At 40.9% G+C, this 71,740-nt stretch overlaps 5 protein-coding genes across 7 annotated transcripts in view; 2 read left to right on the top strand and 3 right to left on the bottom strand.

Annotated features, from left to right (window-relative positions):
• The window catches only part of LOC149280971 (junctophilin-2-like), a 22,916-nt gene extending 21,901 nt beyond the window's left edge, over positions 1 to 1,015 (bottom strand). Inside the window, exon 1 of the mRNA XM_089499927.1 lies at positions 637 to 1,015. Within this exon, the coding sequence (XP_089356053.1) occupies positions 637 to 1,015 (379 nt within the window). The remainder of the gene's footprint in view (positions 1 to 636) is intronic.
• A 6,599-nt stretch (positions 1,016 to 7,614) lies between these two features.
• Positions 7,615 to 11,278, bottom strand: LOC149280970 (oxidative stress-responsive serine-rich protein 1-like). The gene is made up of 3 exons (XM_089499965.1): positions 11,202 to 11,278; positions 9,014 to 9,127; positions 7,615 to 8,293 (listed from the first exon to the last, which is right to left on the bottom strand). The coding sequence occupies exons 1-3, from the start codon at positions 11,276 to 11,278 to the stop codon at positions 7,615 to 7,617; spliced, it is 870 nt and encodes a 289-aa protein (XP_089356091.1).
• A 5,452-nt stretch (positions 11,279 to 16,730) lies between these two features.
• Positions 16,731 to 27,001, top strand: LOC149280969 (ganglioside-induced differentiation-associated protein 1-like 1). Of its 3 annotated transcripts, XM_089499943.1 has the most exons (6): positions 16,731 to 16,904; positions 20,882 to 21,074; positions 23,796 to 23,969; positions 24,336 to 24,430; positions 24,819 to 24,933; positions 26,658 to 27,001. In XM_089499943.1, the coding sequence occupies exons 1-6, from the start codon at positions 16,731 to 16,733 to the stop codon at positions 26,999 to 27,001; spliced, it is 1,095 nt and encodes a 364-aa protein (XP_089356069.1). The 3 variants fall into 3 exon arrangements, with proteins under 3 accessions (XP_089356069.1, XP_089356070.1, XP_089356071.1); XM_089499944.1 differs by lacking the exon at positions 23,796 to 23,969; XM_089499945.1 differs by lacking the exons at positions 24,336 to 24,430; positions 24,819 to 24,933.
• A 4,781-nt stretch (positions 27,002 to 31,782) lies between these two features.
• On the bottom strand, positions 31,783 to 33,599 carry LOC149280968 (acyl-coenzyme A diphosphatase FITM2-like). The gene is made up of 2 exons (XM_089499926.1): positions 33,427 to 33,599; positions 31,783 to 32,395 (listed from the first exon to the last, which is right to left on the bottom strand). The coding sequence occupies exons 1-2, from the start codon at positions 33,597 to 33,599 to the stop codon at positions 31,783 to 31,785; spliced, it is 786 nt and encodes a 261-aa protein (XP_089356052.1).
• A 12,180-nt stretch (positions 33,600 to 45,779) lies between these two features.
• LOC149280967 (peptidase inhibitor R3HDML-like) lies at positions 45,780 to 56,063 on the top strand. Its single transcript, XM_089499955.1, has 5 exons — positions 45,780 to 46,040; positions 49,259 to 49,377; positions 51,242 to 51,374; positions 54,877 to 54,992; positions 55,931 to 56,063. The coding sequence occupies exons 1-5, from the start codon at positions 45,780 to 45,782 to the stop codon at positions 56,061 to 56,063; spliced, it is 762 nt and encodes a 253-aa protein (XP_089356081.1).
• Positions 56,064 to 71,740: the final 15,677 nt, after the last annotated feature.

Genomic DNA, 71,740 nt, shown 5'->3' with positions numbered 1-71,740 from the left:
AGCTGTTCCGGTGACACTCTTTGTCACCACTTAATGTAAAAGCTTTCTTGGGGATAACACGTAGGTAGAAAACCCCATTCATTAAGTCTTTTAAAAAAAAAAAATGCTGGCAGATCGGCCCCCATCGGCCCCATCTAGTCGCCTTTCTTTCCTGCTCTAAAGACTCAAACCTTAATCAGTTATTGGTCTCGTCTTAGATTCACCGTATTACCCTCTACCATGTCTGCTGGGAGGCTGTTCCACTTATCTACCACCCTCTCAGCAACGTAAATCTTCCTTCCGTTCCATCCAAGACTCTGGCCCCCTAGTTTGAGGTAATGACCTCTTGTTCTAACATTTCTCCTCGTTTTACTATGTAGCTGCCGCTATACTCCTAACGCACATAGATACCTTCAAAAAACACTAATAGAGCGGTCTCTAGACCAACAGACAGATGATCGAGAATGTTTTCAGGAAATTACTATATAGAACCCATAAATTTAGTATCTGCAGATATATAATCACAGAAAAAGAATGCGACAGCAGATAAGAACGGAATGGCTCGTCATCATCATCATCATCTTGTGTTCTCTTGTAAGAACCTTGGACATTGCGTCCGGTTGATATAAAGGGTATTCATTTTGATATCCGTCTTACCTCCATCGGCGTAGGTTTCGGTGCCATATCCATCTTGCAAGCCATTGTTCCACGTTCCTTCGTACTTTGCCCCGCTGCTGGTGCTCTGTCTTATTCCATATCTTCCCTTGAATCCATGAGTCCACTCGCCTTTGTACACCCAACGTCCTTTGGTTTCGATCCCCAGACCATGTCTTTTACCTTGAGACCAGTATCCTTCATAAGTATTGCCGCTTGGCCACGTGTAAATCCCGACCACCTCGAACCCGTAATTCCATGATCCAGAGTACTCTCCCTGACCTTTTGGGCCGGTGCAGATACCATGTCCGTGGGCTTTACCGCCTTCCCACCCGCCACAATACGCGCCGCCATCATCGAAATCAAATCTCCCTCCGCTCATGCTACCGGCAGATTCCTTTCTAAACCCCTGGTGTTAACGTGAAAAAAAAAAAGATCCACTTAAATAAATAAAAGAAAAAAAACAAAACAGTCCTGTGTCGTCGTAAAAAAAAAATAATTCTCTATATTTTTTTGAGAATTTTTGTTAAAAAAAAATTTCTGAAGAAGAAAAAAAAAAATACTTTTTTCTAATTAATTTCAGAATTTAAAACTTAAAAAAGTTCCAAAAATAATAAAATCCAAATTGGTTCTTTTTTTTTTTTGTTTGTTTCTTCTTTTCTAATTGAAAATGTTGCGGGACTCAGAGGTGGCTTAATCATTTAAAAATCCAGCAGTCACTTCTTCTACGGAAACAGCTGACGAACTCAAAGGGTTAATTTCGGTGTACTTGTTCAGTTGAGGTTGTATGAAAGCTTGAAGGGGGTTAATTCTTTCCGTAGTCCATCCGAACATTATGTAATTCTTCTTTTTCATGATATCGCGCAGGTCATTGTGAATATTAACCCTTTCTTTTTCTTTTGGGGAGAAAGCCTCCACTTCCCTGTGAGGCAGAGCAGCTCCGAGTCCCAAACTGGATGAGAAGGAGCTGAATGTTAAAACAGACCTAACAAGGCTATCGGATCCCAGCCGTTCCAAAAATAAAGCCCAATCCTTACACTCCTCGTTGGCCACTTCTGAAAGCAGTACAAAAAAAAAACTTATGTACGAGTGGAGAGCGAGAGGGGAGAGAGAGAGAGAGAGAGAGAGAGAGAGAGAGGGGGTAGGACTGGGAGAGAGAGAGACAGAGAGAAAGAGAGAGAGAGACAGAGAGAGATAATGAGAGAGAGAATGAGAGAGAGAGAGAGACAGAGAGAAAGAGAGAGAGAGACAGAGAGAGATAATGAGAGAGAATGAGAGAGAGAGAGTGAGAGAGAGAGAGCTTAAAATAGAGATTGAGGCCGATTTTTGAGGAATGTTTGTGTGACATCTTGTGTGACAATCGGAATCTTCTTACAAATTGTTGTTTTTTTGTGTTGGGTGTTAATAGCAGGAAGCAGAGCCATCAAATTAAATAGAATTTCTAATCCATAGCAAAAAAAAAATATATATATTTTTTTTTGTAAATGTAAGAATTAAAGAATTTTTTAACGTGCATTTTTTTTTAAAATACATTCAGTTCACGGATGTCATAATTTTTTTCCCCCCTCTGTAGAGCTTTTTTTTAATCACACCTTAAATTCCAAGCAGTTGGATTCTCCTAATTACTGTGTAGTGTTGCTTACATTTTATCGAAATTTAATTTAAATATAATATAAATATAAATTACTTTTTTTTTTTTATTAAATAAATAAAACATTTAAAATAAAAAAATAAAAGGCAGAATAATGTGCCTTGTATATAAATATATTTTTTTCATTTGTTTGCTGTTTTATTTAGGGTTTTCTTAGTCACATCTTAAACTGCAGGCAGGCAAACATGGGCAGGTGCGGACCAACATTTTCAGTTTGGTAACTGGATGGCTTTTTTATTACAGAACAATAGCCCTTTGGCTGACCCTATACACATGAACAAGTGGACATAATCTAAAACTGGAGGGTCAGAAGTTTAGATGGAATTTAAGGAAGTATTAGATAAGTGGAACAGCTTCCCAGCACCAGGGGTTTAGAAAGGAACAGTAAGGGTGTTTAAAAACATGCATGGGATAGACATACGGCTCCTGAATCTAAGACTAGACCAACGACTGATTGAGGATTGAGTCTTTGCAGCAGGAGAAACGGGCGACCAGATGGGGCGAATCATTTATATTCTGCAATTATCTTTAATAAACAGATTTCAGGTGAAAACTAACGGTGGAAAAAACATCTAAAAATTGCGTAATCCGCTTTAAACTATTTCCCTTTGAAGCCGGTATTCGGGGGAAAGTTATGTTCTTCTACACACAGCGTTCTCTGGAAATATTTTTTCTTCTTCCAGCTTGGAGAAAGCTAATAAAGGAACTTTTTTTTTGTTAATCCCATGAGGTTTTATTCTAGTTTCCAGCTATTTTTACATTTTCTCCAGATTTTGTTTTTTTTACATGTTGACATATAACACGGGGTTAAAAAAGTTCACGTTCCTCGATATCGCCGGACCACAAATCCAGAAGAGGTTCTAGATTTGCCGCCTAATCCTTAAAACGAGGAGAATGCAATGTCTAGGCTCCATCCTCTATGGATCACTGGTGGCCCTCCTTACCAGCTAGAGCTCCAATCTCCAGATCAAAGGCGGCCCTCGAGATCTAGAACCAACTCTTCTAACGGGGTGAAATCGGGAGCATTGCCAGAACTTTCCAGGGCAGTCTACCCAGAGCGCTCCCTCTTTTGGGGTGTGGCTTCATGTGGAGGAAGGGCTTGTTGTCTGTGGGGGCGGGGCCAGCCCCAGAGTGCCTTTGATAGAAGGCAAGATGGGAGGGGATCTTGGGAAAGTAGTCAGACCATGGGTGGGGAGTGGGTGTGGCCACATGACACCCCACCCCCGCCAGCCAGGAGACAGCAGAAACCTAACCGGAGACCCAGGGAGGTAGGTAGGACTTCACTTGGAGACTCCGGGTGAAATCATAGAGCGGAAGCAAATACATCTGTTTTAATTAAGATTTACTGAAATTTCCTGATCAATATGATACTTTTTTTTTCATTTGTATCCAATTTATAAACCCATTTCCATTAGTTTTTTGGTTTTTTTTAAAGAATATTGTGATACACTCATACTTGGAACTTTCCAGATCTCACCAGGACCTCCTGGAAATCAGAACCGATTCACAAGACCTATGTGGCAGTGTTGGAATGGCATTTGGGCGCACTGGCTCCCTATCGATTCAGTTTTGGTCTATACCTTGTCCTGCACCCTTACTGCCCCTTAAAGAACAGGAGAAGGAGAAGGCAGCGCCGGGAAGTTCCCAACTATTCTTATACCCAGCAAACATTCCGAGCTTCTGGAAAAGAGGGACACCGGGGATGGAAAAAGAGCACCCAGGAGGGGAAAAAAAACAAGGGACACGGGACAGGATCTGGGAAAATAATAAACAATAAAATATTTCATTTGAATGTTTTCTTTTCCGAAGGGAAAAGTGAGTAGTTGGCTGTTAAACTATTCCTTCTATTTATAGAAAATAAATAACTTTTGTGACATTATATATAGCTGGTATTTTATGAAATATATAGCTTTTATGATGTTCTAATTTTGGAAGCAGACGATGGGACCATGGGGAATATTCCATCAGAACCCTGCGTGATGTTTCTTCCGCTACCTGTATTCAGTGGAACCTCCACTCGGCTTCTAACTTCTACCGTGTTGATCAACTTTCAACCATTTGAGGCCAAGACATGCGCAAAATCTTTTTATTTTTAAGTTTTTCAAAATATATTAAGTAGGTTTCATCTTAATGTCAGAAAATTAGTTTTCTGTAAGTTAAGGTCCATAGGTGCCAATGTTTTTTTTGGGGGGGGGGGGGTTCCTCCAATAGGACACACAATATTGGGAAATCCTTGCGTTGACCCAGAGATTCAGGGTGAAGTAGCGTTTTCTCTGAGTCTCCGGGTCAGCTTCCTCAATCTCTAGACAGGGAAGCTGTATTTGGCCACACCCCCTCTCCGCCCACTTCCCATCCTACACCCATCTAATTTAACGCTATCAGGGGCCAGCCTTGCCCCCACCACACATAAAGCTGATTACTGAAACGAGGAGGAGCTCCTGCTGGGCTGCCCTGACGGGGGTGGGGGTGATCTCATTAGTGGATGACATCATACCTGCTTATCATTGCTGTTACCACAAAAGCAGGTGGGGAAAAAAAAGAAGTAATTTTCAACGTCACCTAATACTTATTTGCATAAATATGATCCTTAATTACCCAAGTTCTTTGAGCCAAAAAGGAAGATTCCGGAGTTCATTGATAAAGAAATCGGACAAAATATAAATATATATAAGAATTAAAATAATATTTACTACCCTTTTACTTCCCCTTAGTCTCCAATTTAGGAATGGACCCCTTGAAGTCTTCTGCACCACTTATGAAGCCAAATGACAGCAGCCAGCTTGCATGTAAGTCAGGGTCCGAGGCGGCTGACGCGCTCCGTGGCTGTGACACGCATTGCAGGCTTTCCTGGCAAGAGGGGCTTTAAAAATAATTTGAGCAGATGTCAGAGGCTTGAGGCCGGGAACACCTGTTCCCATCAACAGCCTGCGGGGGCATTATCTCCTAAATTCTGCATGGTAAACCCTTTCTGTGACCGGGCTGTGAAACACGAGACCGCAAAGATTACCCCGAGGGGCGCGGATGTGTAATGCGTCGGTATCGGTTACTGATCTACGGTCTAAATCGGTCGCTGGATTAGTTTGCCGTCTAAAGCTTTTAATTCCATTCTGGAGTGTGATATTTGTAATATATTGGAATTACAGAAGCAGTCTAAAGGTTTTTGATGAAGCTTCTAAAAAAGAACAGCCCTCCCCCGTCACCATAAAGACAGAAAATGATAGAATAATTGGGGGTCATTAAATTCATCAGTACCCAAAAGTACCCCAAACATTTCAGGTCTTCATCGGGATACCTGGGTCGGGAGGTGTAGCAAGAAGAGGTCAGGTCAAAAGTGGGCGGGATCTGTGTTCTTTTCTCTCATGTAACTCCTCCCCCAGCTGCCTCAATTGAAGGCTGGGAGCATACCCTAATCTGCTTCTTGCACATACACGTGATTGGCTGCTGCTTCAGCATACCTAATTCATTCTAATGCCTCCTGGCTCCAGTAGAGGCAGCTAGAGGAGCAAGAACCGCTAGAGAAGTCTCGTGTTATAATTCAGTAATCAAAGAACGCGCGCTGCGATTAGGATGCAGTGAAACGCGTTGGCATCCAAAATAATCTCAAAATTGCATTTTAAAAATACAAGGTTGAGGAGTAGCGTGTTCTGCACCGATTGTCTAAATGGGTTAACACTGTTTGGTATGCAGTAGGGAACACACGGTTCTATTGGGGTAATAAGATGGTGCGGGGAGGGGGGGGGGGACATGCATTTTTTTTAATTTTTTTTTTTAGCTCTATTTAGATTTCTCTGAAATATTTGGAGCTCAAACGCTCACCAAGACCTGAGGATTCGGATCTCCATTTATCTTTGCTGGTATGCATCTGTTGGTCAATTTCCAAATTATGTTAATGAGCTAAAGTTTTACACAGTTTATAAAGTTTTTTTCTTTTTTTTTTGCTCATTTCTTTGTCACTGCTGCGTTTTAAATCTCCTTTGGCACATATTTTAAGTAATTGGTATTATCTTGAATCACCCATTTTTGGAAGCAATTTCATTTGCGCAGATGATAAACAGACAAAAGATCAACATAGACATTTTTTTTTTTCTATTTTGCATTTTTAGGTCATGAGTAATAGGCAAACTGATTCAACCCAGCGACGCCAAGATAGAATTGCCTTTGTTTTTTACTTTACTGAGAGTGTGGTACATAAGTGGAATAGCCTCCCAGCAGAAGTGGTAGAGGGTAATACAGCGAGGGGATTTAAACATGCATGGGATAGGCACATGGCCCCTGAATCTAAGACGAGACCAACGACTGATTAAGGTTTGAGTCTTTACAGTAGAAGCTTGAAACGTTTACACCGTAGAGAAGTAAAAACGAGGAAATAAACGTATAGGCTGATTCCAGAAGTACATTTTATTCAGAAAATGTCAAAGACGACAGATCCATTTTATTTATTTTTTTTAAACAGACATCAAGAGGTAAACCAAGGTCCAGGACTGTAATACGCACCCTTTGCTGAAGCCATGGGGGGGCAAACCGTCGGAGGAAGCCAAAGGGCAGCGCTGATTTAACAAAAAGTTTCGTATTTGGCCAACGTGAAATCCAAAATAGAAACATCACAGCAACACGGGAGGAGGGGGAGAATGTCGTACATTTTTAAACAGCTCTAACAAAAACATTCCAGGGTTTATTTCTTCTATTTTTAGAGCGCTAGTTTTTTTTTTTCTTCTAACAAAAACCAAAGAATGATGTAACACTGCAAGAACATAAGCATTTTCCCATTAAATCATCTTCAAAAATAGCCGTTTTTACTAGACTGACCAGTCTCCCATCCCCCACACTATCTAGGACCATTTCAAGGCAAACAGGTAAACCCAAATAAAACATTCCTTTTGTGAAGCTAAAGCAGGACAATCTACGACAATCCAAACGCAGCGAGGCCGACGACCAACTACTTGCGCGCGGCCTCCATTACCAGCAGATAGGTACGTCCTCCACCGACAGACTGATCGGGGAACATCCAAAGGTTCAGGGGTCAGCTTACAATGGATGGACAGCAAATAAAGGACGAATCATTTTAATATTAATTAAGATATTAATACTTAGTATTTTTTTTAAATTATTTTTTAATAGATTAGCGTTCTTTAAGTATGGCAAAAGGTAAGTCTAGCAAGGGTGAGGGGGGATGCCTTTTCCCGTATAAGAGACTGAAATACGCAAATCTCTTATCACACCCAAAATGGAGACAAAAAAAAAAGCGCGAAGGCAGAGGAGCTGCCACGCCATCGACCTACATGCTATGCGTTTCCACCACTAATTGTTCAGCAAAAATTCTTGGGGGTTTGTCAGGTGTACATCATTTCAGCCATATGGGACATCTTCTTTGGAATATACAGGTAATATTCCATATACCCAGCAAGGTCTTCTATAGTCACGTCGTCGACCGAAGCCCTGGCTTGCTCCGAGCAGGAGCGGGGGGATCCGGACGCGCCGTTGCCAGAGTTCTGAGTTCGATTTTGTAAGGGTTGTGAGATGTCCTCCTTAATGCTCCTCTCGCATTCTGTGAGCATATCTCGCAAGCCAGAAAATGAGTAGACCTCCATGTTTTGCCAGTGTTTGCATCGACACTCTTTTCCTTTGCAAGTGCATTTCTCGGCCGTGTTGAGCTTCGATACAGCCTGGAAATCCGAGGGTTGACCGGCCTTCAGGGCTGTCCCACCCACCAAGGTGACGGAACGCAGGGTCTCTGAAGTTGTATCAGAGGCAGATGCTCCTGAAGCCTCAAGGCAGAATCTTCTGTACCCGTTGACATTGAGAGGAGGGCTGGACGGATCGTTAGCAGCTGAAGGGCTAATATTAGCAACGGCCCCGTCTTGGGAATCGCACAGGCTTTTGTGTTTTAGCGGAGTGCTGCAAGGTGTCTTTGAGCTACAATGTGTAAACTTCGGTGGGTGAAGGACTGGGGATTTGGAGCGTCTTCTCCGAGGTGTTCTAGATACTCCTCGAGTGGCTTTTCTTGACGTCCTACAAAAAGGAGGGGAAAAAATAAAATAAAATAAAAAAGACACTTTAAGGCTAGTTTATAAATATGTGTAGTATGAAAAAGGACAAAAGAGAATCAACGAAAAGAGAAGAAATGTTTGAAGGTAAGGGTTTTGTAATGGGTTCATTAATTAGTGGGTAGAAAACATGAATTATGAGACAAATGGACTGATCTATTAAGGGAAGCATGGAAAAGTTGAAGATATTATATCACATCCAGACCAAAGATTAAGAGAACGGTGCTTCCATGTCCTTCTTTTCCGCAGCTCTGCTTCTCCTTGTTCTTCTGTCTTCTTTCATGGTCTGCTTCTCCCTGGTATCAGCTCCGTGATTGGAGGAACGAGGGAGCGGCTGTCCCAGTAAGGAGCGCAACAGCTCGGCCCTTTTGCAGAAGTACTCCAAGAAACCAAAATAATGCAGGTGGATGTGCAGAGAGGTGCTAAAGGGCAGAACCACGGCGCCAGCCTATACCCTACGGAGCCGATACCAAGGGGAAGCAGACGAAGACAGAAGACCAAGAGAAGAAGTAGAGCTGTGGAAAAGTAGACCGGGAAGCGGAAGTGGTCGGCGGAGGAGGTAGGGAAACATTGAGAGCGAGTACGAATAATTTAACGCTCTCTAGTTTTTGCTGGTTTCTATGAGGGCTCCATCTTGATTTCGGACATATCCAAACGCACGTGCCTATTCAAGACCCATTCTTACCCATGCCAGCTTTCTTTTAAGGAGCCCAAGACTTTAGGTTTGGTGTCTTCCAACGAAGGTCTCAAAGACGCTCTTGTACTGCAGCCATCAGCGACATTCAAGCATGCCGTACATCTACAAGATAAAAACCACATGTGATTAAGCACACAGCTTGCACATACAGGTCAATAGTTCCACACATGAAGACAACATGATGATTAAGACTTGGATAGTAGTCCCTGCAGGATTTGTAGGACACCCCTTTCTGTATAGGAACCTATAGCTTGTGGAAGAGTAACCTTTACACCCTGCACAAACCACATTTCACAAAGAAACAATTGTATTAATTACAACGATGACACGGTAGTGGAGAGGGGACGGAGAGGCACCACGTTTCTGCAGAGAACTGGGAGTTTGAATACTTTTGTTTGAAAGCTGAACAAAATTAAACGTGTTACACTCCAGGACCAAAGCAAATTTTCTGGATATTATTCTCTTATTTATATAGCGTCAACAGTTTACGCAGTGCTTCTTACAATACATATAGTCATGGGGTCAAACAAAGGCACACAGAAAGTTGAGAGGTAGCGTGGGGATTGTATCAGTGACAGGGACGTTATGGTGTGTCTGAGGGTGATGGAGGAGCAGGAGCAGCAGCAGCGCTACGGAGGAGCAGCAGCAGCGCTACGGAGGAGCAGCAGCAGCGCTACGGAGGAGCAGCAGCAGCGCTACGGAGGAGCAGCAGCAGCGCTACGGAGGAGCAGCAGCAGCGCTACGGAGGAGCAGCAGCAGCAGCGCTACGGAGGAGCAGCAGCAGCAGCGCTACGGAGCAGCAGCAGCAGCGCTACGGAGGAGCAGCAGCAGCGCTACGGAGGAGCAGCAGCAGCGCTACGGAGGAGCAGCAGCAGCAGCGCTACGGAGGAGCAGCAGCAGCGCTACGGAGGAGCAGCAGCAGCAGCAGCGCTACGGAGGAGCAGCAGCAGCAGCAGCGCTACGGAGGAGCAGCAGCAGCAGCAGCGCTACGGAGGAGCAGCAGCAGCAGCAGCGCTACGGAGGAGCAGCAGCAGCAGCAGCGCTACGGAGGAGCAGCAGCAGCAGCAGCGCTACGGAGGAGCAGCAGCAGCAGCGCTACGGAGGAGCAGCAGCAGCAGCGCTACGGAGGAGCAGCAGCAGCAGCGCTACGGAGGAGCAGCAGCAGCAGCGCTACGGAGGAGCAGCAGCAGCAGCGCTACGGAGGAGCAGCAGCAGCAGCGCTACGGAGGAGCAGCAGCAGCAGCGCTACGGAGGAGCAGCAGCAGCAGCGCTACGGAGGAGCAGCAGCAGCAGCGCTACGGAGGAGCAGCAGCAGCAGCGCTACGGAGGAGCAGCAGCAGCAGCGCTACGGAGGAGCAGCAGCAGCAGCGCTACGGAGGAGCAGCAGCAGCAGCGCTACGGAGGAGCAGCAGCAGCAGCGCTACGGAGGAGCAGCAGCAGCAGCGCTACGGAGGAGCAGCAGCGCTACGGAGGAGCAGCAGCGCTACGGAGGAGCAGCAGCAGCAGCGCTACGGAGGAGGAGGAGCAGCAGCAGCAGCGCTACGGGTGCCTTATATGTTAGTACCAGGATTTTAAATTAAATTCTAAAGGTAATTGGGAGCCAGCGGAGGATAAGTGGGTAAGCAGAAGAGGAGTGGCGGTAAGGAAGATAAGCCTAGCAGCAGCATTTAGGACAGACTGTAGAGGAGAATTGAGACAGTGGAATGCCAACAAGCAGATTTTTGCAGTAGTCAAGATGGGAAATAAGGGTAGGAAGAAGAGTTTTTGTGGATTTTGAGAAATAGGGGGAAGCGACAGATGGTTTTTAGGTGCAGGCGGCAGGATCTGGCAAAGAACGCGAAGGATGAAAGAAGTCAGTCAAAACGGTTTAAACAGAGTAAATCACTTGTGTTCTAGACAAGGGTTCACCTAAATCCTGGTCTGTTTCTAGTCCTCGAGGCCTGGAGTTGGTCATTAAAAGTTTTTTTGTGGCAAAGTTACATGGGGAATCAGTACTACAAAGTTAGCTCCATACAGAGCTGAAGGCCAGTTGCCCATACTACATTTCCAAAGACTTTTCCGTCCACATTTTACTTGCTTATGGCTTCAGAGTCTTTGGAAACGTTATATAGGCAGCTGGCATCCAGCTCTACACGGAGTTAACTTTTTTACATACAATAAATAAATTCAGATTTACCCCTCAGCATCAACACGCAGCTTCTTAAACGCGCTCTGTAGGTTTTCCTCTTCCCCGTCTTTGGCTTCCGATTCCATCACGGAGTTCTGACAGCAGACGGGAAACCAGAAATTGCCAGAGAAATCTGAAATGAAAGCAATCAGGAGAACAGTGAGATGGCAGTGACCACACAGAAACAGGACAATGTGTATTTGCCAGGTTACCGGCACAATTCTCTATCCCCCCCCAAGTGACGTCCCGTCTCAGAAGAGAGGTGCGGGTAAGCCATGGTAGCACCGGGTCAGCAGCAGACCAAGATACACCCTCAGGGGTTAGGATCAAATTCCCATAAGAGGTCTCTCTGCTAAAGTTAACTTGGAACAGACTGGTGGCTCGAATTCGTAAAAAGATCTGGTTCTAAGGGATCTCGTCACCCATGACACTGCGTCACGACATTAGCAGGAGATGGCATTTCACAAATTCAATATTATGAGAGAGAAGAATGAATTCCATTTTGAGGAAATAACCCACAAGCTGAGTCACCGATTCTGTTACAAGTGAGTCATGGCGAGGGAGACCCAGAGCCATGACACGAGAGCCACGGCCAATACACATCTGATGATGTCACTTTGCATCATACGGGAGCACAGTTGTTGATTGTCAAGCTCAGCCTCCCCTTCTTTTGGAGACAAAGTAAGTCGTGTCTATAGAGTATAAAAAAATAACAGTAGACAACCTAGTCTTTTTGGATCTGTGTTGCATTAGACAGCTGCTAAAAAGCCAAAGGTGGTTTGGCCAGCTGTCTAATCCAAGACGCAGCATCCCAGTTATGTAGTGTAAGCAGTCATATGTATGACAACACAACTGACCCCCATACCCTGCTACATAAGCCAACAGCCACGTGGGAACAGAGATGCCCCCACCTTCAAGCTGTAGATTAGCGTTTTGAGCTCGTACTACGAAGTCCCTTCCTCTCTAAACTTTCATTAGTCAGAGTCCATCTGAGTGATTAAGACTGAGCAATTCTATTGTTGCCCACAGGCAGTACGACAGAGTCAGGGGGTTGGTCTAGTAGATTGGGGCACAGATAACAGAATGAGAACTCATCCTAATGGCTGATATGCAGCTGCCTGAACACATTATACTAAGGGGCAAAAATCCAAACGTTTTGGATAAACAATAAAACAGCTCAATATGTTTGAAAATGTATTTTAATCGGACACTAAAAATGGGATTTCTCTATTTAAATTGCCGTTACGGTTGCAATGAAGTGTGACGTTAGCCCTCACGGTGCTAAACTGACCCCATCAGGGATCCTTCAGAGAATCCAAGGATTTTTGCTGACAAAGCATAAAGCAAAACAGGATTTGCGAGTTAATAAAAGAAAGTACCGTGTCTTGGAGCCTTATAAACATATCACATTGCGGCAAAGGAAAGGGCGACACACAATAGTTATTTTAAGCCTTTGCCGGTTACATAACCCAAAAAGCAATTATAAAATCGTAGTCATTGTTTAGTCACGTGCCGGAACGCGGGCATCAGCGTCTTGAACTCCGGAGGGGAAACAATCAGCGGCTATTCTTCTAGATTTCCAGAGGAACAATGGAGTACACATTAGTAGGGCCAGTTTAATGAGATAGGCCACCCTTGAGAACCCCCCAGTAGTGGGGAAATAAACCATGGGGGATTCAAGTCCAGACCCCCAAATTGTATACCAGTACCCCAAGTCTCCCAATGGACTTATCTTTACTTTCCCATCAAGCAGAGCTTTGCTTAAAAAGTTACAAGACTTTGATTTGGAGAGGTGACCGGACCTTTAAAAAGAGCTGTCAAAGATGTGGCTACTTCATGGCTAGGAAGGGGGGCTCAGGTGCCTGTCTGATGGGGGTATGTTTTTAGGGATATGCCAGGCGGGTAAATTTAAAGTAAAAACTACTTGGATGGTAAGAAAAAGCATTCATTAGGATACCGGCTACAGCCGCTGACGTACAGCTTTCGCGTACCCGTTAGTGTTGCCGGCGCACGGCAACCTAACTGGAAAAGCAGCTACTACACCCGTCAGAGAGCCCAGAGCATCATAATAATAATAATAATAAATATATATATATACACACAGCACAGTATATATAATATATATATCTAATACTTAGCGCAGTACAACAGCTTGCTATATGAAATTAATCTTTCATACAGGGGTCCCTGCCCAGCAGAGCTTGCAATCTAATATTATAGGGCGCGTTCAGGAAAGGCATGGTTACTTTAGATATGCCCAGAGAGTTTGCTCAAACCCCGCAATTTAACCCTAAAGAGGGGCAGCCTGCACCCAAGGCCAGAGGGCCCAGTGGTTCCCCAGGGTAACTCCCCATGTAATTGCCCCACAGTCACTGACACCACGCTGTGGGGAGCTGCCTTCTGGCCTAAGTCACGCATAACGGTGACATTAATTGCCCTGCCTCAGCCACCCCAGTGCAGGTAGCGGGGGTATTACAGAGGCGCCACATAGAGCAAGTGAGCCGCCGGCGCCCTGTACCGCTGCGTGCCTTACCATGTACCCCAGCTCCGGTGGCAGTCGGTAGCGACGGAACACAGTTCACTTTCCTTCGCTCAATCCCCGTTGTTTATTCGCGCAAACAACCCCACGGTGACTCTGCATCCCAGCGCCAGATGACGTCACCCGCCCACTGCCATAGAGACGGCATACAAAACACAGGACAGAGCGGCCAGACTGCAGCGCGTGCGATGGTCACGTCACGTATGGCACTGCGTGCCACGACTCGTTTCCGAATGGAACGCATGGACTATACGCCATGTTTTTTTGGTTTTGTATTTGAATGTATATGTGTATATATATATATATATATATATATATATTAATTAAATACGGGCTATTAAAAAATATCACATCACTGTACCCACTTTCTGCTAAGGTCTGACCTTATTGCCCCTAGATTTTGCTTAAAGTAAAGGGGAAGTCCCACAGAATTTTTTTTTTCTTTGGGCATAACCCTCCAATGCTGAGTACCCCCAGCGCTGTATACAGTAATATAACCCCCAGCGCTGTATACAGTAATATAACCCCCAGCGCTGTATACAGTAATATAACCCCCAGCGCTGTATACAGTAATATAACCCCCAGCGCTGTATACAGTAATATAACCCCCCAGCGCTGTATACAGTAATATAACCCCCCAGCGCTGTATACGGTAATTACACCTCAGTGCTGTCAGAGGCCGCCATTGCTGTCAGTCATGTGATATTTCAGGTGACTTTTCCTGGTCAATCACCACACTGAGCTGATGCTTTATGGCAATGCTAATGAAGTCCCTTCCTCCATAGGCTTTCATCAGTCAGAGAGTCTGACCGGGTGATTAAGACTGAGCCATTCCATTATTTCCCACAGGCAGTATGATAAGGAGTCGGGGTGTTTGTCTAGTAGAGTGGGACTCAGATAACAGAGCGAGAACTCATACAAAAGGCTAATATACAGCTGCCTGAAAACTTTATATTATGGGGCCAAAACTACCACTGGTTTAATAAAGAAAACAGGAGAATATTTTTAAATCCAATACTAGGAATAAACATGGTGGGAGTTCCCCCGTTAAGATGCCGTTACGTTTACATAGAAGCGTCACTCTAGCACCATGTGGGGTGGGTAAGAGACCCTTCAGAGAGTCCAAGGACACGGATCAGTTCTGCTTAAACGAGGCATGGAGCCAGAAGCCGTATCTAGCATGTCACGTTCCTAAAATAGGATGATGAGCTCTACCTGCTACAGATGCTTTTACTTAATGGAAATCCTGTGACTCCAGTTCTGCTGAATACAGCACCGTGGGGGCCGATTGTGTAACAGCCCCGGCTGCAAAGTCATTCCACGGAAAAATCCGTCAGGATACAGCGTTTATACAAAAAATTCAGCACATACCCGGCGGATACTATTTAAATATTACATACATAAATATTGAGGATTGTCTCACGTTATATAGCCATATATCGCTTCGACCGACACTGCGTCAAGGTTTGGCGAGTCCTAATCTAATTTTTCACGGCTGTATTGATTACCAAGGGGTTGAATCAGTGGCACTGCACTGCAATTTAACCCAAAAAGCAATTATAAGCCATCTTTGGACACCCTTAATGCCCATACCTGGGAACTTCTGAGCTCCTTGCGGGAAGTTCCCAGGTATGCTAATGAGGCTGCTGTGTGGTAGGAAGGGAAGATTTTGATACAAAGTAACAAACTGGGCTAAAATGATGTCCACATTCCATATTATTGCTAAATGGCTGCTGTTTGGGGGGAATCAGAAGTGCCTAAAAAATTGAAATTCTTATTACACTGTGAATATATTACATTGCAATTTATTTTATTTTTTTTAAATCCTAATTTTGCAATCAAGCTGCTTCGCCACTAGGTGGTGCCCTTTCAAAAGGTTAACTATCATTATCATAGAAACACAAAATCTGCAGATCGGCCCCTTTCAGGCCGTTTAGTTGCCCCTTTTTCTTGCTATAAAGACTAAAAACGTAATCAGTCGTTGGTCTCGTCTTAGATTCAGGAGCCGTATGCCTATCCCATGCATGTTTAAATTCCCTCACTGTAGGCTACCACTTCTACTGAAAGGCCGTTCCACTTATCTACCGACCTCATTTTGTAAAATCCTCTTTGATACTCGTAACTCCAAATTACTCAGTAAATAAAATATCATTTTTTCACAAATAAAATATTCTCCCTTAAATCAGATTAAAATCATATTTACAAAGTGTTGCTTTAATCCCTCTAGACTGTAAACTCGTTTGAGCAGGGCCCTCCTCACCTTCTGTCAATTTGTTATATTACATGCTACTTGTTATGTCCTGCCTACCCATTGTACAGCGCTATGGAATTTGACGGCGCTATATAAAACAATAAAATAATAATAAAAATAATAGAACATTATTATTATTATTTATCATTATTATTATACAAAGAAAATATTATCCTTTAAGTCATCTTCCTATCATATTTATGTAGTGTTACTTAATAGAACATTATTATTATTATTTTATTACTAATATTATTTTATTGACAATATTTTTATTAACAAATTATTTGGGTTTTGTTTTTTTTTACATCACAGAAACCAAATATTCCAAATATTTTGATTAACCCCTTTTGTCCTTCATTTTAAAATTTGTGTATATTAACCCTAATTTTGGTCATTATGGTCCAAATTCCCTTATCTGCTAAAGGTCAAATAACTGTAAACAGTTACGTGGAAAAAAAAACCCCAAAAAACACTAGACGTCCTTGAATTTATTTGCGTGCAAAGATTTGAGTCTAAAAATAAATGTAGCATGAAAAAAAAAAAAATCAGCTGTTATTATGTGTCGTGTAGAATAGGTAAATGAAACAGCGTTGCGTTTCCCGAGGATCCTCGTTTATGCCGGGTCTGTGTAATTAGACGACGAGGGATGAGGTTTAGGGTCTGTGTAAATGGTAGTGTCCGGACCCACGTGATCTTCTGCTACACAGCTGGTCCCAACCCTCATCTCTTTCTTCTTTCTCAGGCTGTCATGGCGACTCCAAACCATGTTACTCCCACCAACTGCAGCTGGTGGCCGATTTCAGCTATCGAGAACGATGCGGGGAAACCCAAAGAGGGAGACGAAATCCCCGAGCCGTCCGACCCCAAAGCCAAGGACCGGCTCGTCCTGTACCACTGGACGCAGTCCTTCAGCTCTCAGAAGGTAAGGTCCCTTAGAGATGCTCGGATCAGCTTGTCATGTCTACTGCAAGCCTCGCAGAGCCTCGGAGAGGCTGATGTGCAGCGTGCGCGCCCGCACCAGATCCATACGGGGATTTATTGTTTGGGGAAAAGGAGCCTGTTGTGTTGTACGAGACAGGCAGGTTCCTCCAAAACCACTGCGACTGTTTCTGGTCGTCTGGCTGCAGAATAAAATAATTTCTAAGCCAAGGTCACGGGTGTTAACACTTACCAAGGGCATATATATATATATATATATATATATATATATATATATATATATATATATATATATATATAGGAGGCCAGTACATTATGCTTACACTTGCTACGTTGCATTCCGTCGCTATACGTTGCCAAGGGTCGCCAATCAACGAGCTTTCTTATTTTTCTTCTCTGGTTTGCTTCTATAGATCTGTATCACCTATGTGGTTATTCTCTTCTGCTTAAAAATATGAATTTTGGTATAAAAAATGAAATATTGGTGTCTTTCACTGTTTAACCCTTTGTGCGGCAGTTGCAGAACGGGTTGCACAGCCTTTAAAAGGTTAATTATAGCAACATTGTCCAGGCAGGATTGGAAAAACCGTTGACCCTTCCTTTGACCCCATCAGTTCCTATTGACCGAAAATGTCATTATTTATTAAATCCCGTCAACTTGTTTTAGCAGGGCTGACGGTTGTTGGAGTTTATATGCTCCCTACAGCTAATTATTGACCTTATTCACTTTAATTCCCCAATGTTTTATAGAGGACCCTCGATTTGTCAGATTTCAAAATAAAGATTCAGGGTTATAGCAAACCCCATATCTGTTTTTTAACCCCTTTATTGCAGGAAAAAGACCTTAAACGTGAACATTGTGTTCATTTTGCAACATAATTGTAAGTAGTTTAACCCATGTGGGCTTTTCTGGCAGGTTATACAGGTAGGTTTTGAACACACGGATAGACAGAGTGCATATCGGTTTGGAAAACTTAACTGACATAAACAATGTTGCATTTAGTATTTTTTCGGTCACATCCAGAGTTTGAACTCAACCCTCCGGTCGTTGTTTTTTTTAATGTTGACTGTATTTTAAGTGGAGTCCGGTGCGTTTTCTTGAATGCAAATCAGTGCAGGCATTCTTTAGTTACTGAAGTTTTTTTTTCCCTTAACTCCTCCCCCAGCCGCCTCTACTGCAAGCAGAGGGCATACCGCAGTATGCTCAGTACACATGCTCCGCAGAACTCCCACTCAAGCCAATGGGAGGAGCACTATCTGAACGCCTGATGTTTTGCTATCAAGCGTGTGATTGGCTGCTGCTTCGGTGACTTTAATTGGAGTGCGTGCCTGATGGTTACATGCTTTGTGGTTTCAGTACATGCAGGTGGGGGGGACTAAAATACTTGAATTTTCTAATTTGGATAGCTAAGCAATGCCTGTGCCGATTTGCATTTAGTAAAAGAAACAGACTACATTAAACAATAAAGGTACAATTTTGGAGAGTAGACTATTATTCAAGGTCTCATCCCATTAAGTCAAAGCTTTGACATGTAGCGGCTGCTAACGATACCTGCGAACTGTCCTGGTTTGACTTGGAGTCTCCGGGTGAAGTCCAACTTTCCTTGGTTTCTGGGTCCCTTTTTAGGAAGAGGAGCTGTTGGGTCACACCCACTACCCCACCCACTAAAGTCTGTCTGGAGCTAGTCCCACCCCCACACCAAAAGCCACTCCCCCAATAGAGGGAGAGCTCCCGCTAACCTCCCATGGGAAGTTCCCGGGTATTCTATTAATGCTAATAATATGGAAGTGTAACTATCATACTTTTTGTACATGAAAGGGTTAAGCCTTGCACAATTCCCTGCAGAAAATCAATTAAACGACTAAATTAAAAGACCTCTTAACTACAGTATCGTCGGCCTTCAGTTTCACAGATGCGTATTTTGTATTTCAGGAGAGTTACTTGATCTTTATTGAATGTATCCTAAAAGCTGCGCGCTTAAATCTTTTTTCTTTAGCGGGATCAATAAATGCCACATTTAACCGCGTGTATTCCAGAACGCTGTTAATCTAGCCAGCACATCAGACCCTTTAAATACAAACAGGCTGTGATTTTGCGCACCCCTCTTGGAACACTAATGGAATGATCCATGCCTGACCATTTTTGGTGTCCATCCAAATATTGCTGCCAGCCTGATATTGGGTCATTATTGTGGCCAGTCTGTGGGGTCTGGAACACGGGGCATTTGATAACACAGAGCTATGTGTCTAAAGAGGGTAGATGGAAGGGTTCATCAAACTAAAGTTCATGTGAACGGGCAGCGATCCGTCTTGTAAAGTCTTTATCCATTTCGCTTCATCTCTTGTTGAGGGGTGAGCTGCGAGATCATTCATCTAGTTTGGCTTGGACCCCAGGCTAGATGGTTTCTAGCCCCATGAGATAAATCTATTAACTAACACGGAAGAACATTAGAGAAAGCGCTAAGGGAATCTCGTCAGGAAATACGTATCGGCTGGAACAACTGTGTTAGAGCGCTCCTGCGACCGGCGGTGGCAGAGAGGTGCTATACTCAGCGGTTCCCCAATTTTCCGAAAGTAGGGGTGGTTTATTTAAGAACTGATGCAGACGATATATTATACACGTGATTACCAGCAAAGTTTTTTATTAAAAAAACCCTTAAAGAGGCAAAGTGCTTAAATAGGTGCTAGTAGGTATGCTGAGATTTATAATGGGTAATTAGCATATGATAGAACTCGTAGCCAAGAAGCAGATATACAAGGAAGGTTTCTAGTGCTTCCTTGGGTTGCTTCCAAAAGATACATTAACGTACATAGGCACTTTTTCCTTTTATTCCAGGATCCCTGTCATTATTCCCCCCCATTAAGTTTTCTCACCCTTGTAAGTGGAAAGACGATGGAGAGATAACCCCAGGACAATCAATGAATTGATGTGCCAATGCTGTCACCTTTTGACAAACAGGTCCCTTTATGTTAAACCACATACAAGAAATGCAAGTGCACCATGCTACAAACAAAAGACACACATAACTAGACTACCGAAGCCAGGGGTGTCCAACCTGCGGCCCTCCAGCTGCTGCAGGACTACATCTGCCATAATGCTCGTTCAGCTAAGGCAGAGAAGTATGGGCGATGTAGTCCTGCAGCAGCTGGAGGGCCACAGGTTGGACACCCCTGATCTAAGCGATGAGGAATAAGCTGAGATGGTAATGGTTGCCCCTTAAAGTGGAACACCTTGTTAAAATTGTCTTACTGTCCCTCTAAGCCATTATGGGAGATTCTGCTGCACGGAACCCGTGCACTGAAAGGGTTAAGACCCATCAATGCCTAAAAACCAAATAACCCAATTTACCAATAACAGAAGGGTTTATTTATAGCCCCGAGGTAACATTGTCCATCTGGCCGTTGTGTTACTCATTTGAACTGACAAAAGGAATATAAACTTGCTACGTCATGGTTATTAGTGATACCATCGTAGACCTTGGCATGAGTTATACATTATCCAGGGAGGACGCAAATAAACAAGTGGTTCTATCGTTTCTTAGTAATGCCCTTCTGTAATCAGAAACTGTATCCAAAAAAGGGGAGAAGACTGAAGAATAAATGCGCAAACTTGGCTATCAATACATTTACACAGCTGTAATATTATTTCATTGACGGGGCAACTGGCATCCTCTCTGAGCTACGATGGAAGGGCATTTAAGGGCCAGACAGGGGTCCTATACTATGTACCCGAGGGGGCATTCTGAGTTTACTCAATAAAACATTGGTTGCATTGGGTTCCATCTCAAAATGAGAAGCATGTGAAGATCAAACAATACCCCAAGAGATGCATCATTTGCCGCTCCTTCATCGGTTCCTTGTCCCATAGGTCATGTAATCATGATATCAGGAGTCCTTCACACTGGTCAACAGCCTGGTAGTCCAGTAACATACTTTGTGCCTTGTGTCCTTTGTACATAGATACGGCTGGTGATTGCCGAGAAGGGACTGCCGTGTGACGAGCGAGACGTCAGCCTGCCCCTCACAGAACACAAAGAGCCTTGGTTTATGCGTCTCAACCTCGGAGAAGAAGTGCCAGTCGTTATTCATTGCGACAACATCATCAGCGATTATAACCAGATTATTGACTACATCGAAAACAATTTTGTTGGAGGTAAAGCGACCGATAACTCAGAACGTTGATCTCTGTGATGTGATTGAGGGTTTGGCTTAAAACCTTGAGTATGATGTTGTGTCTCCAACATGGTCAGTAAAGGAGATTGGATAGAAGTATCCTCAAATTACAGAAAACAATGGGTCCCAGGGGTGCAAACTTGCTCTGCCCCCCCGTGACCCTACAAAATTAGAGAAAAAGAGGCTTGTCTCATAATTTACATTGTTAATGCCGAATAGAACGTTCATGTTAGCCAATCTCATTTCAGATACCTCTTCGAGACACAGCTGGGTGAAAGCATCTGTTTGATGAACCTTTTGATTTTCTGTTGTGTTTCTTTGAAAATGGTTCTTTTGTAAGAATCTTATTTCCTTTTTTCTTCCGTGATGCCAGCTGGGAGCTACCAGCAGTTTGGACCGGTAGAAACCTAAATTATAGCCTCCTTTAGGCTTCACTGGCTGTTTGGTGCTTGTAAATGAACGCCGTAGGATATAAACATCTTTAAATTGCACTGGGAATATCTGCTTTACTTACAAATAAAACACATAAAAAATATGATTAGTTTTATAGTTGACATTGTTGACCAGGCCCAGTCAACTGTAGCCCTCTGGCAGCTGGTGGACTAAAGCTTTAAATCCCCCCCGGCTATATGTGTTTGGCCACTGAAGAGCCAAGTGTTGGTTTCTTGGGTTTCTTAGGTTTACTTTCCATTATATAGCCTCATTTGAGCCACCAAATCTTGGCTTTGTATGGTTCCAAGTAGCCTTTTCCTTCAAGCTTGGTCCTTGTTTTGGTTGGACCTCCTTTACTTGTCTCTTGTTCCAGCTAGTTCACCGCCAGCCCTGCCTTTTGCTATTTTTAAAACTTCCCCCCAATAGCAAACAATATCCTTATTCTTATTGAGAACTAAATTCATAGGGTCAGGGCAACCATGGTTTGGTCAAGATTCTGCTACTCATTGGAGATACATCTGAGTATTCAAGGCGCATGGATATCGAGTGTTCCTCATTTAAGACTCCATCCTCACTTATAATAAGTTTTCCTCTATCTAGGGCCTGTCTTCACCCATTACGTTGCAACTCCGGTCATTACTTAAAACTAAATGTCTCAGTAAGTTCAGCTCTAAATTCCTAGACTCTTACAATGAAAAAAGAGAAATTGCCTTCCACTAATTATACGCTTATCTGCTCGATTACCGCGGATCCGTTTCGTAATGATTACCTTTGTTGTTTATTGAAGTTATTTGTGGATGTTGACTTGGCTTCCGAATGTGCCCGATGACTTGCCAAGGTTGCAACAGTGAGGCTGTAGTTAAAATATCTCAAAATAAAACATCAAGGTAGTGATTACTAAAGCTTCTTACTTTATATTTACTCAAGAAACAAAAGTTTTGGGCAGAAGGAGGGTGCCGCCATATTGGGTTGTTGTTGACTGGACATAGATACCAGGGATGGAAGGTATTGGGATCATTTTGGAGCATCACATGATCTTCCCCGGCATCTTATATCTTCAACCTAAGAGTCGGAGGGATAATCATATCCGCAGGGGAACGTTGCACTTGATACTTCAAGCATAGGACACGGAAATTATAAAAAATAATGCCTATGTCTATATAGTCTTCATATACCAACAAATTGACTTAAAGGTTGTCAAGATCCTCTTTAGATTGCAGAATGTATTTTATCCCCCGCCAGAGAATACCCCGTATAAAATTGCCTGAAATGTTAATTTATGTCATCCTACACATTATTAAATGTAATTAATTTATTTTTTTGGTGTATTATTTTTGCCAACTTACCGTACTTGATTAAGAATGCGGGTGGGAGATGCAATATGTTGGTTTACTCATCCAATGAGGAGGTGCGTTTCTGCCACCCACTTGTAGTGTGATGGCACCAGTTACAACAGTCATATCCTTCTTTTATATCGCTCACAGACTGATCTCACTATAACCGCAGCAAACGTTGACATTTTATTTCTGACCTTCTTAGGGTAATGGAGCAGCCGGCTTCGTTGCCATGAACAAAAAAGATCTGATAAGCAATGTTTGAACTTAAACAAATATTAATATCCTATTTCCAGTAAATTTTCTTGGCTTTTAATGAAAGTATTAAAATCTGCTACATTTGTAGCAATGCTGTTGGTTTATGCACCAGGAGATACTGTCAGGTTGGCATCCATTAGTGGTTCAGGGACTCCCATCAATGTATTGACTTCAGCTCCTTCTCCTAACCAACGTACCTCTACAGATCGTCAGCTTTCCAGCCAGCGCACAAGCTCGGCCAAAGGGATGAGTCTTTTAGCCGCCAACAAATACACGCACAGCAAAAAGGAGCACCCTATGGAGCACCCTATGCTCCAACCTATTTAATAGGCAAAGAACAGAACTTTGATATATACAATGGCAGTCACCAAATCCAACCGCGTGGAAAGCCAAAGTACTTGACTACATCTTGGTCCAGTCTCACCCTGTTTTTTTTAGGACAAACTGGTTGTTGTACAGATTATTAATATATTTTATTTATATTTATTTCTGTAGCTCTATTAGAACCCTAAATTAACAATATGCAAATTAACAGTAGCATGAACAAACATGAGACGTACTGGTTTAGAAGAAGAGCCCCTCAACCAGCCTTCCCTGACATTTCTCCTTCAACCTTTTAACATTTTGTGGACCCGTTTGATAATTATGTTTTTGTTTTATTATTATTTTACCTCCAGAACTTATTCCACAGCTGATACCTGAAGCCGGAAGCCTTCTCCACACAAGAGTTCTACAATATAGAGACATCTTGGAGAATCTACCGATGGATGCCTACACTCACGGATGTATTCTACACCCAGAACTTACAACAGATTCTATGATCCCAAAGTACGCCACCGCTGAGATCCGCCGTAAGTGGCCACGTTATCTGGCTACATTTTGCTAAGTCAACAAGTGGGAAAAGACGGCCATGTAAAGTCCTTTTGCCAGGTATCAATAGCAGGTCCATCAAAGTTCTAGCTGTAAACACTTGGGTCAGTCATTAAGTAGTTAACATAGGCCCCTAAAGGGATAAAGAAATAAGTTTGCATCCCACAGATACTCTAAAAGTCAGTAACTCGACTTTGTCCTTTCCTGCGATACGACCACGTAAATCCCCATCCTCTAACATGTGCCACAAAGCCATAATATCTGTAGGATGCATATTCTTTTTCTGTGAAAAGTTCACTTTAAGTTGAAAAAGGACAAGGTTCACTCCTTTGCCAATTAATCCTCAGGACATTTGGAAAACGGATCAACAGAATTCCTGAAGTTTGATCAGGACGAACCTCAGCTAACAGAACCATACCTTTCCAAGCAGAAGAAGCTCATGGTAAGATGCCGATGGCGCCATATTGATTTTTATCTGTTGACCAAACAAGTCTTCCAGCTTAGCCAAACTTGATTAATATACCTTGTATAGTTCAGTGCATTTAATTCAGGCCAGCGAAGGGCTTCTAAAATGGTCAAAGGTTTGCAGAATTAAAGTTATGAGAAATAGTTTGGAGGGGAGCTGGGGGGCGACGCCATTCACCGGCTCCATCGCTTATTGGGAATAGCAAGAGACACTTAAGAGTCACTTCTTTGCCTACCGGACCTTCATAGATGGTCCATCTTCTCGTGAAATGTATGTTCAGCTACAGGCTCACAATCGTAAGTAAGTAAGTAAGAATAAGCTGCTTAGATCTTTATCTCTCTCTCTCTTTTTTTTTTTTTTAAAGGATAAAATCTTGGAACATGATAATGTCAACTACTTAAAGAAAATTCTAATCGAGCTAGCCATGGTCTTAGACCAGATCGAGGCGGAGCTAGAAAAGAGGAAAATAGAATATGAAGGTAAGATCGAATTGAGGGTATATTGTGTACGGTAAATGTCAGTTTCTGGTGAAACGTTATGGCCACTGTAGTCCGCACAGTAGTGATCTAGAAAGAACAAAAAGGAATTGATGCAAAAGGGTTTTAATTATCTGTCTCTGTCATGGTCGGTGGTCCTGCTGCTTTGACATTTGATGGTAAAAATGAGCTTTTTCCCTCTGGCAGTTGATGCTTACATAGAACTCTCTGTAGCAATTGATGTAATGCAGAGATCAGCCTCTCTCGCAGGTGAAAGTAACATAGCTCTAAAGCACTTGATGGCAATGAAGGGGTATGTTTCTCCGGCAGTTGGTTGCATTGCCAGAAGCTGTTTCTGGTTGTGCTCTGTTACCCTATTTGATGGAACTATAGAGGTCTATTGGGCAGGTTGTTGGTCATAACGGAACTCCCATCTCCCTTGTATCTGATGGTGATGCAATATTTCTTGAAATGTCTTTTTACATTCCATAGTAACCAGAGGCTGGGGGGTCTTTCCTGGACCAAAGCTCTCATGATGACCAAACCATGGCCTCTCTGAAAGACCGAGATTCCAAAATGTAATTAAAAACGGGATAGAATTTGAAACTAAGAAGTCAATTATACTACAATTAACATAATAAAAACTAATCCTACTATGAGTTCCACGGCCCTTGAAGCCATCACTCGACATGTATTATTGAACAGCCATATCGGTTCATGTATAAAGAAATGCTGGCTTCCCGGCCTTTTGCTTTTATCCCAGATTATCACCATCCTCAATGTGCTCCAAAGCTATCAGGAAATATGAATAATTTATCTGACCTTTGCCGAGTCTCCCAAGGAACCTCCTAGCGCTAGATTTTCATAGGGGTTATCCAGCAATCAACAAAACCAGAGATGTTATAAACATTTAACTTATTTGAGTAAACATTCAAGTTAATCGGATGGGAGTGAGGAGCTGGCTGTCTATCCCAGGGGCGTCCAACCTGTGGCCCTAAAGCTGCTGCAGGACTACATCTCCCATAATGCTCTTTCAGCTAAGGGGCTGGTTGAGGAGGATGGGAGATGTAGTCCTGCAGCAGCTGAAGGGCCGCAGGTTGGACACCCCTGGTCTATCCTGTCCATAAATATTGGGACAGGGTCAGGCAACCAGAAATCCTAACCGACTCTAGATACACGCTCGGCAGACAACGCACTCAATGCATGTTATCCGATTCATTCCCTAAAGGCATACCTTTGGCACCTGACCACGCTCACTCCCCACCCACTTCCTGCCTACTCCCCACCCAGTGAATGCCATCTGGAGCTAGCCCTGCCCCTTTACAAAGCCACTCCCCCCCAAAAGAGGTACAACTTCAGGTAGCCTAGCCTGGGAAATTTCCTTTTTATGCCCAAAGGAAAACCCATAAAGAAGCATAGAAAGGATCCAGCTCATACGAATAAAACCCGGCAAAGGAGGGACTCTCACGGGGCTTTAATGAAGCAAAACCAAAAGATGGTTAATTAAATACAAAAGGAATAGACTTTTTGTGTGGCCTGTAATATCGACGATATGGAAACAAAGGAAACCCCCAAAAAGGGGAGGACGGGAAATCGGTGTTTCTTTTAGCGGCTTTATGCTCCCTAAACACATACCTGAATTATACTCGTTACGTGCAACAAATACACAAATTAAATTGTCTCACCAGTGAAAATATCTAACAGATATATTTTTCCTGCCCACCCAGGTAAAAAATGTGAGCTCTGGCTCTGCGGACACGTCTTCACCTTAGCCGACATTCTGCTGGGCGCCACTCTGCATCGGCTTAAGTTTCTCGGACTTTCCAAAAAATACTGGGAAGATGGAAACAGACCCAACATACAGTCCTTCTTCGAGAGAATACAGAAGAGATACGCATTCCGAAAAGTGCTGGGAGATATCCATACTACGCTCCTCTCGGCTGTTTTACCCAACGCATTCCGACTCGTCAAACGAAAGCCGCCATCTTTTTTTGGGGCGTCTTTTCTCATGGGATCATTGGGAGGAATGGGATATTTTGCTTACTGGTACCTCAAGAAAAAATATATCTAATGACCGTTTAATTAAATTAGTTTGATGTGTCTGTGCTATGTGATAATATAAAACCTAGTTGTATAAATCAGAAGAAAAAAAAAAAACACATGATAAAAATTATCTTTGCTGGTATTATAAACATTCCACCTTAGAAAATTAGAACGTATATTACAACAAAAATAATAAAAACTAAGCCTTTTGTAGGTGAAAAAAAAACATTGCAGTAATGCTACGTAAATAAAACTACTGCATTGAAAGAGGTGTTTAAATATTTGCCGGGAATTTTAATTTCGAATCTGAATCAGTAAAGAAAAAAAACCCCAAAAAACCATAAACATAATACAAAAATTACCCCCATCCCCACAATTTATTTTGAGTTAAATAAAATAAAAAAGCACAGATAATATTTTATGTAAAAGCCGTAAATAATGGAAATTACACAGTACTGCATAGACTAGTGTTTTTGAAATTTGTTGGGTTTTTTTGTTACAAAAAAAAAAAAATATCATTGAATTTATTTTTTACTTGAGCTGTTTTTAGAATGTACGAAACTTTTTTTTAACCTTTTTTGATGCCTTCGAAACAGCTCCTGTTATTGTCAAAGATTTTGACCATCTGTCCAGTGGCTTGTATCACCGTTCACGGGCGCCCCGACGCCCCCCCCCCCTGCATTCTGTATTTGTGTAAAGGAACGGAGTTCAGGGATTCTCCCGGGTAACGTAGGAGTGTCGACGATGTGTCGAATCGTTTGTGTACATTCTCATAAACAGTCACAGGGTCCAACACTTTCTTGTGCCTTTTGTATGTCGGAAAGAGCAAAAGAAACTCTAAGAAACGAAACTAGAAAGCCTTGCGGATCTTCAATAAAATTTTGTTGGGAAAAAAAAAGCTTAGAGGTTTACTTTATCTTTTGCGTGTGAAAAAAAAATTGTAAATTAATGGAGTTTTTCATCAAAGTTGATGGAAAAACCCTCCGAGGTCCCAAAAACCTTATGAGACGTTACCTTTTATTTCTTGGGCCAAGGGGCAGGTCTAGGCAAGACAGCACGAGCTGCTTGGCATCTACGGTCAAATGATGAGCTCAGTCTTAACCCCTTCAATCCCAGGGGTTTTTGGTACCTCAAAGCCCAGAGCAATTTTGCCATTTTTGGGGTATGTCGGTTTAGCGATTATTTTTTTTTTTTTAATTAATTCTCTTTTCCTGTGAATCGTGTACCCATATAAACTATATATTGTTTTTTCAAGGAGAGATAGAGCTTTCGTTTGATACCATAGTTGGAAGATTAGCTGAAAATTTAGAATGAGAAATTTAGTAAAAACTAGCGAAGATTAGAAAATTAAACATTTTTTTTTACATTTTCCCAATGAATCCTCACAAATTTAGGTAAAGTGATGGAAAATCCCCTCCAAGTTTATTAATTCCGCTGTCCTGATTTCAGAAATACCTAATTTATATAGATTTTCCAGACTTTCCCAGCACCAGGGAGCATACTATAAGGTGTACAATTTTGTATAATTTTTATGCCTATGGCTTAACGGGTTTGGGGGTTGTGAACGGGGGCAGAAGGGTTATACTGGCTAGATGTTATGCTAGGGCAATGGGAAGTAAGGTTTTTTAATAATTTTTTTATTATTTTTTTTATATATATATTTTTTTTTATTTGAATTTTTTTACATTTTTTTTTTATTTTTTATATATTATTTTTACACAGAAATGGTTAGAGGTCCTCCTAGGGACCTCCTGAACATGCCAGTGATGTCACGACGACATCACAGCTCACATTATAATTTTTTTTTGTATTATATATATTATTATTTTAATGATTTATTTAATATTATTTTTTAAATGAATTAACTTTTTTTTTCTGCTTTTCTCTTTCAGGACGGGAGGGGGAGTGAGAGAGATGGTTTCTCACTCCCCTCCCCGCGAACCCCCTGCACCGATCACACTGTGATCTCTATGCAGGTCCTCACAGACCTGCATAGAGATCGCAGCGTCTCTGTGCCTCATCCCCGCTGGGGATATCCTGTCCTCCGATGACCTTCCGGGTTACGTCAGCAGTGACGTAACCCGGAAGGGGAATGCCCGATCGCGCGTTTGCAACTGCGCGATCGCGCACTTTCAACCGTAACAGCTTACTGGCTTTCATGCCGGAAGCTGTTACGGGAGATCGGGCAGCAGAAAGCCGGCGAAGCCTGGTCTCCCGTGCAGCGGCAGGGCTGGACGTACCGGGATGTCCATAGGGGTTTCTTTGTGGGCGTTTTTTGGACGTCCCGGTACATCTATAGGGGATTGAAGTGGTTAAGACACAAGGAGCTATGTTTATATCCCATAGCAAGAAAAATAAAAAAAGTGTAAAATAAAAATTAAAAAAGTTACTTACCAGAAGTAGTAATTTGAAGCATCTGCATTTAGAGAATTATTAATTTATCAAAATTATTACAGAACCAAGTCTATGTATTTCCAACTCTCTTTATTTGTTTGTTATTTTTTTCTGGATATGAAATACAAGAAAACAACTAACATAAAAACAATAGATTTAAATTTAACAAATCTAAAAATGAATTAATTAAAAGAATAGTGCGCAATACAGTCAAACCGCACAAACGGCTTTATTTACTAGACGCAGGGTCGAATATTTAAACCCCCAGACTTTATTCGGCACTAGGCGGCAGACTAAGCTGGCCCTGTACAATGTATAATTAATGTGGGGAGATTTCTTAACGTCATCTCACTTAACAATAGATTATACAGGGAGATCAGGGAGCTGCGATGTTCAATTTTCCTTTAAACGCACAGTTTAGTAAACGCAACCAATAGTTTTGGGTTTTTTCTTCAAAATGGCAACAAGCATTTAGTGTTACAATGAACGGCGATGTTATTAATAAAACACGTCAATACTGTAATCGTGATACACAACCTACGTTAGAGGTATAGGGTCTCAATGGCGTTACTAACACAATAAAAAATATATTGCTTATATTAGCTTAAATCCAGGTTAATAGAGTGTATTTTATACGCATCACCAAACTAACAGACGCCTGCGTTATAGTACCGTCAGCATTAGTGATAAAAGCTCTATTTTATTATATAGCAGCCTCCAAAAGCTTTAAGCGTAACTTTTAATATGCGCGAAAGGTAACCTTTACAGTAGGCAAAGGACGGTGTTGCCGGAAAACACAGACCTGACAGCGGAGCACAACCCCGGTACTCGAGGACCCCAAACAGGTCAGGGGTTTTGGAACGAGCATCTCAAATAAAATTCCATAAAATATTTGTTTTCAGGCAAGAATCCATAAGTTGCTGACCTGTGTGCAGCCCTGTTCCATGTCTCTCTCTTCTTGTTCCACATATTATATATCAGGCTCTATTGCTAGATTTCACAGCAAGCTCCACAATATATATATATAAATACACATATAATATACATACACATATATATATATATACGTATGCTTAAAAGTCACTTTTTGGTTCACTGTGACTGTATCAACAAACTCTACTGCATTTCGATACAGAAATACCGCACCATATTTAAAGCAGCCATTGCAATAAAAATTGCATCTGCAGCGCATATTGGGCGTCCATGCCAGTGAGGTCCTTGATACTTTCTCCACCAGCACGAAGCAAGACAAAGTAAGTGTGCGTAACTAGCTTTTTTTCTAGCTACACTACCGTTCAAAAGTTTGGGGTCACTGAGCCGTTTTGGAAAACGAGGAAATTTCTGGCTGTATCATCAATTAGCCTTTTAAACTAAGTGATGGGAGTGATAAAGGGCCTCTGTAGGGCTATTAAGAGATTCCATTAAAAATCAGCCGTTTACAGCTACAATAGTCATTTCCAACATTAACCCCGTCTGCGCTGGATTGCTGGTCCATTTCATGTTATTTTAAATGGACGGTTCTTTCAAAAATAAGGACATTCCTAAGTGACCCCAAACGTTTGAACGGGTAGGGCATATATACATTTGCTAGGCTTTAGCCTCTTACGAGCTGCGGCTTTTTGTCACGTTTGCGAGTCTCTTTAGGACTCTGTTAAACAGGCTTTCCCATCCCTCAGCCCCACAGCGACTGCGCGCCAAAGCATTAGCCCAGCTTAACTCTCCCAAGTTCCATTCATCATCAACGCTAAAGGAACGGCTGCGGCTCCTCACGCTCCAAACGTCTCAACAAACTTGTGAATTCGCAGAAGAAACGTAAAAATCGATTTCTTCTCCCGCCTTCGTGTCATCCCCTCGAAAATATTACGCAAAATATTACTCACGAGAGACGGGACAATTAATATTGCAGATTGATTCGCTGGGAATCGGTGCCTGCGGCAAGGTCAGTTCATTAAAGGTAAATTACTAAAATAGCCTCGGAAAGAATTATTGATAAAAACGGACATTTAGAGGGACTGGTTCCTATCCGTAACACAGAGCTTCGTATGGTGCCAACCTATTACTCACCATGTCCCTGGTCTCATTTCCACAAATATTCTCACTGTATACACTGTAATAAAATTAGATATAGTAACCAGCAGAGGGGAGCCAGGTTCCCTTCGTGTCATCAATACCTCTAGCATTATATATTCCCGACACAGAATATAATCATCTACATAACAGCTTATAAAACGATGACAAAGCATTCACTGCTTTATGTTCTTATGATGAATGTAAAGCCGGTTTAAGACACTGCTATTGGCAACGGTTTAAAAATTGATACAACCGGCATTTGTTCAAATATGGTAATTTCCCCCCAAAATAAAATTACAAAAATAATTTAAATGTTGAACTTAAAGTGTAGTGAGGTATTAAAAGTTAGTTGTGGTAGCCCCACGGCTTTGCTTTGTAAGATGTTCTTCTCGGGGGTAGCCCAGGAGACAAAGGCTGCAGGTACCACCACCTGTAGGTCACGAGCCACCCCATTATACCAAAGGCAGTTCCGAGTAACTTCTGCCAGATATCGTGGAAATAGATGGCGGTGCAGAAAAACATCCAAACCCAGATTATGGTCAGAGACCCCAATGCCACAAACAAAACGTTTATAGCCGTTTTCTGCCAGTGTCGTTCCAGGCGGTCGTCGTGGATAACGGAGGTTTCTTCCAAAATCATTAACACACAATAAGGCAGTAAAAAGCAGTGGCCGGATATGTCAAAGCCATGCCAGTACCCGCCGTTTAGTTTACAGTCGCTTCTGTTGGAGTGCTGACTTTTGAGCTCCGACAGGGCTTCCGAGTCATAGCAGCTTCCGGTGATGTGTTCGACGTATAGGAAAAAGCTTGTGCAGAGGTACCAGACAACCGTCCCCACCAGCAAGGAGCTCAACCGACGTAGCACTAATCTTAAGCTTTGGGACAGCACGTAGTTTGTCAGCGCGATAAAAGGCAGAAGAAGGCAGAACGTCCAACCCCAAGAAAGTTTCACAAAATACCTGAAAAGGAAGAGAAACAAGGTGCGTTATTGCAAGAAAACAAAGGATCGGACATTTCAATAATTTGTTGGGCCAGGAGCATACATTTCAAAATAAGTTTGTTTCTTTATATAAACTACTGTTCAAAAGTTTGAGGTCACTTAGAAATGTCCTTGTTTTTGAAAGAAAAGCACTCCATTAAAATGAAACATGAAATTCAGCGCAGACGGGGTTAATGTTGTAAATGACTATTGTAGCTGGAAACAGCTGGTTTTAAATGGAATCTCTTCATAGGCGTACAGAGGCCCTTTATCACTCCCATCACTCCTGTGTTCCAACGGCCCTTTATCACTCCCATCACTCCTGTGTCCCAATGGCACGTTGCGTTCTCTGATCCAAGTTTAAAAGGCTAATTAATCGTTAGAAACCCTTTTGAAATTATGTTACAACCAGAAATATCTTAGTTTTCCATGAAAACTACTGAATGACCCCCAAATGTTTGAATGGTTGTGTAAGTAAGTATCTTATTGACTTTCATTATCCCGGGGATGTATTTGGACATTTAAAGAATCTGATTCTTATGTTGCCAACCATTAATAAACTGCATAGCGACAGACCTGCTTAACCACTTGTTACATTATATATATATATATGTAATCTAAGGAAGTCATATATATATATATATATATAATGCATCATAATAAATACTATAAATATAATTAAAATATTAATTATAGAAATTTACCCTTATATGTAATTATTTTGAAGTTTTGGAAAATATTTAAAATCTAGAATTCTCCACTTCACACTTATAATAGCTTTTTACATTTGTAATAAACACTATATTCCGTATAATATGTCATAGAATGAACTATAGGGAGAGGGAGAAAAACACGTGAAAAAAAAATAAAGATTATAGCACAAATAATGATGTCATTAATAAGAAGACCAGAGAGAGCGCTATGTGTCCGAGAGACGGCCCGAGTGACGGGCACAGCTGCTGACGCCTCGGCAGTAAGGTGACCGCCTTCACCCAAGGCTCCCCCACTCACACGTTGAGGACGTTCCGCTTGTTATTCAGGTAAGTGTCCGGTAGCGGCCACAGCTCCTTCACGAGCGAGCCGCCCACTAGCACACACGCCAGCACCGCCGCGAAGTGACGGCGGACGGTCTCATTCAGAAACCGTCTCCTGAGCAGCAGAGCGCATCTCTCCACCAGCTCCATGCTGCGACCCCGGAAGCGACCGTGTGATCCGAGGCGACACTAGCGCGCAAGAAGCTCCGCCAATCACAGTCAAGGACGCATAAGAATGACTTTTTTTTTACTGAAGTACCTTTATTGACAGTAAACAATTACAGTTTAATACAATGGCTGGTTAAATGACTGAGAAGGGTGGTTAAGTGATGTAGGCGCCTTAGTTTTGAAGGGTGTGGCAAGGGTTGGGGTTTATCAATGTATCAAATTTATGTCAAATGGGAGCTATTTAGGCAACTGAGTGAAATAATGTATTTTATTTACAAATATTATTGTATAAACATATTTCCTGCTGTTTCTATACACATTATCGGTGCTTTTAGGGTCGTAGAACCCTGCGATCCCCTCATACCCAGCAAACATTCCGAGCTCCTAGAAAAGAAGGGCATCAAGGGAGGAAAAAAGGGATTTGGAATGCAAATTGAACAGGGGCAGTTGGGAGGTACGAAAACAGTAGCCAACATATAAAATTAATTTTCCTGCAACTTTCCCAATGTGTCTTTATAATCACAGAAACATAACCGCCCCCCCCACACACCTATACTATACACTACACTGCACTACCAAACCCAGACAATCTCTCATAACATACTCTTAACACCATACACACACTCACCCTGCACCATACACACACTCACCCTGCACCATACACACACTCACCCTGCACCATACACACACTCACCCCTGCACCATACACACACACCCTGCACCATACACACACACCCTGCACCATACACACACACACCCTGCACCATACACACACTCACCCCTGCACCATTCACACACTCACCCCTGCACCATTCACACACTCACCCCTGCAGCATTCACACACTCACCCCTGCACCATTCACACACTCACCCCTGCACCATTCACACACTCACCCCTGCAGCATTCACACACTCACCCCTGCACCATACACACACACACACCCTGCACCATACACACACACACACACCCTGCACCATACACACACCCTGCACCATACACACACCCTGCACCATACACACACTCACCCTGCACCATACACACACTCACCCTGCACCATACACACACTCACCCTGCCTCATACGCACACTCACCCTGCACCATACGCACACTCACCCTGCACCATACATACATACACTCACCCTGCACCCTCTGTATTGTGGTCATCGCGCAGAATGTAAAAGGAGAATGAGGGGAGAAGATATTTGTTGGGGAAATTAATTTAAGGCATATCTAAGGATAATCTAATTAGAATATTTTTAAGAAATGCTTTACTAATCGGCCAACTAAAATGACTTGAATCTGTTGCCTGTTGTGTCATGATCTTGCCACCAGGTGGTGCTGTTCACCTGGGAAGCAGATTTTTCATATTTTTCTACAGTTACACTATCAGTCCTGTTCTCGATCACCCAACAGAACTCGTAGAGGTCTGGGTGCTGTCAGCGGAACAGTGATACCAACATGCCAATAAGTGAAAAAGATTACCTAGGAAAATCCTTAATAGAATACGACCCGGTTCCTCTCTATCACTGATCTCCTCATATCCTCAAATGTGTCCATAACGATGATCAACATCTGCATACCTGGGAACTCTCAGGGTCGAATTGACCCAATCTTAGGGCGAAGCAGCAGCTTCTCGGGGCCACACAGTCTGAAACCGACTCCTTCCAAATCTCCCCCCCGATGTGATGATGTATAAGACTCCCAATTGGTGTAGAATGTGGCCCCCCGCGCCTGCGGCATAATCTCCACTATACCAGAGTTGGTCCTCAATCAAAACCAAGCAGCACATGGCTTCTGGATGTCCTCTCATTAACCCATTAGTGTCTGGATTCCGTAGAAGTCGGGTTCAATCAGACGGATCACTTCAAGAAAATAGACTCAACGTAACACCCAGCTGTCGTATGCTTTAAAGGTCACTGGTCCCTTTAATTGTGGGGAAAAATAAATCTATGATTTCTAATAAACGAGTATTTTGTATGTATTTTGTATTAATCTATACAGAGTATGAGCTGAAGGGGTTTACAATTAGATGAACGGCAGACACGGATGGGTTCTTAGCAAACCTTCTTTCACGTTCATTCATTATGGCATCCTAGCTTCCTCCCGACCAGTTCCCAGACTTCCCCGTGTATGTGAAATTCATTAACAGTAAATGTTAATACAGCATGTGCGGTTTTGCAAACTCCGTAGAGAAAAATATGCTGATTCCGCAATTTTATACAAAAAGCTGATATTCGAACGTTCCCGAGAGATCCCCTTAGAAAATAAAACAAGCAGAGTCTTCCATGCCAAGATGACGGTAGCTGCCACAATCGATCCATTAGGTAGCATACCTCCCGCCTGCCCCATGAATGTTTAAAGTCCTTCATTGTCTTAGCATCTAGAACTTCTGCTGGGAAGCGGTTCCACTTATCTACCACCTTCTCAGTAAAGTAACCCTAACCTAACCCTCTAGTATTAGATTATGGCCTCTTGTAACTTTTTTCCTCCGTTGAAATAAACTCCTGCACTTTGTTAAATCCATTTAAGTATTTAAATCCCTCTCTCCCATCCCCTCTCTCTCTTCTCTCCCTGTCTCTCTCTCTCTCTTCTCTCCCTGTCTCTCTCTCTTCTCTCCCCATCTCTCTCTCTCTTCTCTTCCTGTCTCTCTCTCCCATTCCCTCGCTCTCTTCTCTACCTGTCTCACTCTCTGATCCCTTCTCTCTCTTCTATATCTGTCTCTCTCTTCTCTCCCCGTCTCTCTCCCATCCCCTCTCTCTTCTCTCTCCCATCCCCTCTCTCTTCTCTCCCCCATCCCCTCTCTCTTCTCTCCCCATCTCTCTCTCTCCCATCCCCTCTCTCTTCTCTCCCCATCTCTCTTCCATTCCCTCTCTCTTCTCTCCCCATCTCTCTCTCTCCTATCCCCCTCTCTCTCTCTCCTCTCTCTCTCTCCTCTCTCCCCAAGCCGTACATATTGAGACCCTTTAGTCTTTTGTGATATTTTTTTTATCCATTTTAGTCGGCCTCCTCTGATCTCTCTCCAGAATGTAAATACCCTTCTGTAAATGGGGGTCTCCAGAACTGTACCCAACACTCTAGGTGAGGTAAAGCGGCAGAACCTCCTCCTACTAATCCCCCTGGCATTAAAGACCACTAACGGACTTGTACCAATAACGAGAAGATCCATTAGGGCTTCATAGAGATCCACTTGGACCTTGGATGGAATGGCTCCTTTAGATGGAATGCTGATTGCCGGTAAAATCCTAAAACAACCACCGAGGACCTGCTTCTGGAACAGCTGTGTACATTAAGTTACAGGGTTACAATTTACTCAGCTGCAGTAACCGCTCTGTTTACTGAAAGCCTCTAAAAATATGCTTGTATCAGCAGAACCTGCTACCAAAAAGACATCCAGGAACGTACAACGGCTGAAGAAATATAAAACGCTCGTCCGAAGGAATTCTCGTATAATTACAACGCTTAGGACGGAGCCAAGCAAAGCTAACACTGCCTCGGGGAGATAAGGAGCTCTGAAAACTACATTTAAACCTCTTTGTTTCTTTTCTAGACATCGGGATTTTATTGTTCCGGGGCCACCAATGCATCCAGAGCTAGGTTCTAGACTCATCTATATGGTCCCAACCCAATTCCGATTGTGTGACAGGCTCCCCGAAATAAACCTTCTCCAAACATTGGTACGCTCTCCTAACACTTCCTTCTGTTTCGATGAAGCCAGCGGGAAAAAATCGTTTCTGTTTTTCTTACTTTATTTCCCCCGTCACTCATCAACCTTGAAAGAGAAGATCGTTGTCGAAAGCCTAACAAGCCTCCCCCTTCAAAGTCGCCCGACAGGTCGAGATCCCCCTCTTAAGAATAAAATCCCTCATCAAACAGCGTTATTTTTGCACGGATCAGGCCACGAATTCTCGCTCACGTGGCTTTTCAGCAGAGGAGAGAAAGGTCTCGTTGATCTGTGGATTACCGTAAACAGTCCCTTGTTGGAAAAACTGATACAAGCTTGTATGATGTCATACCAGATATACGAAGGGTAACATAAAATGAAGTCACAAAGTACCGCACGGCGGCATTAGTTAATAGTGTTATATCCCCCCTCTATTAAAATAACCTAGGCACTGTGATTATTCCTCCCCATGAAGTTATCTCCCATATGGTTAAAAGTTGCTGATAGATCTTGATTGGCTCGGGTAGCCTTTGTAAGGACAGGGTGAGGAGAAGCGAGATAATTTCCTCTCAGCCCAAGAGCCATCAAGAAGAGTAGGTCATTAAATTAATTATACCTCATATGAGTACCCATTGTACAGCGCTGTGGAATATGATGGTGCTATATAAAACAATAAATCATAATATGCAAATGAGGGTGCAGTCTTATCACACGTGGTATGTCAGACATTCGTTGGGGCATCAGGGATTAGCCACGAATAGCAATATCCTATCCATGCTGATAACATACTAGCCCGGGTCATGCTAGGAGACCATGTAGCGTATGTCATATAATAACAATAAAAAATATAATAATAAATAATAATACAAATATGGAAAATAATCCAATGTTTAATTTATATTATTATTTAATAATTAATAATGATATTATTAATTATTTTTGTATTTTTTTTATTTTTTTTACACAAAAAGTTGATTGTTCCTCTAAACTACGGAGCTCGTGACCGCACTACGTTCATATAAGATATTTTATGTGCAGGTGGCCGCTATATAAGATTTGCTTTGCCGGCACATTTTGACCATTTTATGATACAGAAATGCATTTGTGCGTAGCTTTCTTCCCATGACAAGGCTGTTTTATTCAGACTAAACGGACTGCTTGTTTGAAGGTGAGGAGCGAGATCAGCGCGCAAATTTTTTCTCAAGGCTTGAAAAAACAAAATATCTGAGAACGTTAACATGAAAAATGTTCCGTTGCCATACAGAGTCACGGCTTCTTGCTGTAAAGGGATATTGTAATAAGTCATAGGTGCGCTCGCTGATTCTCCGGGGCAAATGTCAGACGTCTCTCCTGCCGTCATGAAGGTCTTCATCTGATGCTCGTCAGATGTGAGGCCCGATTAGACTTTCCCAGCATCTGTGGAACCGGCAGACGAGCATCTTGACCATTGATGTAGCGAAAAGACGTCTGTTGAGACAGCCAACTCCCTTTTAGAGTTCTTCTGGACTTGTTTGACAACAAAAAATTTTTTGTTTCATTGATTTGTCCAAAGAAACGACTCCAAACAAGTTATTCAAATCAATATATTTCAAAAATCCCAGCTGTGATGGGACTACAAACAGCTTGGGCACCAACGTCCCAAGGTGTCCCACATGATCTTTGCCCAGCTCCTGAAGGCCCTGCCATTTTGGATTCTAAGTGGACTTTGTTCTGGAGTTTCTGTATTGACGACAGAAGGAAAGGACCAAACTACTGAAGGGGAAGAAGTGTTGAGGTTGGCTTGGCTCTATTTTGCACTCCCCTTCTTTTGACGAGCCAGGCCAAGTCACCAGCTATACTTTAGGTACCTTCTGTAGCAACTCTTCTGCCACCATGGTAGTGCCCACCTCTTCAAAGGAAAAACATACAATGGACTCAGTATGGATATGATGGTCCCTAATAATGGGATAGAAGACAAAACCGCCACCAGCCGCCATATTCACAGGGGTACCTTACCAACCACGAAGAGGTAGCGGCATCAAATCATCTACTATATGGCGATCTACTCTATCCATCACGTGGCAAATGTTACTCCCAACACCAGTAACCAGCCATATTCATTACATGGCACCTAAATAACAGAATAAAGTAACCTATTGGTAGGAAAATCCATCATATATGTTCTATTAATTCCAAAGGATATTTCTTATAGATTGTAATTTCTAGAGGGTAGGACCCTGGTTCCTCTTTACGGAGTCAATGAAATTTGTATTTTTTCTTGTAACTTTGTTAACAATAACTGACAATTAAGGGAGATCTTTAACAAATTGGGTAAATAAAATGAGTTAATCAAAAACCCCAATATATTAATCTGTATTGCAAAAAAACCCAATGTTTCGGAAAATGTAGTTGTGTCAGCTGTAAAAAAAAATCCATTTTCTCACAGCTTTCAAAAAAAAAAAAAAAAGAAGAAAGAAAATCTTTTTCTGGAAATGCTTCTCCCCTCCCGCATTCTATGTTTACTGAAATATGTCGTAACTCCTTACCAGAATGCAAGCAGGTCAAGACTTTTCTAAAGCCGTTTTTTTCGTCGTAAACTTGAGAATTAGTGAAAACAAAAGGCCAGCTGTCATAAAGAAGATGTATAGAAATCCAAGTGAATTCCGATGAACCCTTTTGAAATCCCGGCTTCCTTAAGGGACAGTAAATGCAGGAGAAGCGCGGCACTTTTTGGTCAAATAATTTAAATCTGTTTCTTATTTAAATTATTTTTTCTTACTGGTCATTTTCTAGATACATTTTGGTTAAAAGGTACCACCATTTTCATTATCGGTATGACCAGGAGAAACTAAAATCATTCCACACGGCCACGCTATGGACCAGCGCACCACGCCATGGGCTGGCGATCACAAGCTGGCCCTTGTGCTTTAAGGCCAACCGGTGCCGATGGCCAGAGGTCCACTGGACATTTGCCTGGTGTGCCAGTCCTGGCTTGCTCAGGATGATGCTGTTGATGTACTGGTGGCCACCAGCTGGATACAAGTAGACGGACGTTACGTTTTTATACTCTCACACCATGTGGCCTCCTAGGTTTAGCTAGTGGCCTCACACTGCTGGATCCGATTGACCACCGGAGCGGCGGTATTGGTCCTACTGGCCGCCGGCCCGTCAGGTACAACGTACCAAATGGTCCATCCAGACCCTATGAATCATCTATATGGTATTGTTCATGTTTACATCATAACAATATTACTCCAAAAATACATATTAAATTAAATACATTTTTAACATATTAAATTCTAGCAAAGTTCTACAATTGTTCTAAAATATATATTCTAATTCAACATAAATCGTAGAACTGATACTAAACCTAAGACTAACCTGACCTTTCCCACCTTTTACTTTTATTTCTCCATACTTTCTTTTCACTTATACGAGAAGAATTTTCTCCAATCTGTTTATTTTCTCTTTCTCTTCTCGCCGCAGCACTGTGCCGCCATTGTCCGCCAGCGGTTACTCCAGGTTTGCACAGCAAGTGTTTTACAAACCTGGTCTTCTAAGGAAATAAACGAAAAGTTGGCTTTTACCGATTTTGTTTAAGTCAGAATCATTTTACCATTTTATGACAATACGGTCCGAATGACCTTACGCCATCTCTTTTGGCAGAGTCTCGTAGCGGCGACACGATCCGCATTCCTCTTTCGCGTCCGAGTGCGGAGACAGCTGGCTGAGGAAATTATACGAGCCAAAGTAAAAAAACACAGAATTATTATTTGTCATATACCCCCCCCCAATAAAGAAATGACTGATAGAATTGTGTGCGCCTCACTTTTACAGGGAAATTAATGGAAATCTGGTTTCACTCTAAATAATAAAGTTTTACTAGGATCCGGTCTTCTAGGAACTTTTAATTGCTCAGCATTTTGACCCATAGTTGATTCATTTCATTTGTATTCAGTTGATTTAATATTTGACTACTAAGACCGAGCTTACATTTTAGTAGAACGGATACTGTCCCTTTAAATATCACTGACTGTTTTAGACATTTTCATAGGAAAAATAATCAAAACGCAAATTAGTTAAATTCTCATAGTACATTAGCTTCTTGATCCTAACCACATTTCATAACTCGTGGTGGAAAAGATTCAGCAATTTCGCCGGTTGAGACTGCTGGTAGGAGGCGACCGTCAACAGACAAAACCACTAGGATGAGACAGGACTCTAGTAAAAATAAGAGGACACGACCATGACTGTCTTACGGCAGGGCAATGGGCTGTAGGCCAGGGCAACAGGCAGTAGGCCAGGGACCATACCATTCCACAAGGGCCCGCAACGGGTAACTTAAGTGTCCAACAGCCAATGGATTTTGTTTTACCTCATTAGGGGAAACCTGTTTGTCAAAGTGTTAAGGGGTAAGTCTAAATGGAGGGACTCCAGATTGGGTTTAGGTGGAGGTACAGGATGGACTAAGGGGTGAAGAATAGGCGCTAATATGGAGGTGGCAAGGTGCTTAGATGGATGACGCAGGTGGCACACATAGATCCTTTGGGTGGGTTTATTGGATATATACTGTACACAGACATTCAAGTCCATAATAGGATGGCTACAAGGAGTGGGGAGACCCCAACGTTTTGTGTGACATATCTGATTATGGCGAGCCAAATATCTCTTCATGCATTATGCACGGTCGGCTCTATCTCGCAAGGAATTCCTCCAGAATTGGCCCATCACAGTTTTGGACCAAACCTGAATTATGTCTTATATTGAATATTGTAATACATTTATTTGAAACGTGAAGGGATCAGCGGCAGCTACATATGAACAAAGGTTTTCAAGAGAACGTAGGTAGGTCTATGCCGAGGTCCCATCAAAAAAACATAAACAATGTCACATCCAAGTGTCAGATCGTTGTTCCTTCTAGTTCAATGGGATTATGATTTTGAAGTCCACTTCAAAGCGCTGCTACCCTACAGACCTTTCCTAACCTAAGTGTCAAACTCTACAAATATTTACAGGCGCCATTGGATACCTTATATCTCACACAGACATGTACTTGGCCGGGTTAAAAACGTGTGAGGCTTTGATGTATTTCCAGTTGTAAACCTAGAAAAAAAAAATCTCTTCTCGTTCTGTAATGCCTATAGATATAGATATTAAAGAGTTAATACGAATCAAACCTACCAGTAATGGATCAGCAATGAAACTCACTTTTCTCTCTGTTATATATTACGGGAAAAGAGGAAAATATAGTAAGAGGACATTAAAAGTATACATTAAGCTTGTGAGCTGGGCCCTCTTTACCTAATGTATCGGCTCGTCTTAGTCTGTCGGTTCTAGTTTTGTCGGACCCTTATGAATGTATGGACTGTAAGAAGCCCTGCGGAAATTGTTGGCGATATATCAATAAAGTATAATAATAATAATAATAAAAACATAATTAAAAACTGACCATTCTTTGCATTAAAAATGGTGGCTTCAGAGGGTGGGGGCTGGGCTTGCTTGGGCTTAGAGCATCGATGGATTAATAGGATTTTCTGTGGACCCCCCCCCCTATTAATAACACATTATTAAGTTATTTGAATATAGTGGCGGTTGTAATTTTGTAACTTTCAGGTGAGGGCATGCAGTTTCACATTGACTCAGTCTCTTAACTCAACTGACCACTTGGCTTCTTAGTGAATAGCCCAAAAATGATTGCATGAAGTCTGTGTCCCGGGTTAAAAAGACAATCTTGATTATCCTACTTCAAGAGAAAATAGTACTTTTTTTCTCTCTTTTTTTTTTTTTTTTTGACGGTTTCCAGTTAAAACAAACGCCTGAGCACTGTTTACGATAAAGTCAGACGGCTCCATCTGGAGCTTTATATCACTTTTATACTAAGAAAAATATGTTTCATCATAGCATTTTTTTCAGCTCCAAAGCTCAGGATGAGGAGACTTTTCACGAAATGAAACACGGCTCATTAACCTGCGCAACCTGACTCGATCCGGATCACGTGTTCCTAAAATGATGACCGTTCTCCCAGCTTTGTGCTCTCTGTGTCAGAAAACGTTTCCCCTCTTGAGGCCGTCCTGGACGAGCTGTGTTCTTGTTATAAACTGGTTAAGTTAGCGGTTCGCTCGCCGTAGATGTTGTGTTTTTTTGGCAGGCGACACAGTCTGGGCCGCAGGATATCACCCTTGGCGAAGACGCAGATCTCTACCAGTTCTTGGAATTCCGTTGGCGCGTGCGAGGGATGATTAGGTAGAGTTTTTAGAACACACCAAATAACAATGTCATGGAACGGGTAGATCGTGAGCCTCCGACGTCAGGAAAAATCATGCCCAAAAACACAATGAATGTCTCTTTCCTCCTTCTATTCGTTTCCACATATTTATAGTCTGATGTCAAAATTACTAAAGTTACTTTCTAAGAAGAAACTAATGTGGTTACGTGGCTTGGAGTATGGTATTAAAATAACAGACCATAATCTAAAACTAGAAGACCAGAAGTTTACTGTTAGGGTCGCAGATAAGTGGAACAGACTCCCAGCAGAAGTGGTAGAGGGTAATACAGTGAGGGGAGTTAAACATGCATGGGATAGACATACGGCCCCTGAATCTAAGACGAGAAGACCAACGACTGATTAAGGTTTGAGGCTTTAGAGCAGGGAGGAGTAGACGGGGGCCGAATGGGGGCCGATCTGCTGGTAAATTCTATGTTTCTATGTACATCACTGACATCACTTATGTTCATTTTTATAATATAATTGGGAAGAAATCTTATTAGTTATCTCAGATGTAGTCTCCCGGAACAGCAGACAGATGTTCCCGCTGACGTTATTGTTCGAATTATGTTCCTGCACATTAGATTTGTCTCTGTTCCAAAAAAACGCAGAACGCTCATAAAAATCTCTAAATGACCTCTGCCAACCATGGATCACGATGTGCCAATAAAAAAAATATCTGCCCATTTATATATTAAACATATGAAATGGCCAATTTATCTGTTTATTAGACGTTTTGTAGGTTATAAACGATAACATAACTTTCTTGCTTGATTGCCTAATATCGACCACCTTGGCGGAGAATTACCCCACTTTTCACTAAAGACCTAGAATTCCTAATACAAATATTTTACTGGTTCACAATTTTTTAATAAACTCAAAAATAGCAATTATTTACAATATAATCCAATTATTTCCATCATCAAAATTATTCTGAAATCACCTCTAATTTAATCTTTCACGCAAATATTTATTGATTTCCAAAGAATAAATGATATTTAATATTTTTTTTAAATAATCATCATCCTCCATAAATGATTTGTATAGTTTTTTAGAAAAATTGACTTTGTTTTGTTTTTGTTGTTGTTTTTTTTTTTTTTTTTTTTTTTTTTTTTTACAGGAAATGTCTGCCCTTTCTCAATAGAAAAAAATAGTTAAAAAAAAATAATAAAATATATATATATATATTTTTTTAGAGGAAATGTCTGTCTTGTCTCAATATATACATAAAAAAAACCCAGTGTACTTTCCATAAAATAATCTGCAACAATTCCATTGGCAATATTTTTTCGACCAGATATTTGTACTAAATCTCTTTCTAGTTAAAAAAAATTTGGATACACCATATCAAAATAAGCTCAAAAGGATGTTAGGGTCATTTAAGGGGAAATACGGCCGTCATATCAGAGAAAGTTGAACTCCGTACAACAAAAAGGATTTATGTCGGTTCTGGTGGAATATTACTGCATTTCAAACGGAATTCTGCTTCCTCCGCACACGCCGCTTACAATCCTGGCAGAAACGTGCCGGCTTTCGCTGTTTGCTAACAGAACGCAGGCTTTCATCCCATCGCTTTCCCAACTTCAAGACATTCCCCGAGGAAAGAGTTAAAATGCAAATTTCCTTACGGATGCCATCGGAGACTCCTGTGATTTGCCAGAGTTAAAGTTCTATCCCATGTGTGGTTAAGCAGGTTGCTTGTTAAGATCAGATCCTTAGTCTGCAGCCGCTCAGCTGGTTACGTTCCTCTGATTCAGGTAGGTACTCTGCTTCAATATCTAGAAATATCTTGATTTCTTATTTTATTTTGTTCTTTTTTTCCTTTTTTTTCTTTCTTTCTTTCTTTTTCTAAATATATATTACTGAATTTTTATCTAAATTATTCACGTTTTCTCAAAAAAGAATTTTATTATTATATATAGTACAACAAATATATCATATTTTGTATTATTTTGTCTAAAGTAATAAATAATCATTTATGTTCTAAAATGGCAGATTTTGCGCGGACGTCATCATCATTATGTAATGATGTAATCGTGATGCAGTATATCATGTTTTATTGATAAGGTGATTCACTGAAAACATTGTTGCAGTTCTAAGAAGGTCATCAGTATGGAGCAACCAGGAGGAAGGTTCTGTTGGCTCCAATTGTTATTAATTCATTGTTCAATCATTCTTTATCAAAAACTCTTTTTTTCCCCCTCTCTGAACAGAGAAGCCATTCATATCTTGAGAGCTGATCAGCCTGCAGAGATGATGACGCTGTTGACCATCCATCCGTACCTCACCGGTCTGCTCGTGTGGATTATACAGTTATCCGGTTCGTTGGTTCCAGCTGAAGCTACTGATCTCCGATATCCTTCCAACAGCTCCGACCCCGATCTCATGCTCGATCTCGGGATCCCCAGGCACAGGAGAAAACGTTACATTTCTGCAAGAGACATGAGTGCCTTGTTGGACTACCATAACCAAGTGAGGTCAAAAGTGACCCCTCCAGCTGCTAATATGGAATACATGGTAAGTGAATGTTCCAATATGGATACTTGGAATTACATTCAAGGGATCATCAATGTTTTCACTTTTTCTCTCTTTGTCAGTTCTATTTGGCCATAAGTAAGGATTGCAATTTCAATGTCTATAGGATCATATTTGTCTGTAAATTGCTCTGCTACCGATCCAAGATCTGCTCTAAATAATCAAATTTTCCATTAGCTATATGCAAATGTCATTCCCACCTATAATAAATGAAGTGTCGTTGCGGAAACTCAAAGTATATTGTGTTCAATGTTGAACGTTACTTCCTGTGACATCATATGCTTACATCACAGGAAGTGCTACATAAGTGGATAATTGCAATTCCCATACAATTATGTAACATGATCTCGTGTGTTTGCATCGCTACTCATTATGTCGCGTGTCCATGTGGACTAATAATTTACAGCTGCGAAATATGACATGGAGCCAATAAAATATGGAAGCCAAACCCATGGAAAGGCTTGTAAAAAGTTACCTGCCCCAGCGTACAGAATAAATTATTCATATGACTAAAGAAGGCTGATATTCTAAGTCTGATTTTTGCTTTAAACTTTTTAAGAAGACATGTGATGGTAACACCAACATTGTTTTTCTTCAAAGTTCAAATGTAGACTTTTCAAAAGCTCATAAGACTCCTCTTTAGAAAGATAAGTGAAGGATAACAGAGATCTGTAAAACTGTAATCCGTGGACCAGAGCAGAAGATACAGGAGTCTAGCCAAGATCAGCTTTGTAAATGATTATGCCAAGATCGGAAAAGGGCTTTTAAGTCGGAATTAAAAGAAATAATGGTTGTCACGAGCATCAGTAGAAAGGAGGCCAAACACTCAAGTCTGGCCAGCCAAACCGTCAATGACTACACCAAGGAGCTGGTAGGGTTAGGGGGGGCAAAAATTCCAATGTGGGAGAAAGTCCACCTAACAGGCCAAAAACATGAGCCTTAATTTAGGCAAATGGAAGTGACTTATTTTTATTTTCTGCATATCTTTCACTCTGATTTGACATATCGGGTCAGAGCTTCTCTTTTTTTGGCATCTGTAGACACCAAAGGCCTCTTGATGAAGCAAATTTACTGTCATTTTTATTTTCTGCGTATTTAATGTCCTCGTATGTCAGGGACCTTTCCAAAGTTTTAATAAAGGCTGGTCCAATTCGGACCAGGACCACGCGCAGAAGCAGGAACACAGTGGGTTTTACATGACCCTTCAGTGAAAGCACAGCGAGCTCCGCAAAGGTAAGGGGGGGATGGAGAGGAAGGGTAAAGGAGCGAATGAGTAAGGGAGGCAGGCTGGGAAAAAGTGAGAGACACGATAAGGGAGTAAGAGAGAGGGTGATAGGGGAGTTAGAGGGAGTGAGTATATATATATACATGCATTACAGTGAATGTGCACGTGTTTGCATTGTGTATATGTGTGCTAGGGCGAGGGTAAGCATCGCTGTATGTGTAAGTGTGTGTGCATGAGCGTGTGTGTTTGCATGAGTGCCTGTGTATAATTCTGTAAATGTGTGTTTATTAGCATGAGTGTGTGTTTGCATGCGTGCGTGTGTGTAATTGTGTGTAAGTGTGTGTGTGTATTAGTATGAGTGTGTATATGTGTGTGGGTATATGTATAAATGTGTGTGTGTGGGTATATGTGTAACTGTGTGTCTGAGTGTGTTAGTGTACATATGTTTGTAGCATAAGTGTGTACGTGTGTATTAAATGTGGTTAAAATGTGCGCCAGGGTGTAAGTTAGTCACTGTGGGTGGGTGGCAAGGAGACGATTGGGGCCTCTTTACTTTACCTGCCCCCCCCCCCATAAATGATTATACCAAGATTATACATGTAGGACAAAAAAGGACAATGAGGTCAGAATGATTGAAACAATGATTGTACGGGCATCGGTAGTAAAGGCCAATTGATTATTTTTTTTTGCTGTAATTCCCTGCTTATTTAACGAGACTGATTCATATAAACGTATACCTCTAAATCACAAGAACCCGGCACGCTCTAATGACTGCTCTGTGCTACAAGTTCCCTTTTATTCTTAGAGTTCTTGCAAATGATACTTTTGAGGTTTTTGACCACTATGCACTGCCTGTTTTTCCATTGATTAAATGGGGTTATTTGCAGGTTGTTATAGATTTTCTTGGAAAAGCTCTCAAATCTCTTTGTTCCATTTGTGTTTCTGAAACGTCATGGGCTGTCTCTGCACCGCTAGTGTGGTTTCTGCAAGTGTTTTATAAAAATCCCCACTTGGATTATTTTCAGATTTTTCCTGTATAACATATCAAAAATTAAAAAAAAATACATTTTCCTTTCCTACAGCTGAAATTTTCCTCCACTTTATATTTTTTATGTATATATTCATATATATTTTCATGTCATTGCAGGTTAAAAAATAATTTAAGACATTTTAACTAAATACATCTGCTATCGATTTTAATTTAGTTCCAGGAATTCTCCCCACCTTTGTCTGTCTCTCTCTCTCTCCTCTCCCTCTCTCCTCTCCTTCCTCCCTCTCTCTGTCTCCCTCTCCCCCCTCTCTCTATCTCCCTCTTTCTCTCCATCTCTCTCTCTCTTTCTCTCTCTCCCTCTCTATCTCTCTCTCGCTATATATATATATAGTAGATGTATCATCAGCTCAGACTTTACATTGAAACATCAAAACATCAGAGCACATGATGTGGACAGCTAGTATAGCTATAGATTGTTTAAACACATTGTGAAGTTTGAGGGACATCTAGTGGTCATGATGTGTAAAACATGCTAAGGCGACGGGATGTTGGCAACATAACCAATGACATCATGGCTCGCATTCCAAAGTGATGATTCAGTATACAAAAGTATAAAGGAGTTCCATTGCAAAGTCGAGGTCACCCATATGGCTTAACATTTAAATGGCCAAAGCAGCGTGGCTCAGGTGCAGGGATCTACCAAGATTTTTTTTATGTGACTTAGGGACTATTTACGCAAAACATTTAAATGATAGTATAATATAACTACACACACTTCATGAAGTCTTTTCTCTTGTTTCTATACACATTATTGGAGCTTTACTGAGTCTTCTTTCTTTTCTCCGCGATCAAAGGATTTATTTGGTTATGCTGTATTTTAGGCATGCAGCATTGTTACCAATTTCGTGCTGATGTGTAATGTTTTCTGTGACTCGGACAGAGGGTTATAATAATGGTTATTACTCTTTTTTTTTTCCCTTGGAGGTTTGGGATGAAAAGCTGGCGAGGTCTGCGGAATCCTGGGCTAAGCAGTGTAAATGGGATCACGGTCCCAGCCAGCTCATGCGCTTCATAGGACAGAATCTCTCCATTCACTCTGGAAGGTAATCCATAAATTTGTATTTGATTGAGCCCGAAATTAAACCAAGGCTATCCTCTCGCCGGATTTCCATACCTGGGAACTTCCCAGTTAAGGCTCCCCAGAGTTCTCCCTCTTCTGGGGAAGTGGCTTCTCAAAGGAGGAGGGCTAGCGGCCCATGTAGGCAGGGATAAATATGTGTGGGGCGGGGCTGGTGCACATAGGAATACGACTAACCTATTAGTCTTGAGGGGCTAGGAAGTAGGTGGGGAGTGGGTGTGGCTAAATGCCTTCCCCCTCCCCAGAGAAAGACAAAAGTGACCTGGAGACTATGAGTCCCACCCAGAGTTCCCAGGTATGCTGATTTTTGGACTTGTCAAGGTTTTTGGGGCTTCACCCTCTAAATTACGGGACTCGATTCATGGTAATCTTACAGTAGAAAGACATTTTTTTAGTGGTTCAAAATCCCTCGTTTTTTTTAATTTATTATCTAAATAAATAATGACACAGTTATTACTAGACTTGGGCACCAGGCGGCTCTTCGTCTTCGTGCTCGTATTCGTAAAAAAAAAAATCTTCGTATTCCGCGAATGTTCGCCCTTTCCTGTCTTCTCTTCCGGCGAATATTCGTTTTCTCTTCGTTTTTTCCAGTTAAGGGGTTAAAACGGGGTTAACGCGTACCGCAGCAGCTCTGGCGCCAGTTGTTTAATGTCCGTATGAGCAACTCTATTGGTCGCCAGCAGGGGGCCTCCTGCAGGCGACCAATGAGCACACTACCATATATAGCTAATATATTCTCTGGCAGAATATTATGCTACTCAATGTAAAACCAACAGAGGGCAGCATTCTGTATTAATAATGTATTAAATGTATTAATATTTATTTTGGGGTTTTTTTTGTATTAAACCATTACACGAAAGGATCATGGGAATATATTTTATTTGAATAAATGCAAATGAGCACACTGCTACATATGGCTAATATAGCTTCGGACAGAATGCTGCCCTCTGTTGGTTTTACATTAAGTAGCATTGTTCCATATGCTTGAAATCCAGCTATTTATTATGCTACTAAATGTAAAACCAACAGAGGGCAGCATTCTGTCCGAACATATATGGCTAATACCGGTATATGTTCGTAAACCCCCAAATAAATAGAAAAAAAAAGTTTGCAAGTTCGACAGAATTAATGTCGACATTTAACTGTTGCAGCGGGGAGACCAGCGGATCATGGGAATATATTTTATTTAAATAATTAATAAATGAAAATGAACACACTGCCACATATGGCCAATATATCATCGGACAGAATGCTGCCCTCTGTTGGTTTTACATTGAGTAGCATAATAACTTATTAAGCTATTCAATGTATCGTACCAACAGAGGGCAGCATTCTGTCCGAAGTTATAATAAGTTATTATGCTAAGTTAAATGACACAGCGGGGAGACCACAGGTTATCCAACGCAGCATCACAGGGGTTAACGGGAGCAGAAATCAGGAGTTAAAAAGGCCGTGCGAGTGAGCCTATTGGCTGATGCCAGAGGAAGACCCTGCAGGTGACCAATAGGCTCACTCGCACTGCCCTGTAACCCCTGACGACGAACCTGCAGATTTCCGCTTCAGTCAACTCCCGCAATGCCGTGAAGATAAGGTAGGCTAGATGGGGAAGGGACCGGGGAGATTAGTAGACGAAGGCGAAGATTCTTCGTGGTGTGTGTCTTCGTCTTCGCCTACGTTTTACCGGCACTGTCTTCTCCTCTTCATGTCTTCGGAACGAACACGAAAACGCACTCTTCGTGTTCGTTTTCATGTTCGCCCGAAGACGAATGCACAAGTCTAGGTATTACTATCAACGGCACTACGATTAATATCTCTTGTTTATGTTGTAGGTATAGGTCAGTGGTAGACCTTGTGAAGGCATGGTACGACGAGAGACAGCACTACTCCTTCCCGTACCCACAAGAGTGCAACCCCAGCTGTCCGAGCAAATGCAGCGGCTCGGTCTGCAGCCACTACACCCAGGTAACGAACACACGAGCCCCCTCGTTTTACTTCTTCTGAATGAAGTTATGAACTCACCATCAATACAGGGATGTGCAGAACTAAGATCTCTGGTTGGTCGTCACCAACATTCTGAGCCAACTTTTTGATGTCTGCCCACGATGGGTGTTAGAGTCCATTAACAGCTATTACTAGACCAGACCATATAGATACAGAGATATCGGTGGCAGAGAAGAACATATTGAAACATCTTATCTTCCCTATTTTCAATGACCTTTTACCCAATTCTATAGGATAGCTTTACACACATCCCAAGATTTCTTCAATACTTTTATTGACCACATACTGGAGACAGCATATGTAGGTCTCGACATAAAGCGCTTGAGAATAAGTTGGCTAATTAAAGTGGTGTTTGGGGAGGAATGAGAGTTTATCTTTCCACCCCAAACACCGCCGGTCTCATAGGCAATTAACAGCCAAATACTCCAATGCCCACTGGGTCCATTAGAGAAGCAAATGTCTACACTCGCGTATAAATATTCTTTTCTAGATTCATAACTCTTGATGTTTTAAATTAGAAATCCAATCAGCCAAGTCAACCAATGTCTTGATGTAGTCCCATTAGTCAACCAATGGGACTACCACAAGACATTATTTTATGAGAGTTATGTTATCGTGATACTATTGGCTTTGCTTAGATCCAAAACAGGCCACTCAACACATTTTTCTCGGGTTATAGGACAATCGGATATCTTATTTTTTCCAGCTATCACTTGTCCATTCTTCTTTTTAACACCTCCAACGCCACATAAAAAAAAATCCAGTGCCAAGATTATATTACAGTTAGTGGTTATTCTGCGAAATATCTGAAGCTTTTCCTATAAATGTCTTTCTAGTAACATTCTTTAGAACATTTAACCTTTTTTTTCTCCTCCACTTCCCTGGCACCTCTCTCTACATCTGTAGGCAGTTAAATATTTTTCCATGCGCAGTTTTCCTACATATTCTGGTTGAGCTTCAGGGCCTAGGCCGCATTTTTATTTTCGAAGGAAGGAGGTTTTCCTCTTATATTTAATTTTTACCATCTGCAGACAAGTGTTGGGTGACAGCTGCCGCATTTTCCCCCTTCTCTTATTAAACACTGAATACAAAGCCACAGCTGGTTTCTCTGTTTGCCTCGTTGTGCCCTTTGTTACTGGGAAAAGTTTGCAGATGGTGGTTTTTATAGTAGGACCATTGGAAATTGTGTTCTAGAGCATCACACGCATCGTTTAGTAGAGTAGCGTCAATAGTCCGAACTGCATCACATTTGGAAGGTTTAATCTATTTAGCCAGAGCTAGAACCCTGGGGTTTTTTGACTTCCATCTTCCTTTCCCACCGCTCTTTTTCGCCACTATGATAGACTTTCCTTTAAATTGATGAGAAAAATTTGACATTTCATGCTTGCTGATGAATCACGAGGCTAAAGTAGATCTGGCCCAAGGACTTAAACATGGAGAATGGATAGAGCTAAACATTTTCTTTATGAAGGATTTTTATGGAAACTTCCTAAAAAAGGGGGTTTTTAATTCTCTTACCAAAACCAAAAACCAATAATGAAACCCAGTAACTCGTTGGCGGGACTCGTTCCCCTCAAAATGACTCTTCACAGGTTGGAGGTCCATCAGGTTCTGAAGATCAGGGCCAGATGGGCAGATGGGTTGTACAAATGTATTTTTTTTCTTCATTCTCTCCCTTATACATATTGTTTTTGGATAAAATAACACTTTTAGCTGTCAAGGACCATATAGTGTAACATTGGTTTGGAAAGTAAAGCATTACAACATCATCTTTGGCAGACAGGAGAAACTGGAAATCAATCTCTACTGTAACTGACGCACGGCTCTTCAGTAGGACTTTTAATAAAAAGCTCTTTTATTTAAGACATATCCATAGCACTGTTTTTACTGGAAAACACACTTTTCCACCAGCTGCTTCTTTAGCTTCCAGTTCTTTATTAATACACCTTCTTTAAATGTGGATTGATTTTGTTGCCTTAATATTTTCCCTAACATAACGCCCTATTTTTGTAGATAGTTTATGGTTTTGTGGCTTGGTTGGCTTCCATGAAGATTCAATTTGTTTGTGACGTGCACATAAACTTTAAAACTGTAACCGTAGTTATTTTGTTTTCTGTACAACTAATATACAGAGATAGGAAACTCCAGAAGCTGCATTTATCAGGACAATACCGTAACCATTTGGAATGTAGAGTCTGTAGAGATCTTCTGTTGGTTTCTACAGAAGGTTTCCAAGAGCTCTTCAGAGTTTTTGCCTAAAACTTGGTTTCATTTTGTTGCTAAACAAGCTCTCTGGAACCGATCAATAAAGAATGAAATAGAAGCTATGTGAACACTTCATTTCCAGATTCAGTTCATGATTTGACTTGATTAGAATTTTTAACATTTTAGTAAAAAAAAGAGATTTACCATAAAAATGCCAACAAAATATAAAATTGAAACCACAATTTAATTAGAAATTCTATAATAACATTCACAATAACCTTAAAATGGAAATAATCGAATTTTAATAATAAATTTATGAAAATATGTTTGCCTCTCTTGATTAAGGACGCAGAGTAGTCCATACGACCATAGCGTCATGTATTTTTTTAGTAGTCCATTGGAATTAATCTGATGAGGAGTCTGTAAGCTTTTTTTTGGCAATCTATATTTCACAAAAGTAATGCTGGTGAGTGTCGGGTTATTTCTCAAAAGATGACATAGCTTCTGGCGACCAGATACGTCTGGCAAGCTATTTGGTCTTTCATCGAAGGTGTGAGGAGACTCTGAGACAGCCCGTGGCCACCAGACTGGCCACTAGCTGGAAATTAGCTGTCATTTTGGAGGAATGTCAGGGTGTCTACAAGTGATTATCAAATGAGACATCAACAGCCTATCTAATCAGAAGGGGATAGCCGGGTTAACATGAAAAGGTCCATATTAAGCGAAACAAGCAGCATATGTATGCCGGTAGAAGCATTTCAAAGATCAATGGCATATGTGCTTCCTTGTAGCGAATTTATCATGTTCAGAAAGAACTGTTCACTTTGCATTTAGACGTCTTTAGACGTTACAGATATCTTTTAGTGAGTTTTCACAATCATGGAGTAACATAAAGAACCTCATAGGCTTTCAAGACCTGAGAGGCCCTTCACCAGATTGGAAAATACCAAAATGTATGACACCTTGGCATAGATGTGACATAATATACCCAACCGAACAAACAAATACACTTAATCCACCTCCACTTCCTGTGCGTTGGGTGACCTCACAGGAAGTGAAGGCTGGAGAGGACAATGACTTCTCAAGGTCTATACCCTTTAGCCCTCTGTGTGTTTCCACGTCAAGATAAAGGATAATGTTGGATTACAGATTTGTCTACCTGCCAATAGGAATCTAAAGATGGAACTCTAGACAGGAATCTACAATGATTATAAAAATATAGAAATGACGTCTAAAAAGAATGATTATTTTGTTGCAGATGGTGTGGGCATCATCAAACAGAATTGGCTGTGCCATTAACACATGCACCAATATCAATGTTTGGGGCAGCACGTGGAGACGAGCAGTATTACTCGTGTGCAATTACTCAATAAAGTAAGTATTTCATTTATTCCTCACCAAACATTATCCTTGGGGGTCTTCGGAAATAGCAAAGTCCTCGGAACCTTCAAGAACTATGTCTTCTTAAAACAGAAGCTCAACCTGGGGCCTTGTGAACGGACCACTTTACAATATGAGTAGGCTTTTCATCTTGATCCTCCATAACTTGGACTCGTCCAAACTCGTTGGTACGTCTGCATTACCCAAAGTAAATATGGACGGTGAATACTGTCATTCACCACCAAGACACCTGGGTTTCCCGCATGTATTTTTAATCGACTTTACTACAGAATAGTTTTCCTGTCTGTAACAAGGTTTTTGGAAAAAAAAAATGTCTAGACGGTCCCCATTGATGTTGGAATATTTAATAACCGGTTTACGAGAAAAAAAAAAAAACGCAAAGGTCAAATTATGGGTGAAATTTGTACTTCATTCTAAATATAAAGCTACAGGCTTCCTCTTTTCACATGAAGCACTTCTCTACTGAAGAGCAAGGTTTATATTTCCCGGAGAGGTGAAGGGTGCAGAAGATCCCAAGCATTTTAGGCTTATTCCTCATTTCTAGTTACTTGTCAAAGTTTGTAATTTTTATACGTAAGAAAGTTTTGTTCACTAATAGGCTGGTGGAACAGACTCCCAGCAGAAGTGGTAGAGGGTATTAAACATGCATGGGATAGACATACGGCTCCTGAATCTAAGACGAGACCAACGACTGATTAAGGTCTGAGTCTTTACAGCAGGAGAAATGGGAAACTAGACGAGGGCCAAATGGGGCAAATTATAGGTTTCCTCTTCTTGAATTAGGAGATGTTGGCCAATAATTATTAATTTAATTTATTATTTTAAAAATAGCATCTTTTATGAACCATGTATCTAATCAGCTCTTCATCATTCCAGCTGACATCTTGATTATATATGTCTTTTTTTTATAGGGGTAACTGGATAGGTGAAGCTCCGTACAAACTGGGAAGGCCCTGTTCAGCTTGTCCACCGACCTACGGAGGAGTCTGCAGCAAAAACATGTGTTACTCGGGAGTAAAGTCTAATAAACTAAGCTGGTTTTAAAATATTTAATGCGACACAACCCGAGCAGATGTTTTAGCAAAAGGTAAAGCTCTGGATGTTTATTTGCGAGTTTGGTACGAGTGATGGAAGTTGACGTTGGAAGGTAGATATTTATCTTAAAATTATTTCACCACCACTATGATTTTTTTGGTTTCGGCGGACGCCGCTGCCTTGGCATGTACAGCTTTCCGTACCAAAATAAAAATGGCGGGGTGGGTAATTTTTGTAGACCCAAGGTGCTACTCTTGACTCTTCTTGGCCAAACTGTGGGAACTTCCTAGGGTAGAATACTTGGAGCTCTTCCTCTGCTGGGGTAGTGGCTTTGTGAGGGGCAGGGATTGTTAGATGTAGAGGCGGGGCTAGTCATACAAAGGGGCAGGGCTAGCCCGAGTCAACCTTAAGCGGGCTTAGAGTAGGAGGGGAAGTGGGTGGGGAGTAGGTATGGCCAAAAGCTGGTCCATTGCCTAGAGAGAGAGGAAAGTGACCCAGAGACCGAGGGAACAAGCGCTTTACCCGGAGACTCCTGGTCAAACCCAGAGAGTTCCCAAGAATGGTGATGAGGAGTATACCATCGGCGATGGTCTAATATTACAATGAATTAATTGTATGCAGTCAAAAGAAGCACATTGGGTGCCGCTCTTATCCAGCTGTTGGGTTCTCGTTTTAAATCCCTTATTGTTTCAAAAATGACCTGGAAATTACATCTCTGTTGGGATAAAAACATCGCCCAACCATTTTACTCTCTATGTAAACTTCTGCACAGCTTTCCAAAAGGAACTGCTTAAGGCTGTCAGAAATGTGTTTTTTTCAAAGAAAATTTACTGATCAATGGCAACATTGAGTTTTCCCACTTTGTAGGCAGACCTTTAGTTAAAAATGGTAATTTTTGTGTAATTAGCAGAAATAGAAAACAGGACAGAAGATTTGTTTAGTTTTTTTACTATTGTTATTTTTTATATATATATATATAAACTTGTACTGCTCTGCACTGAGGCTACACAAGTTAAATGTTGTTTGATTTCAGTACGGTAAGGATGTTTGTATATGATCTACATGGATATATATATATGTATGTGTATATATATATATAATATATATATATGTAATATATATATATATGTAATATATATATATATATATATATATATATAATTAAGACTCTGTTTGTTGTGTTTGATCATCGTATTGTAAGCTGTGAATTCTTCAGTGTCATTAACCTCCCATTTAAAAGCATGTAAATGTTCTTATATCATCGGAAGCACTTATTATTAGTAAATTATACGTCTGTAAGTTATGAACGTATTTCACCATAATTTAATATCTATATGCAATACTATTGTAGATTTTTCCTCTGCTCTTGTGCATATAATAGTTTAGGGGAAATATTATTTTGTGTAGATAAAATTGTCGCTTAACATTATTGCACGTAGCCGGCACGGCAACAACGCCTACGTCGGCGTAAGTTGTATTCTCTTAGTAAAGCGGGAATTGTTCACCATGAGAATTTTACCTGAATCAAAAAAGCAAATAAATTTAAAAATAAAACATATATATTTTTAACATTTTCTAAAATGATTTTGTAGATTTTAATAGATTTTTGATAACAGATTTGCAGATTTTAAATTTTTTGTGTGTTTAGAAGAGAAATCTTCCCAGCATGCACCTGACTTCCTTCTCCCATTTGGCCTATTTTTTTTCCCCTAAAAAAATACAGAATTTAAAGAAATTCTTCCATTTGCTTTCCAAAAATATGCACAATGTATTAATTGTAAAATATTGTATATTTGTGTATTTTATTTTGTGTTTTGTTAGCGGTGACAGAACAGAAACCACAAATTGTTCCTTCGGAAGATAAAACCTCTCTCCCTCTTCTTCAATTTATTCAAATTGTGTTTTAAGAATTTATGTTGTACTGGGCAAAATACTTATTTTCTTTAAAATAATGTATAATTCTGTTTTGTTTTTATATTGACTGTATGTAAAATATTAGTAATGTTTATTATGCACATTGTGAAATATATGGGATGAATCATTTAGATTTGTCCGAGTTTATGTGTTTGTATAAATTAATAAAAAGAAAATTAAAATATATGAGAGGCAAATTTATTTATTTATTTTTTTACTTTTGATGTAGAACATTTTAAAGGAAAAAAAAAATGTTCAATGCATCGACAGGATTTTAATATTTTAATGAATAAAATAAAAAACAAAAAGAGAAAATATGCAATTAAAAAAATTCGTGTTATACAATACCAGGGATTTACAGGCACAAAGAGCGGGGTGTGGGGGGGAATAAATAAAAATATGACGACAGCAATATATAAATTAGTTTTCTGCCCCTTTTTCCAGATATTGACAGTGGCTCTAAAAGTTAGAGCTCCATTCCATATAAAGTGGGGCATCTATAAAAGAAAGTAATGGCTGCTATACATTATGGCGCATGTACAAGATATAGCATTGTGCTTATTCAGGGGAGTGCGTTTTAATGTATCAAGCATCTCAAATGCCATGATACCTGGACTTTTTCTGCCCCACAAACCCGTTGCTCCTTGTTATTTTTACACAACACCTAGATTTTCCCCCCCCCCCCACGCGTTTCGCAAACCCATGAAGACCCGCGACGATGTTCATACACCGGAGCGCCTTCGACATTCCGATAAACATTTTCGAGTTGGTAGAGGGTTTCAGCCGCAGAGCAGAAGAACGCTTTCTGAGTCCTATTTATTTACTTAGTTAGTTAAGGTGTGAATCAAACCAAATGTACCTGCCCAGTAAAAGCCATGTTTGAGTTTCAGGCCTTCCTGTTTCTATGGTTACAACCACCGTGTAGAATTGTCTGTACAAGGGATTGGTTACTATTTAACATCTACTCCGGCATTAGCCCTGATTAGGAGAATCAATATGATAACAGGCACCGGTGCGTACCCTCCCTTATTTTACAACACCTTCCTACTCCTTCCTCGCCTACTCCCTCCGCTGCCTGCATATGCGGTGAACTCTCTTGTAAAACTGGACGGAAGGAAGAAATGGTTAACGTCCAAACACAAATGAACGCCAACATGGATGCCCCGTACGGTACGTGAGCTTTTCCATGCTTAATTCTTTTGCGAAAGGGGGGATTGGGGCGTTGTCGTCGTGGTAATGAGACAAAATGTCTGTTATCAGGAAAATGGATACATAGTAGAACACGGTTGACGTTTGGGAGTTCGCACCGCGCTCGGGAAAAAAGTGCAACTCAAAACCCCAAAAAACAGGGAATATACGTCCTGCCGTAATCTTTTCTTTTTAAGAAACCCGAGGTCGGCGTTTTTCAAACGCAGCCGGCGAGAAGAACTTTGGCCTTTTTTGTCCGCGATGTAATTTCAAAACGAAACAATTTTTTTTTTTTGTCTCGGCTCCTCTCAAGGCTGTAGGGTAAACATTGCCCAAAAAAAAATATGAAAGAGAAAGTGTTAAGCCGTACGTATTAGACACAGGTACAGCCCGTCCTGCAACCACATGGAAATCTTTCTGGCTTCTGCGTGTTGTCGTTAGCGTTTAATTCAGGGAAATATTTCGCACTTTTATATCAAACGAAGAAACTTAAAACGGAGGAAATATTCACCTAACGCAGGAAAGCCAAGAATAAACAGAATAATTTGGACTTAAAATAAAATATTTATTAGCTAATATTTAAATCATCGTGGTCATTGGTGATTTTAGAAAAAAAATGCAGAAAAACATTTTTGGGGATTTTTTTTTTATTCTTGGCCTCTAATTATTGCAAATATTGTTTCCTTTAATTAAATCTACATTAATAGTCACAATGGGAGTTAAATGATATTAGTGATACGTGTTTTTCAGTCAAATGTCTGTATATCATATTTGGGCCAAATTATTTTTAACGTGGAGGCTAAAAACTTTTTTGATTTTTTGTTTCCTAAAATTCGGTAAATAACCTGGGGTTTTTTTTATAGATATTTTTACCAGTTTAGACATAAAAGAAAACATTTTATAGAACTTTATTTCTGTATTGCAATACTAATGTTTAAACTATGTGTTAGGTATACAGAATGGGTTTTTAATGTAATTGTTAATCATCCCCAATCCCAGTTGTACAGAATAATAAATAATAATATACATTTACTTCAAAGGGAACCCAGTACTGCATGCAAACTCTATAGAATAAGTTCTTGCCACCTTCTGCCACACTTAGAATCTCTGAACGGACATTGTTTTGCTCCTGTGGTGGGGTAACTATAGGGGGCGCAACCACAACCTGGGCCCTCTGATCTAATGGTTGGCCAAGATGGTTGACTTGGTCATAAACAGTGTTTAGTAAATCAACTGATGATACTCAGAGGTGTATTTACCTTGGGGGTTGTTGTTGTCCTGGGTTAGGGTTGCCCCCCCCCAGTCGTCTCCAGTAACAATAAAAGCCGTTGTAAACCTTTAAGGAACGGGGCGCTGGGATATGATGTCATATCTTGGCAAGCAGTCGGAAACTATTCTGAGCCTCCATAGCTCCACGCTATCCATAGCGTAAATAAATAGGCTGGTTGAGGAGATCTCCCCTGTAACCGGCCCATTCTGTGGCAAAACACCAGTTGGCTTGGTTGCGGGAGAGGTATATCCCCCATGGTTTTGTACCAGAGAGGCTGAGGGCCCCTGGGTGTAGTCCGCCTAAGCCAGGATCTGTCACCAATGATGCTCATTGCAAATGACTTGTTCCTGATCTAATGTGGCCTAGACAAAGTGGAGAGAAGCCCTTGTGTGTCGTCGGTGGGGTTTTGGAGTGTGAGAAGATGGCCTGGTTTGGTCAGTATCCTCTGTCCATGTTCACTGACTGAGAAGGTCATACAACTGAAGGACCCAAGTAAGACCATGGCTTCAGGGAACACATATATTTAAAGTTTAGGCTTTCGCAAGTGTCGGTGTTCAAAAAGTAGTAAAATCTAAAAGTTTTTGCTCATCAGGGCCCATGGCCTCGTGTAACAATATTTTATGGGTCGGTGTTGGAGACCCTAGGACAGTCTCTGCCATAATGGGTTATTGTTTGACTTTTTATAGCGTGCGATTTGTAACAGCTCGATGAATGATTTGCACTTGTTGATAACATATCTTGTTCCTCAATTTATTCCGTGACCGCAGGGAAAGGTTTTTCACGCTCTCTGCGGACCTAAAATAATATTTAATCGATCGAGAAAATAAACCGATATGAAGAGGTAGAGCGATGAATGGATAGACAGAACGATAGGTAGGTAGATAGATCAGATGAGTTCAGTTCTTGTACCAAAACAAAAAAATAAATTAATAATAATGACAAAAATATAATAATAATAATAATTAATTCATCTATTGGATGAACAGAAATCACATATTTTGTGTATTTAGCCATTTATGGTTCTTTCACCTTTCTGGAATGCAATCGATATTTAAGAAATGAGTCATGTTTGCTTTTTGAAAAAAAGAAAAAAAAGAACAAAAGCACAAAAAAACCACCTCTGTGTTTGCATGATGAATTTAAATGGCATCCCTTATGGGGGCGCGCATGACTCGGACAAACCAACCCAATTTCGTTGCGATTTCATTGTTTCCCTTATCTAATGCTGAGGGGAAGCGTTCCACACCCACCGACATATGGTACAAGCATGTGCTGCTATATATTTGCATTGTAGGGAATTACCATTAACGTTTTATTCTATCTCTTTAAAACATCATGCGCATTTTCGTTCAGGAGTTGGGTAATCACTAATCAGCTTTATTACCCATTATTGCTTGGCTCAGAGTCATGGGATTTAGTGCAAGCTATACTTAAGGGTTATTTATGGTTTGTTTTTTTTTTGAGTGGTTCAAAGCCTTGCGACGGCCCTGTTTTATCATATCCCTTGAATGTCTGGACTGTAAGAAGCGCTGCATACATTTTTGGGCATTATGATATTTTTAATAATAAGAAGAAGAAGAAAAAGAACAATAATAATACTAATAATAATAATACCAATAATAATAATAATTAATAATATTAATAATAATACCAATAATTAATAATATTAATAATAAATAATTGTTGTTATTATTATTATTATTAATAATAGTAATAAAATTAAAGTAAAAAATAATATTTTAAGTTTAATGCTATTTTTTATGGATACTTGACATCAAAGCTCTGATTTTAGGGTCTCGTCGTCCAACCTCACATAGGGGAACGTGCATTTTGGCCAAGTACGATTTGGTCTACCATACCATACATTTAGTGGAGATATCTCTCAAGGCTTGGCTGAAGGTTACAAACCATCTCCAGGTTCTTCTGCAGCTCGCTCACGTGGAAAGATCAGTGAAAGTGAGATCCCAAAAATATTAAAATTCATGGAACGCATATACATTCAACACTAATTTATTGAAGGACAACAATGAAGAAGAGAATGGACATCCAATATAGATACCCAATACAGGGGCACCTTCCTCACATTTTATAAAAAAATACACATAAAAAAATAAGTTAAACATGTCCCCACAATGATTTTTATCTGACATGCCACGGCTTTATAAATTGGAGATCCAATGTGACATTTTATCGCCTTATACTATGCAGCCGCTTTGTATCTTGTTGGTTTATTTGTATTTTACGTTAGTAAAACTGTGATGGCCCAATTCAGACTTTCTACTTACATGTAGGCACCTGTATATATATATATATATATATATATGTATGTGTGTGTATGTGTAATATATATACCGTATGTGTAATAAATATATGTGTGATATATACATATGTGTATGTAATATATATACCGTGTGATAAATATATGTGTAATGTGTAATAAATACATATGTTAGGGTAATATATATATATATATATATATATATGTGTGTGTGTGTGTAACATATATGTGTAATATATGCATGTGTGTAATATATATATGTGTAATATATGTGTGTGTGTGTGTAATATATATATATATTAGTGCCTATATGCATTTTGTAGATAAAGGGTAGGCGTGTATCTGAAGTTGTAAATGTTCCCTCTTATCTCTTGCTTCCTTATCCCCTCTAATAAATTTTTTTCCTATCTACCATTTGTTTATTTTGAATACTTCCTCAACCTCGCTCGGTAATTTGCTCAGTAAATTTGTCTTAGGTTTCTCCATTGCTTTCAAGATGAAGCCACCTTTTTCTCAGCAGTTAGGAGTGCGTTGGATCAAATTTTACTTAAATGTAGGTGGTCAGTTAGATTAGGTACCATTTATTAATTTTAGAATTTCCTTTTTAAAATCTTCGTGTTAGATAATTGGAACAGCCTCCCAGCAGAAATGGTAGAGGTTATATACACTAATGGGATAGGCATACGGCTCCTGAATCTAAGACGAGGCCAACGACTGATTAAGGTTTGAGTCTTTACAGCAGGAGAAACGGGCGACTAGACGGGGGCCGAATGGGGCCAGCAAATTCTTGGTATCATTAGACTGCTCGCTAGCGGCCAATAAAGGATAGAGATTTGGTGTATTTTATGACGGTAGGGTTTATAGAAACACTAAAGTCCCCTTTTCATGTAAAATACACATACATATTTATAGAAATTGTTTAATGACTGCTAAACATGGTGCATGTGACAATTTAATAAAGATTATATATGGAACAATAAATCATTGATCATCATACCTGGGAGCCCCCCTTACAGGATGGGGGTAGGAGGTCCCGCTGTTGCCAGTGGGCGGCCTTGCTGAGGTCAGTGGGTGGTCCCGCTGATGTTGCGGGACACATTGCATTGTCGGAGGGGAAGTGGGCGGGGAGTGGGCGTGGCAGAGGTACAAAATGTCCTAGTTTGGTCACCTGTCTAGTGCTGTGTAGGATACAGAACAACTCCATACCTTACTCAACCCTGTCGCTGTTGGTATGTACAGGCTCAAAATGCATTGTTTTCAATGGGTTTAGGGACCGCCCATTGTCCTTAAGGGGTTAATACATGTAAATGCATATTTATATATATAAATATCACTAACAGATATACTTAGTGCTTTACAGTCTACAGTACAGCAAAGGGAGGTGCAATAAGAGAACTCATATAATAAGTACTTATGAATGCGGTCCATTAGGTATGAATATATTAGGAAAGGAGGTCTCTGCCCCAAAGAGCTTATCTTCTAAGAGGAGTATCTCGGCTGGGGGCTGCCCTATGCCTGACTCCTCACCTCCATGGCTGCCTTCATCTATGCCAACCGCAGGGATATGACATCATACCCCAGCATGCGGGATGTGATGACTAGGCACATGCTCCACAGCGTACAGGGATCTCTGATCTCACCATCTGGCCCATGGAGCAGTGACACGCCAATTGGCCCCAGGTTATGCCGGCCCTTGGAACGGCCACCCTAGACCTGAAAATGTCTAAATTACAGTACTTAGGAAAAATGGTCAATAGCAGTGGAAACCCTTACAGAGGATCCCGAAAAGAAACTGAATCTGATTTTTTTTCTGCCCAAACACTGCATGGTCCTTTGCCGTTGTGTATATTGATTAACGGCTCCTCCTACCAAGAGGTTCTGCAGCAGCTTCAATCTTCTTGAGATGTACTCACTGATAGAAGATCTAAATGCAAGGAACATAAATGAAAAGTAAGATTTCATTGAAGCAAACTTAAAACTTTTCTAAAAACACTAACAAATCTACACTACCATGAATGGCCTGGTGGTGGCGCCATATACAAGGATAACTGAAAATCAATTTGAAACATAGGGGTCTGCGTTACAATGTTGCCTTTAGAGCTACCCTAAACCCTAGGTTAGCTCATCCCCTTACATTTTTTGACTCGCCCGTCAAAATTCATAGCACACCGAAAAAAATAATAGGAAAATTATTGCATTTTGTTTTATAATATTCATAACTTTATAATATTCATTAAAAAAAAAAAAAAAATATATATATATAATATATTCCAGAAATACATTGGAATTAAGGAAATGAAGGGCTTTTTTAATATCCATAGCTTGAAAACCTAACTTCAATCAGATGGGCTATATTTGTCTTTGGTTTGAAGTTATAACACCTTTTGATAATTGGATAGAGGCTGTACCCAGCGAATGCCACCAGAGGGCAGTAGTGTATAAAGGTTATTAGGGAGGTGATAGACCTTGGCTTATTATTTTTTAATGTTCTCTTGTCATGATGTTTTTGAGCCATGTTTTTAATTTTGAGAGTCCATCATATAAAAGACTTAAAGCGCAATGTTCTAGTTACTACAAATCACTTTTTTTATTTTATATGTCAATAGCGCTAACAGAGCCCACGGAGCTGTACACAGGGCAGATATACGTAACCGTTATATATTACCATATTACCCTGGGGCAGTGCTCCAGAAAGCAGAAGGGGAGAGTTTTAGCTATATGCCCCCCTACTGCTTTTTTTTAAGCATACGTCACCCACGATCAAATATTTTGGTCATTCTCACTCTATATGACCCTCCTATTTTTTATTTACATTTTTTTATTAGTTTTTTTTACCACCAGTGTTTTTGCCTAGTGGAGACAGCGGTGTAGATTCAGCCATGGACAGGGGGCTGCACATCTCTACATTTTGTTCACTAGACCGTGATTATACTTCCAAGATAGACTTTCTCACCCCAAGCCAGTCATTTTTGCCAAATTTATCATTTTTTGTGAGGACAATTTGTGGCTCCAAAGCGGCTGCTGATGGGCTGTTGCTACAGAAACCCAAAAAGCTTTTTAAGAGTTTCTGTGTTGGTTTTAAGTTACAAAAAACAAAATACTGTCTGCGCTTCTCACCCTAATAAAGTTGGCAACAAATATATAAACATAATATAAATGAGAGGTTTTGGTTATATGAATTGGCCAAAGCATAATTAAGCTCACCCGCCACGTCAAGGCACACTCTCAATAGGGTGAGAACCTACTCTCACCTCCTACATAGTGGGCACACAAAGCAGTTTATACTGCTACCAAAACCAAATTAATGTGTTGGGGGAGGTGCAATTAAACCTCCTCCCAATACATTAATCTGGTTTTGGTAGCAGTATAAACTGCTTTGTGTGCCCACTATGTAGGAGGTGAGAGTAGGTTCTCACCCTATTGAGAGAGTGCCTTGACGTGGCGGGTGAGCTTAATTATGCTTTGGCCAATTCATATAACCAAAACCTCTCATTTATATTATGTTTATATATTTGTTGCCAACTTTATTAGGGTGAGAAGCGCAGACAGTATTTTGTTTTTGTATACATTGTACAGCCAACACACTGTATTTGCAGCATGCTCACACTGTTTGGTAGGCCTCATATTATACATTTGTATTATTTGAGCCTGAGACTAGCTTAGCGCACCGACATTTTTTCTTTTCCTTGGTTTTAAGTTATTAAGAAACCAAAGGAAAGAATAAAATTATAATCGCATTACTTTGCCATCTACAAAGATACAAAGACACTTGGTATTTAATTAGGAGCATTTTCCTGCCACTGATTGGCTGCTTTAAACAGCCAATCCGTGGAACTAAACATAGAGGGGGCAGTCTGCTGCAGCTTTTGAGCTACCGCTTCTCCCTAAAGTAAGTAATTCATTTTTTATATTTTTTAGCAAGTTTAAAGAATACATATTAACATACTTACAAAGTACTTTCATAGGCTCTCTGCGACACTGTAGAGTCCCTTTAATTAAGCGACCAATCAGCACGAGCCAAAAAAAAGGGGGTGGTATTTTATGAGTTTATATTCTGGCATAATTTCTTTCCTCAATAAAATGGACTTACTTTGGAAGAACCCAATAACTCAGATTACCCCTACCAGCAGGCTAAGAGTTAACGACTGTGACTATCCCTGCACAACTTCTCACGCGTCCTGCACCTCACCCCCCCCCCCAAAAAAAGCTTCACATCCCAACATTTGTAAAACAATGTTTATCCAGACACTTTATTGCACAGAAAACGCTACAAAATATTTGCAGGGAGATCTGGGGATTATTCCGTTATTTGGAGAAAGATTGGAATCCCCTCGAAGTTCCGCGAAGCTCTGGTAACGCATTATACGGGACCTGTCACACTTTAACTTTCTTAATCCTTTGTCCGGTCTTTGAGTTCAGATGTCTTTAGAGAAGAAAAAAAAAACTTTTTCGGATCAATAATGAACTAATCTAAAAATGTATAACCCTCAGACGAGGTTTGCTGCCGTAAACTGTTTGGGGGTCATTTCATTCTTGCACCTTCAATCCATTAAAAAAAAACAAAAGGAGACGAGAAGAGAAAGAATGAGACACCTTGGGGTATCTTCACCAAAGGGAGACTTGTGGATTCAGCGCCCTCATTCATTACGAAGTTCCAACACTGACAAGTTCCTTGAACATCAACGGCTGAGCTGGCCCTGCATAATGTATAATTCAATGAGTGCTGAGAAACACAGGGCCAGCCAAGCTCCTTCCACAGCAGAAGCTCATTGGAGTTGGACCTTCATAACCTACATTGAAGTCAACCAGTTGAAATCACAACTCTCGCTTTGGTTAATAAACCAATTTATCTCAATTAATGAATATGGACCAATATATCTCTGTTTTCATTTATTTATTTTTTTAACACAGACCCAGGTCTTCTCTCCCAGCGTCTGGAGGATCTGTGTCCCTTAGAAGATAAAGGCCCTAGTGGTCTATCATCTTAAAGGAGTTAATGGGACAGTTTAATGTCCTGTGCAGCCTTCCCCAAAAAATTATGTGAATTAAAGTATTTTATGAATTTTTTTTTTTTTTTTTATCAGCTGGCTTAAAATGAAATGCGTTCCTTTTGTGGGTTAAAAACATCACTTTAGTTCTATATAAAAACTGCTACTTTTCACTGCCTGCCCCCCTTTAAGCCTCGGTTATGAAGAGAATTAAAGGATTATTTGAGTACGGAAGCATTCGCTTTAAACCGAGATACACTAGCCATTGTTCCTCCCCGTATCGGTGTTTACTGGGTAGCACCGCAGCGCCTCTTCTGAAGCAATGCCACGGACAGACCACCTTTCGAGACATGAGCCCAAATCGATATGATATCCCCCATGCAAAGCCCAGGTAGGAAGGGAATGTCTTATTTATGCTATGAGTGTTATGAGTTGTTCAGATGCCCCTGAGGGGCTTGGATGGAATGTAAAGAGGTTTTACTTTACTGAGGTAGTGGTGGAACAGCCTCCCAGCAGAGGTGGTAGAGGGTAATACAGTAGGGGCATTTAAACATGCATGGGGGAGGCATAGGGCTCCTGAATCTAAGACCGACGACTGATTAAGGTTTGAGTTTTTGCAGCCGGGGCCAAATAGGGGGCCGATCTGCCGGCAGATTTTATGTTTCTATAACAGAAATAGCTGGGTTTTTTTTATAACAACACGGTATAGAAAGTGGCTTCTTAGATGCAATTTCTGATCTATAGCGTTCAGGCAAACCAAACGCCGAGTCCCTGCCAGCCAGCGAACACTTATGGCAAATATTCTCGTGAGAAATAAAAAGGCGAAACAAGAAAGAATTATAGGATTCTCGGGTTTAATCTTCTCTGTTAGTTTTCAGTTGGGCCAAATAAGGACAAACGTACAAAGAAAAGCTGTGTGAATGGAACGGTGATTTGGTAACTTGCAAGCGATACAATTCTGCTTCCGTAAAGTGCCAGGGGCTGACATTGGGATTTTTTTTTTTTTTTGCCCAGAAAAGCCGTGATTTGTCCCTCTGCCAGAAATATTAGCTAAGAATTATACGATAGAAACATGCGGCCCTCGGCTAGTCACCCGTTTCTCCTGCTCTAAAGACTCAAACCGTAATCAGTCGTTGGTCTCGTCTTAGATTCAGGAGCCATATGCCTATCCCATGCATGCTTAACTCCCCTCACTGTATTACCCTCTACCACTTCAGCTGGGAGGTTGTTCCACTTGTCTACTGCCCTATAAGTAATGTCTGACAATCTGCGGCCAAAGGGTTTTCTGTTGTGTGGTTCCATGGGACTGTCCGGCTCTGAGAAGTTGGAGCATTCATTGGAGCAAAACATTCACGGCTGAACTGTGCTCTGGGGCAACCAGAGTCTGGAACCGAGCAACACTATAGTAACAGGCACGGAGTAAACTGGCTCATAGACTGGGCGACACTGGTCTGTCCCAAGGGGTACGGGCTCTGCTGTTTTGGCGTACGTGGCTAGCATTGCCCACAGGAACAAGTCCCGATGAGTCAAGACAGATCAGCACCATGATCCGTCGTCACATTCGGTGTACAGTCTGGAAGGAGGCAGGTGAGTTTCACCAGGATCCGGGGCTCCCGAGGATCTCGAGACTTCAGAAACAGTCCTAAATTTCGGGTGACTGCGTTGAGATGTCACAGGGAATGGCGGCCTACCATGGCCCTTGTTTGCTTACATGTGCAGAGGCCACTTAATGCATTGAGCACGATAGGCCCCCAATCATATGGACTTCTGTTGGGGCAACAACACACAGGACTTATGCTCCTGCTCGTTCCTGCTTCTATGAAAAGATGGCCACCATGATGGAGAACCAACCCTCCAAATGACGGACCTTTGTCTATCGACCACATGGACATTTGCAGGGCTGAGGGGCCCTCTCTTTATATTAAGCTACTGCAACTAAGCCTTTCCTCTGAGAAGTTCCTGACCACACACCAATAAACTAAATAAAAAGATGAAATATCATATTTACATCAAATTGGGATTTTTTTTTTTAACCAGCACCAAAAGTGTTGACTTTGTGAGGATTTGACAAAAGCTGCCATTTCCAAGCCGCGTGATGAAAGCTGACAAAAGTGACCTACAGTAAACTGATTTTGTTAATATTTTAACGGAAAAATGTTTAACAATTTTTTAGAGAAAGTTTTCAACTAAGTGATAGAAAAAAACATGAATACAATTTTATTTAAAAAAAATTACTAATTTTATCTACGCTGTTAAATATATAATGTAAAATATATATATATATATATATAAAAAACAAATATTCTGAGTTCCAAAAAAAGGGTCATCAGGGGAGGAGTGAGGGACTGCACTTGGAAGATATGCTGTGATGTCATATATAACGCAATGTGATATACTAGAATTAAGGAGCAGCAGGATTTTGCCTTAAATTATTTTAAGGTGATAAAAAAAATGTAAAAAAATATTTCAAGGAATAAACTGAAAAAAGTTGAAAAAAAACGAATTAATCAAAACAATGGCATTTTGGAAGTGAATAATATTTCCACAAATGTCAGTTTTTTCAAAACATTTAGGTCAATAATACTTGTACATTTTTTCATGATTTTTTTTCTTGTCATGCATTTATTTTTTACAACTTCAGGTTAACGATATTTGCACAAAACTAAGAATTTCTACAAAATGTATTTGCTAGTGCAATGGAATAGAAGACTTAAAATATGTTTTTGTTTCAACTATATTATATTACATATTTTAACCAGAAACAGAATATATAAAAATTAAAATGTCTAAAACACATTTCTACTTTGAACCAAATTAAGATTTAACGCTCTATAAATATTTGTAAAAATGTAAATATAATAATTTCCATTTTTAAGGACATTTTTTTAAATTATAAAAATACAATATATTTTTTTTTAATATTTATTGTAACAGATGAACTGTGTATCAAAATTCAGATTTTACAGATTTATTTATTTTAAAAAAAAAATTGGGAACGGATTGGGGTTGTTAGAAAAAGAGAAAAAGGTAACAATGATCTCTAACGAGACTAACCCTTTAATGAGAAAGTCGTTAGGGTGAGACACGCGCCTCGGCATGTCCCTGAGGTGGAAGGAAAGTTTACTTTGTGAGCGCTGTGTGTTTTGTTTCATCCGTGTGTCCTTGTCCAAGCAGACGAAGACCACTTGGACTAATCAACTTTTTGCCATGTTGATTAGATTACAAAACCCACAATGGCTCTCAAAATGTATAAAAACATCAAAATAAGGAGGGGAGAGTAAAAGGGCCCTTTAAAAAAAACAGAATACAAAGTCTGCGTAAGCAAAAAATAGTATATATTGGCATGTTAGCAAAAAATCTTCAAAACACACAACATTTTTATACAATATCGCTCTTGAACCCCAAATAACATCCCAAGGAGGGGTCTGGAAGGCCTGCTTTGAAAGCAAAAGGCATGAGACGATTTGGCTGAAAACCTAAAAAAAACTAAAAAGATATACCCCACGGACCTTACGTTTTTGTAAAAAAAAATCAAAATAATAATAATAATGAAATTTTTAGTTTCGATAAGCTTTTGCTGCTGCCATGGCAACAAATATTTTCAACCAATTACATAGCTCTCTTGTCACATGACTTCAGACTCAAAAGTTCTATAGGAGCAGCGAATCCCTTTTTTTTTCTTATTAATACACTTTTGCTTATGATAGCGCAACATTTTTTCTCTCTCCTTCCTTTGCATGATTAAATCTAAAAGGGGCTACAGTTTGGATGTTTTTGGGCATAGTTTGGTTGTTCAGATGTGTTGTCCGTAATGTTACATTTTGATTTACGGAGTAGGTAGTATATAAGTGGAACATCCTCCCTGCTGAAGTGGCCAGAGGGAATTTAAACAGGCATGGGATAGGCATACGGCTCCTGAAGCTAAGACGAGACCAATGACTGATTAAGGTTTGAGTCTTTACAGCAGGAAAAACAGGCAGACTAGATGGGGCCGAATAGGGCCGATCTGCTGGTACATTCAGCGCAGGTAACGCAAAGGATTTATACA

This window comes from Sceloporus occidentalis, unplaced genomic scaffold (assembly GCF_023333645.1).
Source record: "Sceloporus occidentalis isolate IW3139 unplaced genomic scaffold, rSceOcc1.0.p SCAF_143, whole genome shotgun sequence".
NCBI classification, from domain to species: domain Eukaryota; kingdom Metazoa; phylum Chordata; class Lepidosauria; order Squamata; family Phrynosomatidae; genus Sceloporus; species Sceloporus occidentalis.
This window is presented reverse-complemented; position numbering and strand designations above follow the sequence as displayed.

Bases quoted from the DNA above. Each gene is read 5' to 3' on its own strand.
- LOC149280967 (XM_089499955.1), top strand. From the start codon at position 45,780: ATGACGCTGTTGACCATCCATCCGTACCTCACCGGTCTGCTCGTGTGG. The intron at 46,041-49,258 runs GTAAGTGAATGT...TTTCCCTTGGAG, and splicing joins CTGCTAATATGGAATACATG to GTTTGGGATGAAAAGCTGGC. The intron at 54,993-55,930 runs GTAAGTATTTCA...TTTTTTTTATAG, and splicing joins GTGTGCAATTACTCAATAAA to GGGTAACTGGATAGGTGAAG.
- LOC149280970 (XM_089499965.1), bottom strand. From the start codon at position 11,278: ATGGAATCGGAAGCCAAAGACGGGGAAGAGGAAAACCTACAGAGCGCG. The intron at 9,128-11,201 runs GTAAATCTGAAT...TTTATCTTGTAG, and splicing joins CTGCGTGTTGATGCTGAGGG to ATGTACGGCATGCTTGAATG. The intron at 8,294-9,013 runs GTAAGAATGGGT...TCCTTTTTGTAG, and splicing joins TTAAAAGAAAGCTGGCATGG to GACGTCAAGAAAAGCCACTC.
- LOC149280969 (XM_089499943.1), top strand. From the start codon at position 16,731: ATGGCGACTCCAAACCATGTTACTCCCACCAACTGCAGCTGGTGGCCG. The intron at 16,905-20,881 runs GTAAGGTCCCTT...CTTTGTACATAG, and splicing joins AGTCCTTCAGCTCTCAGAAG to ATACGGCTGGTGATTGCCGA. The intron at 23,970-24,335 runs GTAAGTGGCCAC...ATTAATCCTCAG, and splicing joins CGCCACCGCTGAGATCCGCC to GACATTTGGAAAACGGATCA.
- LOC149280968 (XM_089499926.1), bottom strand. From the start codon at position 33,599: ATGGAGCTGGTGGAGAGATGCGCTCTGCTGCTCAGGAGACGGTTTCTG. The intron at 32,396-33,426 runs GTGAGTGGGGGA...CTTCCTTTTCAG, and splicing joins AAGCGGAACGTCCTCAACGT to GTATTTTGTGAAACTTTCTT.